The sequence below is a fragment of the Linepithema humile genome, chromosome 8, assembly GCF_040581485.1.
Source record: "Linepithema humile isolate Giens D197 chromosome 8, Lhum_UNIL_v1.0, whole genome shotgun sequence".
Lineage (NCBI taxonomy): Eukaryota > Metazoa > Arthropoda > Insecta > Hymenoptera > Formicidae > Linepithema > Linepithema humile.
This window is the reverse complement of record NC_090135.1, coordinates 1,208,396-1,280,484: the sequence shown is the minus strand read 5'-3', so window position 1 is coordinate 1,280,484 and position 72,089 is coordinate 1,208,396. Positions and strand designations below refer to the sequence as shown.

The following is a 72,089-nucleotide window of genomic DNA, read 5'->3' as shown; positions in this document are numbered from 1 at the left end:
TCTCCTGCCCAACGTGGGTGGGCCGAACGTAAGAGTTCGGCGTCTGTACGCCAACGTCGTGCAGTCGGTGTCACTTTACGGGGCACCGGTATGGGCCGATAAAGTCCTGGCCAGTCGGCGCATTCAAGCGATGGTTTATTGCCAACAGCGCCGGCTGGCCTCTAGGATCATTCGGTCCTACTGCACGACGTCGTTTGTGGCGGCCACGGCCCTGGCGGGCCTCCTCCCGGTCGAGTTCTTGGCAAACTCGTACGCCGAGGTATATCGGCGTACGAGAGACCCTGACCGAACCGGGAGTGCCCGTCTAAGACCAGGGGCCGTGGACAAAATTAGGAAGAATGCCCATCGCAGAGCTATATCCCAATGGCAGGAGGCCATTGCGGATTCTGCGACGGGCAGATGGACCACCCACGTCATCCAGCCCTGCCTGCCGGAATGGGTAGACAGGCGAGGACAAGGACTTGAGTTCCACCTGACACAAGTGCTCACCGGGCACGGTTGCTTCGGTGACTATCTGTGCAGGATAGGCAAAGAGCATACGACGAGATGCTACCACTGTGCGGCCGGTCGGGACTCGGCGCAGCATACACTCGCAGAGTGCGAGGCCTGGACGGGGGAGCGCCGAGCCCTGACCGCAGTGGTGGGAGAGGACCTCTCCCTTCCGGCATTAATTCAAGCAATGTTGGAGGGAGAGGAGAAGTGGAGGGCCGCCTCCGATTTCTGCAGCGCCGTAATGCTGCAGAAAGAGGAGGTGGAAAGAATCAGAAGGGGGGAGGCGGAGGAGGTGGACAGCACTCCACCATCCTCCCCATCTCTCTCCCCCTTCGCGGAGGAGAACGGGAGGCAACGGCGGCGGAGGTGCTCCCCCGACAGCAATGCAACGGAGGAGATTAATCCCCCGTCGCCGTTTACCAGCTCCACGTAGGGACTGACGTGAGTAGGGGTCCCTCAGAAGGTGGCAAAAGAAAATTGCCACCACTACCATCAAATTTGAGGGACCCCTGGGGATTTCATACTCCGATGTGGGGGGTGGGGATACCCCCCACATACATAGAGATGCTGGGGGAAGGGTTCTCCCTCTTCCCAGCGGGGGCCAACCGCAAGCGGGGGCTCACGGTGGTCCCGGCCTTCCATACATAAACCAGGGAGGGCGGGGGGAGACTGAGGTAGCCCAGTTTTCCCCATTATAAGAGACAGAATAGAGGGGGAGAAGAGAAGTTAAAAATCTCTTCTCCCCCGGGATGAGACCGAGCTACGGTCAAACCCAAAGGGGGGTGAGATGAATGCCGCTGGCGATGCCTCACCCCCCCTCAACAGGGGTTAGAACGGTTACCGGCGGGGGTTTTAGTGGGTATACTCAGGGACACCTTCCCTGGGGACTCCCACATAACCCTCGGGTCTCGGGGGAGAACCCGAGGGTATCCATAATGAATTTCCTCCGCTTTACAAAAAAAAAAAAAAAAAAGGTTAGGTTCCCTCTCGTTGTGCGCCACCTTGTCGTGGTGAGAGGGCTCACCGTGGGAATACCTGAAAAGGTGTTTCTGCGGTGCTAAGAGCGCACAGTTCCTTCTTAGGAGGGAACGGGGGTCCGGCTACCCCTCAAGAGACATGTCCCGATTAGCCGGTAGGGGTTGGCGGCCCTGACTTCAATCGCCCAGATGCCCGGATCCGTTAGGAGTGTTATTCACTCCACCGGAATAGAGAAGCAAAACTCGAGAAAAAACCCGGGGCCTGACCAGCCTCGTTAGCACGCCGGTGTTCCGGCATAACGGTCAGCCCACCATTGCACGAGGGGGGGCGTAGCGTCTCATATCGTAACCCCAAGTTTGGGGCCGGGGGCCGGTGCAAGCATTGTGCTTGCACGGGCCGCGAGGGTAAAACCTCTATAAAAAGACCCGGAAAGGACGGGCTTGTTAGTCTTGGTCGACAACCGTCCTAGTGGAAGGAAAACCACGATAAAAAACCCGGAAAAGAAAACTCTGTCAACAAATTACACTTGATGGTCTGACATGTCAGAAAACAAAGGAAACGTACAGCAACAAGGTCTCGGATGTCCAGTTGCCGGCGCGGAGGGGGGTATTGTCCCTGCCCCCACTGCGTCGTTATCTAGCGAAGGGCCTGTTGCAGGATTGTTCCCGAGTCTTGTAGCAGATTCTATTATCAGTGGGATCAACAGCGTCTTAGCTGACGCTGTGCTGAGCCATAGCCGCCAAGTGGGTCGTATTCCCCTGGTGGATTACATGTGGTTCAGCAGCTGGGTGGCCGTGTTTTTAGAAAAACACCTTGGCCAGGGAGGGGAGGAGGGCAGGGGGCGCATTGCCACTGCCATGTCCATCCTCCAAAAGGACGAGAGGTGGGACGAATCCGTCCAATATGACATGCCTGGAGAGAATGTCATAGAGGAGGCGGCGTCGATCGTCCGATGGACCCAGGGGTATGGGCCTGAGGACCCCATATACCTGGAGTCCGCCAAGGCCATGATGGCGGTCTTTGAGCTATGCGGAGGTCCAGGCCACAACAGGCAAGATCAGCAACTCGCGCTGAAAGACCTGGAAGGGGCCGGTAGGCCGTGGGTGAAGGGACTCGTGTCGAGTTATAGAAACTCGCGCGCTCCCTCTACTGAGGGGAGGGAATTATACACCCCCCTACTTCTGCGGGGGGGAGCGGGAGATTCACCAGGCTCCCTGGTTTCCATTTTCCCGAAGGAGGGAATAGAATTGGTGGGTGGGAGTTCTACCTCTCCTATTGTGGAGGGTCTTCCTCTCCAGGAGTTGTTGGGAGAGGGGTTGGGGGAGTCCCCTAATAGAGGGGCCCGCAGCCCCTCCCCCGGATTTGATCCCGGCTTGCCGCGCCCTAGTTCTAGGACGCGGGCCGATGTGCGATTCCGATCCCTACGTAGGGGACAGGGGAGGCCGCGAAAGGACGGAACAGGTCCTTTCAAGCCCGCGCCTCCCCTGATCTTGTCGGACTCCGATTCCGACGATGGATCGGAGATGAACGTGAGCACCTCCACAGCCGGTAGCGCGTCTGAGGGCGCTGCTGCTCGGGCGGGTGCAGGGGGTTCCGCGATGGGGAAGCCCGTTGCAGAAATAGTTCCGCCCTCCTTCACTGGTCCCCAGAAGAGGAGGGCGGAAGAAACCATCAGGAAGATCGAGAGGGGCTCTACCGATGAGATGCTGCAAGGCATTGACCAGGAGCTCCTCTCGATCGAGGCTGTCCGTCAGAGGGCGGGCAATCTGAAGGGGGAGCTAAATGGAAAGCTCAAGTTTGGAGTCTTCGTCCTCAGGGAGGTCGTCCGGACACTAGCCGGGCGGGCCTCTGAGGGCGGAGATCCCGGTTATATGAAGAAGCAGATCCAGGCGCTGAAGGGGGCGGTGGAGTCTCTCAAATCGGAGAATGGCCGCCTCCAGCGTCGGGTTAAGAAGATAGAGGCGGATCGGGCCAACTTATTGGCTGGGGAAAGACCCGCCTCCCCTGGGGATGACAATGCTCCTCCAAGCATAGATAATGCTGGGGAGGCTGTCATGAATGTGGTGAAGAGTGAGGGAAGAGCCCCACACCCCTCGTCAGGGGGCCTTGCGACGACCTTGACGGAGATCGCCAGAACGTTCGTCGGGTTTGGCGATAGATTAAAGGGCCTGGAGGAGAGGGTGGCGATGCCTCCCCCTCCTCCGGCCCCTCCCTCTTCCCGCCCCCGGGCGCCCTCCGTTGGAGGGGTAACTCGGGGTAGTAGGGGGAGGAAGAAGGGGAAAAAGAGGACTGGAGTGGCGGTCCCTCGGGTGGATGGAAATATCTCCCAACCCTCCCCGGGGTCGCCCGCCATTTCTATGTGCCCTCCCATGGTAGGGAACTCTGCTCCGGCAACGGTGGAGTCCGAGAATTGGACTATTGTTGCCCGGGGTAAGAATAAAGGTAGAAAAAAAAGGGTGGGACCAAGTCCTCCCACCACTGCGATCCAGGTCCCGTCGAGAGCGACCCCCAAGGGGGATGCATCTAAACAGGGCCTGGCGAAGAAGGCGCGGAAGCGCCTCCCTCGCTCCGCGGCGGTAATGCTGGTCGGTCAGGGTAACCTGGCCGAGGCATTACTTGCCGCGAAGCGGGAGATAGTGCTGGAGGAATTGGGCGTCAACAAAGTTGACGCCAAAAGATCCCAGAACGGAGGTATCCTTGTCGAGATACCAGGTGGAGGGCAGGATGCGGAGGCCCAGGCGTGTCGCCTGACCTCCGCTATCCAAATGGCCCTTCAAAAGAACAACATCGAGGGGGTTAGGGTCACGCGACCCACGAAACGGCTGGACCTCCGTTTAAGTGGAGTGGAGGAGACGGTCTCCGAGGAGGGGATCCGCCAGGCAATAGCTGCCAAGGGCGGATGCTCCGAATCGGAGATCCATGTGGGACCGTTGCGCTTGCCTATTAGGGGCAAGCGCACGGTGTGGACTCAGGGCCCTGCTAGGGCTATGGTCAAGGTAGCGGAGGCGGGGAGGATTACCATCGGATGATCGTCCTCCGTACGAGCCGAGCTGATGCCAAACAGACCGGCCCGCTGCTTCCGCTGCCTTGCGCGCGGACATATACAGCAGAGGTGTCTATCCAAAGTGGATAGGACCTTCTGCTGTTTTCAATGTGGCGAAAAGGGGCACAAGGGGGCGACGTGTGAGCGTCCTGCTTGCTGCCCCCTGTGCACCACCGCGGGAAAGAAGGCGGACCACAGGGTGGGATCGGAGAAATGTTCTCCGATCCCCCCTGCGCCTGTAGCTCCTCCTAAAAAAAGGAGCAACTTAGCTCCCCCCTCTGGAAGGAGTGGGGTATCCACGCCTTTTGGCCCGGGCCCCGCCTCTGATGGAAAAAGGGGAACGATGGGGAAGAAGAGCTCTCCAGAGCCTGGTCCCAGTGGGATCAGCTCTAGGAGAGTTCTGAGGTCGGAGGGGTCGGATGGGTCCGCTGGGCCCACCCGTACCCCGGCTGAGAAGCGACCTAGGGGGGCCAAAGGGGATGAGACTAGTCCTCCCCTCCGAAAGCCCCCCAAAGTCCGCGCCCTTGATGCTCCAAGGCCATTACCACCGGGTAAACCGGGGCCAAGGAGCAGAAAGGGGGAGAGTAGATCCCCTATGGGCGGGGTCATCCAGCGACACCCACTGAGGCGGGTGTGTTCGCTTTGTCCCGCCCATGGCTGATGATTCGACGGGGGCCTTGGCCCCTGATTTAAGATGCGTTGGAAGGTGGGGGGAGAACCTAGTTCTCCCCACCAATATTGATTAGCCGGGCAACCGGCACGCCAGGGGGGAAGACTAGATGTATGCTGTTGAGCGATTCCCAGCCTCCCCCCATATGGCAGCTGACGGCACAGCAATGGGGGTGGGATTTAGTTGGTAGGCGTCCGGGGGAGCAGTGGTGTCGCAGATCACTCCTCCGGACGAATTTAACACTACCCTCTGGCAGGGATGTTTCCATTGCACGCCAGAGGGTGTCTTTTGGAAGATTCCTTACCTTTAGGGAGGGGCTTGCCCCCCCCCCGCAAAAAAAAAAAAGATGGAAGGAACCAAACTTGGACTCACCGGCCTCCAGGTTTCAGCGCTTTCGCTATGGTCGACGGTCGCCAGCTGTTTTCACCTATGCCAACAGCAAGGTTATCCACTGCGTCGGTCGGTTCGCTGCTACTCGTCGGATGTCAGCCTTTTCCGGTGACACGGATGATTCGCCATCCTCTCCGTGAGTACTACAGTCTATTTCTACACTCGCTTATCCATTTAATCTTTCGGTTTTCTGTTACAGGTTCTCCCCGGGATCATGGATTGTCCAGGACTGCCAGCTGCCGCATGGATCGTCTATCGACTCGCTCGGAGGTAGGTATTGGACACAATTGACACAGACACAGGTAAATATTTCAACCAAGTAAAATATTTATTTTGAAATCACCGAGGTGATTGTTACACACGTGATACATCGCACTTATACACTACGCGGATGTCGCGTCGCGTGAGGCCGACATTATCGGACCTCATTATCGTCTTTGGCTCACTACTTGCCGAAGATCGACGGTTGTTCGTTCGAATATCTCATTCCGAGAGACCCACATTGCGTGATGCGGTCTTGGTCGCAAAACTCCTCGAGTACTCTTTTCGGCCCCTTATATACCTATCTTACTACCGCGTTCCCCTTCCTTGGCGGCGCTCGCCAATCCGGTTTCAGCTTTGTGGTAGCTAGACTTCCGCCAATCGGTGTAAAGGTCACCCGACAAGGACGCATGTTGTTTACGCCGGCGGCGGCATCGAGCCGATAAAAGAACTATAGCCCATTCATTCGTAGCGGTAAAAGTTTAGCGGTGCTCGGTTATCTATTGACCACTTTTTTTAATATCTTTGATGACTTTTACCGCTGTTTGCGTTCTTTGATTCCTTATTTAGGAACCAATTTCTACAGGCTTTTGAAAATACAATATCCCCGATATCTAAATCGCTAGGATCAAGCCTGTAGCCGCGGATGTTAATAAATTTAAACTAAAACTTAATTAATCATCCTCCTTTGAGGCTATTCAACTCGCGTCGCGTGTTTGATAACTAAAATGAATTAATTCGCGAGTTGATCAAAATAAAATTTTGCAAACTTAAAATTAGCGTCTTGAGCATCAAGACGCTTTTTCGCTTAATTGATTTGAGAGGAATTTTGTTAACGTCTTAAACCTATTATAATTTTGGTTAATCTATTAATATTTTATTATAACGAAACGCATTGAATATTTATATATTTACACTTATAATCTAATTCTAAATGTAAATGTAACGGCTAATTTTATTTAAATACTCTTTTATATTTTGGGTGTCGCGAGATTCTATTTTTGACTGGCTTTAACAAAATAAATAAAATCATCGTTCCGAGTTTACGGATACGTTCATAATACAAACTTAAAAGAATTTTGAGTCATTTCAACTCACGCCAATCGGTTGGTGGTTATGACAGGTGGTTACTCTCCGGAGGTCTCCGGCGTTCGATCTCCTCGTCTCCGCGGTGTTCAGGCTCCGCTTCGGTTGCCCTTTGTTCCTTAGGTACTTTCCGGCTCGTGACCGGCTGTCGGTCGCATTCCCCCTTCTTCGGTAGATTTGACCAGGTCGACATCTATCGATTCCTCGGAGGTGGAAAGTCTTCTCGCGCTGCTTTTGCGTTTCTTCTCCTCTCTCCGCCAAAATATGCGGTTTTTCTCGCTCTTAAAGCATAGACGTTCCTCATCCGATTCCTCGGATGAGACTTCTTTATATGAGACCTGAGCACTTCTTTTGCGTTTTGTACTCAGTATTGCATTGCTCTTTATATTTTCGAGAATGCATCTCATTTCCGTCGACGTACTCGGGATATTTGTGATATCCGTTATAGTCGGACGGATTTTGCTTGTCTCAGCCTGTATGGGCTGGCTGTCACTTGGCTGGATATTCTCCTTTTTCGGCGTCGTCTCCTCGTTCGCTTCTTCGGCGTGCTCGCTTATTGAAACGGGTTTTTGTCGACTGGGTTCTTCCGCTGAGCATGACGTTACTTCCGTCGCCCAATCTGCGTACACGGCCTTTTTTGCCTTGCCATTCGTGAACTCGTAAACCAGTGTGAACGGTCTGTCCATTTTTTCTGGTTTTTCTTCGGTATGTTCGACGTTGATTGTTGCCATCAGTGAGACCCTCAATCCCCTGTTTTTGTTGTGGAGGATGAATTTGTCGAGCACCGTTTCCGGATTTCTCGTGGTCTCGTTAATCGTGTGCAGGATCTTTAGTGCCTCTTCTTCGCCGTCGCTCTCTTCCTCGAGTTCTTGTGCGATTTTTCTGAGTCTCTCAACTCTTCGCTGTCTCCGTTGCAACGCATGTATTGACTTTATGCGTGTTTTCAGGAGATCTTGAATCCTTTGCTTCACTTCGTTTTCTTGTTGAGCCAAGTCTTCTAGCTGCTTGCTGATCGACTCGTTTGCCGCCATTGTGCTCGCTGCAATGGCTCGATCGCGACTGAGTGAATCTCGCGCCGCGTCGAGTGCATTGGCTCCCCACCACTTGCGGATCGTTCGGTCTCTTTTGTTTGCTATCGCCGGTACGCCGTTCAACATACACAGCTGCTCTTTGGTTCTCCGTATTAATTGCGGATTTCCGTATGACCACGATTCTCTGCACTTATGCACAACTTCTTTTGGTTTGTCGAATTTTATGAAGTTGCATATGACGGTTTTTCTTTCTTTTTCAGGTTCGTCGTCCAGGGATCTTTGATTCGTTGCGGCGTTTGGCCTGTCTCTCCCCCTTTCCGTTGTAATCTTACTAGATTTCTCAACAATTTCTTTATTTTCAGGTACTGCCTCCAGGGATCTTCGATTGTTCGCGTTGTTCGTGGCTTCTCTCCCCCTTTTTGGTTTTCCCTTACTAATATTTTTGTCTTCTTTTTCAGGTGCTGCTTCCAGGGATCTTCGAATTGATGCCTTTCTGTGGACTTCTCTCCCCCTTTCTGTTTCAGCTCTGCTGTTGTTCCTGACCTCGTCGATAATGCTGTTAAATTCGAGCTGCGTTGCCCGGGGTTCCGAAGTTTTAAACACCTTACGGATCTCCTTGCGTCCCTTTGTTTCCGCTGTCCTCTCGTTTGCTACGATTTGGTTCGTCAAAACGCCGTTTGATTTCAGCTTTGCGTTCGAGGAGTTCGGAGTGTTTGACACCTTACGGATCTCGTCGCGTCCTCTCGCTTCCGCTTGTCTCTTCCCGGCTGTGGATACTTCGGTCCTTGTGGATCTTCGCGCGTTGACGTCTATCCAGTCTTTGGCGTTTCCGAATACGGTTCCTTTATGGTACCTTTTCTCCATCAATATTGCTTCTGGTGGAATCGTCGTGAATGGTTTCAGCTTCCACTCAGGTATGGCTCTCAACATGGCGGTGGTTATTGCGTTGATGTCTGCTTCGTCGGAATTTCTCAAGGTAGGTTCGCGATGTGGCCTTAATTGCCTAGCGTTGTAAACGCCGATCTCTTGTCCGTCCGTAGTTTCTACTAAATACGCGTTTTTGCGTATGACCTCTCGTATTACGTATGGTCCTTCGAAAACTAAGTGGATTTTTCTCGTTAAGCGTTTGCTTGCGTCGGATCTTCGATGAAATCGACACCACACCTTGTCTCCTGGTACGAAGTCTTTTGCTACTTCGTGTTTCTCGGATTGTTTTTTCCTACACGCTGCTTTTTTTCGTAGATATTCCTCTACTTGTGCCCGTTTTTCTTCCGGTTTAAAAGTTCGTTTCCTGTGTTTCTTCTGAAAATATTCTTGGGTCAATGTTGAAATTTGACGGTATTTCCGGGTAGAAATCCATCGGTCTGCATCCCGTACTGAAATACTCGGTATTGTTTACGACGTTTTCAAATCTTACGAGGATTTTGTCCCATTGAGTTTGCTTGTTGTGAAAGCTCGGATAACTCTGCCGAGTTCCCGCATAACCTTTTCTACCGGATCCGATTGTGGGTTGTACGGCAATGTGCGCCTTATCGCAAAACCGGTTTGTCCCACGAATTCCTTCCACCTTTCCGTGATGAATTGCCCACCGTTATCAGTGAGTATCGTATCGGGTAGCCCTACTTCACGAAAGTATTCCTCCTGTAACGCGCTGGTTATCGCGTCGAGCGATTGGTTTTTTAGCGGATACATTTTTGTTAGTTTAAAAAACTGATCTAAAAGAACAAGGATATACTTGTAACCTAATCTTGTCGCTGGTAACGGACCGAATATATCGAGCGAAACTATTTTGCCCTTGTCGCTGGGAAGCTCGTAGTACTGCTCGCCTTGAGTAGGACGAGTGTAGTATTTGGTTGCGATGCACACCTCACAAGACGCTACCACGTCCCTGACAATTCTGTCGAGGTTGTGAATCTTAAAGAATCGCGTCGCGAATTCCCTGACCTTATCCGTACCAAAATGGACGAGATATTTGTGTATTTTGAGCACTAATTCCCACGCTGCGTTCTTCGGGACAGTTATGCGCTCTCGGTGATTTTTACCTGTGCGAACTAGACCTTCTCTCAAATGGTATTTGTTGCCCCCGTTTTGCAAAATATTTTGCGTCTCGGGATCCTCCGTTTGAGAATTTCTGAGAAATTCGATCCAGTTTGTCGTGTCGTTTCCGTCCTCGTGATTCAGGATGTGACAAATTTTTGGATCATTTTTGTCGTTAAACGTCTCGCCTTGACGCGATAATGCATCTGCGATATTATTTTCCTTGCCTGGAATATGTTCGATCTCCAAGTCGAATTCCTGTATGAACGAAAGCCATCAAGCTATGCGCTCACTGGAGTTTACGCATGAGCTCACGAACTGCAACGCTCTGTGATCGGTGTGAACCCGTATTTTCCTCCCTAACAGGATTACGTGCCATTTTTTAAGCGCGAATATTAACGCAAGACACTCGAGTTCTGTAATCGTGTAGTTTTTTTCCGCGGCTTTTAAACTTTGACTCGCGTATCCGACCGTATATTTTTCGTCGCTATCGTCCGTTTATTGGTATAATCTCGCGCCTAACCCTGTTTTCGACGCGTCAACATACAGACCAAAATTCAGCCTTGGCCGTATTAGGTACAACGTCGGGGCTTCTTCGAACGCGGATTTTATCTCGTTGAAAGCTTTTTGTTCGTCTTCCCCCCAGGAGAATTTGACGTCTTTTTTCAGCAATCTTTCGAGAGGCTTAGTCATTTTGGCTAGGTTTTTGATGAACCTTCGATCCCAGTTAACCAGTCCGAGAAACGATTGTACCCCCTTCTTATTGAGAGGTCTGGAAGAATTCTGGATCGCGCAACGTGTTTCTTTATTTATGTCCGCTGTGATTTCGTCAAACGTGTGGCCCAGGAAAGTAATTTTGTTCTTCATGAATTGGCATTTTTCTTTGTTCAGCTTGAAGCCTACTTTTTTCAGCTTTCCCAGCACAATATCGATGTGTTGAAGGTGTTCTTCGCGGAAATTCGACGCTATTAGGATGTCATCCAGGTATACGATCACGTAGTCAAGCGACTCGTCTCGGAGTCCCTGATTCATCGCTCTCGTGAACGAAGCGCCAGCTGTTTTTATGCCGAAGGGCATCCTCTTGAAGACGTATGTCTTATTGTTGAAGATAAATCCCGTGTACTTCCTGCTTTCTTTTTCCAGTGAAATCTGCCAGAAGGCTTTGGTTACGTCCAGCGTGAAAAAGAATTTTTGGTTCCCCATTTTTGAGAAAACCTCGTCAATAGTTGGCGGCTGTGCGTAGTCGTTGCGCATACGTTTGTTTAGCTCGCACGCGTCTAGACATACGCGAATTTCGCCTGACTTTGACCACCGTTATGAAGGGACTCACGTATGGCGTGCTCGCCTTCGCGATTATTTTTTTGGCTTCCCACTCGCTTATGCTTTCTTGGACCATATCCTTGTGTTTGTCGGGTATGGGATAAGTTCGTTTTTTGAATCCATTATCGTTGAGCATTTCTATCTTATGCCGGTAATGATTCACGCGGCCGATTCCGTCGTCGAAAACGCTCTTGTGTCTCTTCAGGATATTTTCGAGCCATTTACCCCCTTCTAATTCGGACGTAATCGAGTTTATTGTCTTCAGAGGTTTTACGTTGGCTTGTCCGAATTTTACCTTGAACTCCCTTGGTGAATAGGTTATCTGCGCGTTGTACTTCGTCAGCATGTCGCTGCCCAGTATCATGGGATACGATAGTTTTTCGACTATGTAGAACTCTTGCGTCAACGCTCGTCCGTTGAGAATTACATCCGCTTGGATTTTGCACGCGATGACTTGTCCTTTTTTGCCGAATGCGCCTCTTAGATTACACCTTTTAATCGGGATCCTGTCGAAACTTTCCTTAGCTTTCGCTAGTCTTTCGAACGTCTCTCTGGATATCGCCGAAACTTGCGCTCCAGTATCTATTAACGCCGCAATTTGTGTCTTGCCTATTTTTGCGCTAACTAGAGGCTCGTTTTGAGTGTTCTTTACGCTATTACTCGTGTCTTCGTCGAGATCATCGAGAATTTCGCGTGTGCGTATTATCGTCAGATTTTTCGCACTTCCGGTCTTGGATTTGATTTTGTCCTCTCTTTTCTCGTTCGGAGTATCGACGGATTTCTCCTCCTCTCCTTTCGTTATCGATGTCACCGCCTTTTTGGTCTGACCGGTCTTTTTCTCGGCAGCGTTTTTCTTACCGTTCACGCTTACGCGTCTCGGCTCCGCTTTCAATTTTTGGCGACCTTTTTTATGGTCATCCTCGCTATCACTCGACGGCATTTCCACCACGGGTTGCGGATTACTCTCTCGTCGTTGGCCTTTGAACTTGTTTGTGTGCCACGGTAGGGCTTTGAGCGTTTGACCCGGTTTCCTGCTGTATTCGCGCGGTTTATCGTACTGCGGGTTACTCTTTTTCTTCTCGGAGGAAGCTGGTTTAAGAGCGCTTTTTTCCGGTTCTGTACGCGTCTTGGTCGAGAGTTCCCTCTCGTCTTGGATTTCCTCCAAGATTTCCAACAGATCTGAAATCGATTTAGCGGTCGTTGCTCTTATTTTGCGTGCAATTTCTCTATCGAAATGCCGCTTTAAACATCTAATAAGCTCTCTGTCAGACATCGGTGGTTCGAGCACCCGCGCTTGCTTGACTAAGTCTAACGCATAGTCCGACATTTTTGCATTCTTCGCCGACTTGTATTTGCCCGTATAGAGTTTTTCGCGTAATTTGGCTTGCTTGTCGTCATTCCAGTAGAATGCTGCGAATTCTGCTTTGGCTTCGTGGATATTCGTGAAATCGTTCAATTCCCACCACGTAGATGCTTGTTCTTTTAGACATTTACCGAAAAAGTACAATTGATCGGGTTCGTCTATTTGTTCGTATCGCGCTATTCCTTCAAAACGTTTGAGGAAACGCATCGGATTCGTCGAATCCTGTTTGCCGTTGAATCTAATGTCTTCAAACGGGCTTTTTAACCATCCGCCGCGAGGTAGTCGTATCCCATCTATGGGTAGCGCGATAACGCGATTCGCTTTGTATTGTTCGTCGTCGCTACTCGAATTTGATTCGTCATTTGCGGCTTTCCTTTTATGCAAAACCGTTAAAGTTTTTATTGCGCCCAATATTGTGTCTATGGACTCCTCTAGCTTCCGAAATCTATTTTCGTGCGGGTTTGTTTCGGTCGAACTTGTCTGAGCCTTGTCGCTGCCTTCATCCATTTTTGTCGCCGGTTTCGGAATTTCCTTCCCCGAACGCAATACGCTTACTGGCGTATGAACTACTTTTGGCCTTTTGTCGCTACCTGTTTTATCCCCGTCCATTTTTCAAGAGATTTTAAGAGATCCATTTTTTAAAAGAAGTATTTGGATTTACGCAAACAAAACAACTATTTCCTATCGTATGTTACGGTACGAGCTTCCTTTTGGATCAGGCTTAACTTTGAGAATGATATTGTCGCGTTTTCGAGACGTTATTTCGTTTTACGCGGAGGTACGCGTTTTGTTTAAAAACTACTTGACCCGTTTATCGAATCTAAAACGATGTTACTTTGGTTTTTTGTGTTCCTGTCTCGATTATTGACCCGTTTCGCGAGATTTCTCGCTCTACGCAGAGGTATGCGTTTTGTTTTAGAGTTACTAAACACGGTACTTAAATCTACGATTTAGGATTACCTTTTTTTGCATTCGTTGTTACGCTAATTATCTCTTTGATTTTTCGTGACTCGTCACGATGTTAAAACGAAAAATTTTGCTGTTTCTAGCCTTACTCGGTTTATTCCGTTGACGAATTATTGGATTTGACCTACTTCACACTACTTTAAATATTATATTTCATAAATAACGTACGGCATTTTGTTTCGGACCGTCTGATCCATGTCGCGTAATTAAATATCACAAAAAACTTTTCCAAAAAAATTGTACTTTTAAAAAAAGTTGTATATATTAAATAAAAATTTGCTACATATTCTGTCTATAAAAGAGGTGATATCAGAAAATGACGCCAAGTTTAAATAAAGAACCTTTCAAAAAAAGTTGCATGTATATCTAATTATTTATTTAAAAATGATATTTATGTTTATATCTAGTTAATTCTTCTAAGTATACTTTTTAAAATAATTGCATCTGTATCTAGTTATTTTTTTTATATCTGTATCTAGTTAAATAAAAAAATTTTTCAAATTTAATCAAAATAAAAAAATATTACAAAATTTCGCAAAAAACTTGGCGCTGCTATAAAATAGCCTTCATTGCTCTATAATATTTTAAGATGTATAATAATATTTTAATAGCCTTCATTGCTCTATAATATTTTAAGATGTATAATAATATTTTAAGGCTATTTTATAGCAGCGCCAAGTTTTTTGCGAAATTTTGTAATATTTTTTTATTTTAATTAAATTTGAAACATTTTTTTATTTAACTAGATACAGATATAAAAAAAATAACTAGATACAGATGCAATTATTTTAAAAAGTATACTTAAGAAGAATTAACTAGATATAAACATAAATATCATTTTTAAATAAATAATTAGATATACATGCAACTTTTTTTGAAAGGTTCTTTATTTAAACTTGGCGTCATTTTTTGATATCACCTCTTTTATAGACAGAATATGTAGCAAATTTTTATTTAATATATACAACTTTTTTTAAAAGTACAATTTTTTTGGAAAGGTTTTTTGTGAGAAAAACTTTTTTTTAATATAATATATTTTTGAAAGTACAGTTCTTTGAAAAGGTTTTTTATGAGGAAAACTTTTTTTAAAAAAACAATTTTTTGGAAAGGTTTTTTTATGAGGAAAACTTTTTTTTAATATAACAAGGCGTGTACTTGGCGCCCTTTTTTTACCTTTTTTTAAAAAAAGGTTTTTTTGTGAGATATCATTTCTTTTTTTTAGTAAAAATAATTTTAATAAATATGATTCTTTTTTTTTTTAGTAAAAATAATGGTAATAATATCCCACCATCACTCCCGTCATATTTTCAATACGACGATCCTCTTTTTGATTATAGAAATCTTAATTTATACAAACCTAATAATTTTTTTTTATATTTTACAACATGTTTTATAAGAAAATTATTAGTGATCATAAAAAGGGTATAAAAAACCATCTGTATTTCTAAGTTATTGCGTTTTTTCATATATAAAAACAGATTACTTTTGATCAAATTTCTGTAAGAATGACAAAAACATCTTTAGCACCTCTAGGCCATTGTCTTGTTTTAATTAGCGTATCGTCAGCTTCAATCCAAGTGTTAGATATTTCTTCTCTATAAACATTACATACCTGCCGATTCCACCAATGTGCACAAAGTACACTTTCTGTCCACTAACTACAGAATACTAACAAGGGAACGTTCACAGTGTCCCCTCCCCCGATTTGATTCTCCTTGAAATATGTTGTAAAACATACAATTTGAAAAGACACGTATTTTTTTATAGTGGCCCTAACTCAAATTTAAGGGATCAAACACTCCTTTGAAAAAAAAACGTTTTTTTTCTTTGTGTGTAACTATCGCCAAAACCGTAGGAAATAAAAAAATATTTCAAATAGAAGTTGTATGGCTTGTAATGGACTTTATAACTGTGTAGTTAAATTTTCAAAAAATGAAATTTTTTTTAATTTACCCCCACCCCTTGTTATTATTTTTTCAAATTTCAAAATTTTTGTAATGACAAAAGTTGTAGCATTTTTTACGCTGAATTCAACCATATATGATTTTATTATGTTTTGAAATCACATCTTTCAAAAATGAGTCATCAATATCACATTATATGCGTCGCGCTGCATGACCGTTTATACCGCACTTGTGTTGTGCATAGTCGCAAAATAAATATAAAAATGACATGTTATTATATATTTGAGAAAGAAAAGTTAACTAAAATTGTTGCTAAAGCATCTCTTTCACATTACACTCTTATAGATAATCGCTGCATTTCGTGCGCAGCGCGTTGTTATATGCAAGTTAGCTATCAGCGCATATTACACTTTGAAGTTTTGCTTGCAGTGACTACGGGAAAATAATTTATGAAACGAAAACAGTGAATGAATCAATCTATTCAACATATATCTACCCTGACTCTACCTTCTTGGCCCGACTTGACTGAGAATGAAATAAAATATAAAATTCTGTACAGTTTACTCTTTTTCAATAATTTTAATATACTGTGATTCTACATGCTATTACATTCCACTAAATTACTACGATTTTTTTAAACTATGGTATATAAAATGTATATTATAAGTATAATTATAATATATATATATAAAAGCTTATTTATTGTATCAATATATTATAATTATACTTATAATATACATTTTATATTTCAAGATTTTATATACCATAGTTTAAAAAAATCGTAATAATTTAATAGAATGTAATAGTATGTAGAATATATCGCAGTATATTAAAATTATTGAAAAAGAGTATGTACAGAATTTTATTCATTGTCAGTCAAGTCGAGCCAAGAGAGTAGAGTCAGGGTGGATATATGTTGAATAGATTGATTCATTCACTGTTTTCGTTTCATAAATTATTTTCCCGTGGTCACTGCAAGCAAAACTTCAAAGTGTAATATGCGCTGATAGCTAACTTGTATATGACAACGCGCTGCATACGAAATGCAGCAATTATCTATAAGAGTGTAATGTGGAAGGGATGCTTTAGCAACAATTTTAGTTAACTTTTCTTCCTTAAATATGTGATAACATGTCATTTTTATATTTATTTAACGACTATTGCGCAACACAAGTGCGGTATAAACAATGCGTCATGCAGCGCGACGCATATAATATGATACTGATGACTTATTTTTGAAAGATGCGATTTCGGAACATAATAAAATCATATATGGTTGAATTCAGCGTAAAAAATGCTACAACTTTTGTCATTACAAAAATTTTGAAATTCAAAAAAATAATACCAAGGGGTAAGAGTAAATTAAAAAAAATTACATTTTTTGAAAATCCAACTACACAGTTATAAAGCCCATTACAAGCCATACAACTTCTACTTGAAACATTTTTTTATATCTCCTACGGTTTTGGCGATAGTTACACACAAAGAAAAAACTCGTTTTTTTCAAAAGGGTGTTTCACCCTTTAAATTTGAGTTAGGGCCGCTATAAAAAAATACGTGTCTTCTCAAATTGTATGTTTTACAACATATTTCAAGGAGAATCAAATCGGGAGGGGACACTTGTGAACGTTCTCTTTAAGAGTGTTGTCAGCATGTGTGTTGCTACACTTCTGCACTTCAAGACGAGAAAATTTTTTTTATAAAGAATACTATTATTTTGATATACACTATCTCTATTCGTCTCCACAACACGTTACATATACATTTTACGACCGATATTAATTATATCAATGTGATTAGTATCATCAAAGCTGCGAGCTGACAGGTCTGAGCGCCGCCATGTTGGAAAAGGACAGACATTTTTTAGAAAAAGAAAGGAAAGAAAAAAGACGCTCTTATGCGGGAATCGACATTTCACGGGATGTAGAAAAGGACAACCATGTCGCATTTTGATGCTTCTAGTTGACAAAGGAAAAACTTATATATTAGAGAAGGATGACGAACAGACGACGACGACGACGACGACGACGACGACGACGACGACCAAGACTTACATAGATTTCGGCATATTTCGACTTTGGCAAACTTTGGCAATTAATATATTTTTTTAGAAAGCATGTACAAAAAAAGTAAAGATACTTTTATTATGTAAATCGCATGTGCTCTATCGATTGAGCCTATTATAAATTCGATCGGTCCACGCATTATTGAGATATGAAAATCTCGACTCCTATCAGCTCATGTGCTCGCGTAAAGATACACGGTCGGTCTTGCGCTGCGCGTGAACTTGGCGCGAGACACTACCGTGTCTCTTGATAATTTTTATTTATATCCCGCGCTTAGCGGTGTTGTCTCGATCGTCAGGCTACGCTTCGGAATCGTTTGACAACTTCGCGTACCACGCCGCGCGTTAATTTTATTTTATTTTATTTTTTGCGACGGGCTGATCCTTTTCCGATCGCTAGTCTTTCCTATTCGATCGTGATCCTTTTGCATGGTTCTTTATTATAGCATTAGTCTCCGTTTACAGGTTATTTTCCACCACGCCGCGCACTGGTGTTTTGTTTTATTTACCGCGACGAGCGGTCCTGTCACGGTTGCCAAAAAGATTTTTTCACTCGCTACTTTGATACTTCACTTGCGAAAAAATTAGCATACTAACGCCGAGCATTTTACTGTGACCGGGCGCGCAAAGTGGAAGAAACCAAACTTGGACTCACCGGCCTCCAGGTTTCAGCGCTTTCGCTATGGTCGACGGTCGCCAGCTGTTTTCACCTAAGCCAACAGCAAAGTTATCCACTGCGTCGGTCGGTCCGCTGCTACTCGTTGGATGTCAGCCTTCTCCGGTGACACGGATGATTTGCCATCCTCTCCGTAAGTACTACAGTCTATTTCTACACTCGCTCATCCATTTAATCTTTCGGTTTTCTGTTACAGGTTCTCCCCGGGATCATGGATCGTCCAGGACTGCCAGCTGCCGCATGGATCGTCTATCGACTCGCTCGGAGGTAGGTATTGGACACAATTGACACAGACACAGGTAAATATTTCAACCAAGTAAAATATTTATTTTGAAATCACCGAGGTGATTGTTACACACGTGATACATCGCACTTATACACTACGCGGATGTCGCGTCGCGTGAGGCCGACATTATCGGACCTCGTTATCGTCTTTGGCTCACTACTTGCCGAAGATCGACGGTTGTTCGTTCGAATATCTCATTCCGAGAGACCCACATTGCGTGATGCGGTCTTGGTCGCAAAACTCCTCGAGTACTCTTTTCGGCCCCTTATATACCTATCCTACTACCGCGTTCCCCTTCCTTGGCGGCGCTCGCCAATCCAATCGTTTCAGCTTTGTGGTAGCTAGACTTCCGCCAATCGGTGTAAAGGTCACCCGACAAGGACGCATGTTGTTTACGCCGGCGGCGGCATCGAGCCGATAAAAGAACTATAGCCCATTCATTCGTAGCGGTAAAAGTTTAGCGGTGCTGGGTTATCTATTGACCACTTTTTTTAATATCTTTGATGACTTTTACCGCTGTTTGCGCTATCGTTCTTTGATTCCTTATTTAGGAACCAATTTCTACAGGCTTTTGAAAATACAATATCCCCGATATCTAAATCGCTAGGATCAAGCCTGTAGCCGCGGATGTTAATAAATTTAAACTAAAACTTAATTAATCATCCTCCTTTGAGGCTATTCAACTCGCGTCGCGTGTTTGATAACTAAAATGAATTAATTCGCGAGTTGATCAAAATAAAATTTTGCAAACTTAAAATTAGCGTCTTGAGCATCAAGACGCTTTTTCGCTTAATTGATTTGAGAGGAATTTTGTTAACGTCTTAAACCTATTATAATTTTGGTTAATCTATTAATATTTTATTATAACGAAACGCATTGAATATTTATATATTTACACTTATAATCTAATTCTAAATGTAAATGTAACGGCTAATTTTATTTAAATACTCTTTTATATTTTGGGTGTCGCGAGATTCTATTTTTGATTGGCTTTAACAAAATAAATAAAATCATCGTTCCGAGTTTACGGATACGTTCATAATACAAACTTAAAAGAATTTTGAGTTGTTTCAACTCACGCCAATCAGTTGGTGGTTATGACGAGGTGGTTACTCTCCGGAGGTCTCCGGCGTTCGATCTCCTCGTCTCCGCGGTGTTCAAGCTCCGCTCCGGTTGCCCTTTGTTCCGCAGGTACTTTCCGGCTCGTGACCGGCTGTCGGTCGCAAGGTTAGGTTGTGACCGGACACGTAGGGTGGAAGGAACCAAACGTGGATTTACCAGCCGCCAAATTTCAGCGCTTTCGCTTCTGTCAACGGTCGCCAGCTGTTTTGACCTCTGCGAACAGCAAGGTTGAACGCTGCGTCGTTTTCTCCACTGCCTCCTCGTTGGATGTCGGCCTCCTCGGTCGATCTGGACTTGAAGTGATCCCATCCACAAGACTTACGGCCTACACTACACTCGCGCATCCATTTATTAATCTTAGCTTTTCTGTTACAGGTTCCCCAAGACGACAGGATTCCCAGGACTGCCAGGCCGCCACATGGATCGTCGGATGACTCGCGCTAAGGTAGGTATGGATGTAATTGATTCGACACAGGTTGAAATATTTTAACCAAGTAAAATATTTATTCACTGTCACCAAAGTGACGATCATACACGCAATACATTGTGTGTTACGCACTACGCGGTCGCTCGCGCCGCGTGAGGTCGATAGAATCGATCCTCTGAAGATGTTCGGCACACTACTCGCCGAAACACCTTGGTTTTAACGGATACATCGTCACGGAGAGCTTCGATCGACGACCCTCCGGACTTTTGCTTCGATTAACATCGACTGATTCCGACTAACTCACAACTAACTCACAACTAACTCCTCTTGGCTCAAACCTCTCTTCTTAAACCGTCCGGCTACCACTTTCCCCTTCCTTAGCGACGCTCGCCAATCCGGTTCCAGATCTCTGGTATCTAGATTTCCGCCAATCGGTGTAAAGGTCACTCGACAAAGGCGCGAGTTGTTTGCGCCGGCGGCGGCATTGAGCCATCAAAAGCACAATAGCCCATTCAATCTTAGCGGTAAAAGTTTAGCGGTGCTCGGTTAACTATTGATCGACTGTTTTTATTTTCTTTGATAGCTTTTACCGCTGTCTGCGCTATCGTCCTTTTGATTCCTAATAAGGAATATAAAATGCTACAGGCCGCTTGAGTATATTTACCCGTGTTTAAAAAAATAAAAGATTTCGCCTGTAGCCCCGGATATAAAATGAAATTAATTAAATAATATTATAATCTCATGACTCGCCTTTTCTTTCTAACTAATATGACCAAATGGGTTTACGAGTCAATTCCGAGCGTAATGATTACATAACTTAAACTTAGCGTCTTGTTCTTCAAGACGCTTATCACGCGTTTATCAATTAAGCGGAAAACTAAATAAATTGTAATATTGTTATAACTTACATTCTAACACAAACCAATATTATATTTACACTTAAATACTATTCCTAAATGTAAATGTAACTTTAAAATTTAATTCTACGCCTTTATCATTATCGGGCGTAGCGGTAACTCTAATCGACTGGCTTTAACTTTAAATAAAAAATAATATTCTCCGATTCTACGGATACGTCTAAATGACTAAAATAAATAAATTTTGAGTATTCTAACTCATGCCAGTTTATTTGTTATCTTGACGAGGTGCTTTGCTCTGACCGGTGGTTTCCGGCTTTCCCTCGTCTCAGCGATGTCCCTAGGTCCCGCTCCGGTTGTCCCTGGTCCCGCTGCTGCTTTCCGGCTCGCGACCGGTTGATGATCTCGCGGTTAGGACGAGACCAGTAGTCGGTTGCAAGGTTAGGTTAGATTAGGTTTCTTAATAAGCCAATCTCTCACCCGAGAGAAGGGAAAAGCTATGCTGAATCTTTGGGCTCCAAAGTGCCGTCTGGCAGTTCTGCTAAACCTAAAAATGTCCAGAGTGTGAAAAATAATATAAGTCGAAACGTAGTGATTTCGGCAGATACCAAAAATAACTCGGTAAAGAAACATAGAAAAACTATGACTGTGTCTAATACTAATAACGATAATATAACTAAAAGAGTGGACATTGTTAGTATGAGCGACGAGGACATTTTGGAGAACTTTGTTACTGTGGATGACGGGGAGATCGAATGGTCTGTCCCCCGTAATAGAAAGAGTGTTCGAAAGAGAAAAAAAGCTAGTTTGAAATCCACCCCTATCAAAGACAGTACCCAATCTGATACTAATCCGGAATACGAGACTATCAATGATAAATATACTGCTGGGGATATAAAAAAAATATGAATAACAAAAATACTACTATTGATAGGCATAATAACCGTATTAATTTGAATAATAATAATAGGAAAAAACTTGATAATAGGAGTTTTAAAGATAAGGTCGACAATCTCAAGAAGAAGGTGCCGCGCACGTCTGCGATTTCTATTTTGATTGATGGTGCCAATATTACATATGCGGAAATAATGAGATTGGCACGGAAAAAAATCTCCTTGTCGGACATGAATATTAGAGACACAAAGATTAAAAGATCGATCACGGGTGGTATTATCATTGAAATTCCGAGAGAAGATTCGGATCTGAAAGCGGAGTTACTTTTAACCTGCCTGCAAAAAGTTTTTAATAATATAAACGGAGTTAAAATTAGAAAACCATCAAAAAATTCACAAGTAAAACTCGTTGGTCTCAATGACTCAATAACAACTAGTAAAATAAATAAAATAATCGCGGAAATTGGTAAATGTTCTCCGGATAATATATCATGTAGCCCGATAAGATTTGTTCGCGGGGGTCTTGGTGTGGCATATGTGAGATGCCCGATCGCGGCTGCCGTGAGCATCCTGGAGGCTGCGAGGATTAGCATAGGTTGAACGACGGTAAGGGTGGAACCGGTCGATCCGAGGCCCCTCCAGTGTTTTAAGTGCCTTGCGGTTGGTCATACGCTGCAGAGATGCCCAGAGGGAAAAGACAGGAGAGCCTGTTGCTACAGATGTGGAGACATGAACCACAAATCCTCTGCTTGCAAAAACAGGGTCAAATGCCCAGTCTGCACTGACAGGGGCCTAAGGTCGGATTACCTGGCTGGCACCGTGATGTGTAAACCCATACCCCCTGGGAAAATAATAGAGAATAAGTCTGTTGTAAATAAAGATAATGACACTGTTGGTTTATCTAACAATAACAATACCTTACCTGTATTAATCAACGAGGGACGGAGACCTCAGGATGCAGCGGAGCCTTCTGCTTTTGAAATGGAAATAGAAAAATAGTAATATTATGGTAAATAAAGCAAATACGGTAAATATACTTATTTGTAATGTAAATCACTCGAAAACGGCACAGGATAACCTGTGCCTTCTAATGTATGAATATAATGCTGGCGCCGCAATTATTTCGGAACCACACTCGATTCCGAAGGATGATGACAGGTGGATGCAATCGACGGATGAGCCTCTTTCCGCTATCGTATGGCGTAGAGTTCCCGGCTTGTTTCTTCCAGTCAGGCCGCTGGAACGCGGATACGGGTTTTGTGTGGCGAGCTGGAATAAATTAATTATTTTCAGTTGTTACTTCTCTCGCAATATTACTATCTATGAATTTAACGGGTTTTTAAACAATCTATCTCTTATAGTTAACAAATATAAACATTGCCCGACACTAGTTATCGGAGATTTTAATGCCAGACATTCTGATTGGGACCCAAAACAGTCAGATCTGCGCGGTTATCATCTTAGAAATTGGATAGAGGAAGCTAATCTGTTTTTAATAAATAAAGATTTTATTTACACATGTGACAGATGGCAAGGCAAATCTGTCATAGATTTAGCCTTTGCCAACCTTCAGGCAAAAAAACTTATCAAAAGTTGTACCATAGAAATTAAGGTGGTCACCCTGTCCGACCATAGACTGCTTCGTTTGGAGATTGGCTCGGGTAAGGCGAAAGAGACATTCAAAACTATTAATAAAAAATTCGTTAAATGGAATTATTATAAACTAAATTCAGATCTGTTAATGGCCGGTTCTATTGGCATGTCATGGTCGCTGGATCTCACTAATATGGCTTCCGCACGCTTATTGGTGGAATGGCTAGGTGACTCTCTTAAGAGCATTTCAGATCTCTCTATGCCGCAAAGCAAAGGCTTCCATAGAGAGTATGCTTATTGGTGGAACGAAGAGGTGGCGACCTCTCGTCGTGCAGTTATGCGGGCGCGAAGAGGTCTCTCTCGAGCGAGAAAGAAGGGAAACCATACGCTAACAAACATAGAATATAGGAAATATGGAGTATGTCTGCGGGCTTATAAACTAAATATTATTAGAGCCAAAAACGGAGCGTGGAACAAACTTTTGAATGACATAAATAACAACCCGTGGAGTCTTCCTTATAAAGTAATTATGAAAAAGTTAAAGCCTGTAGCACATCCGGTGTGTGAGACTCTCTCACTCTGAGGTAGAAAACATTGTAAGTGCTCTTTTCCCGGATGACAGTGAACATACACCTACCGACTCTCTTCCACGCTTTGTCTGGTTAGATGATTATTGCGTCAGCTTGGCGGAACTATCGCGGGCTCTTAAAAAATTGCGCGGTAATGGAAAGGCTCCCGGGCCGGATGGAGCCCTTGGGGGCATCATCGCGGGTAGCGCGGGGAGCTTCATGGAGGTCTGGCGAGCCTGTTTTAACGCGTGTCTCAAGGAAGGCGTCTTTCCTACAGCTTGGAAGACCGCCAAATTAGTTCTTATTAAGAAAAAAGGAGGAATGTCCACAGATCCTGGAATTTACAGGCCAATTTGCCTATTGGACGAGTCTTCCAAGCTGTATGAAAGAGTTATCGCCTCTAGATTGGGGGATTACCTGAGGTCGACCGGTTTCCTGTCTGACAACCAATTTGGTTTCAGGGAGGGGAGTTCGACCTTGGATGCAATCCTTAGACTTAAACAAACAGTTCACGAGGAGACCGAGGCGGGTAATGTTGTCATCGCGATATCTTTTGACATAAAGAATGCATTTAACACACTACCGTGGGGTGTTATTCGCTCGGCCATGGCCTCCATGGAGTTCCCGAGTTATCTCCGTAGGGTTATTTCTGATTACTTATCAGATAGATTTTTGGTTTACACTGACTCCGAGGGTATCGCGCGTAAGCGGGGGGTGTACCGCGGTGTTCCACAGGGTTCGGTCCTTGGACCAATCCTGTGAAATATAGGGTACAACAGTGTGCTCAGTATGGACCTTCCGGCCGATTGTTATATTCTGGGGTACGCGGATGATACGATTTTGATCGTTTCGGAGAAGAACTTCGAGGCGGCATCCCACCTCGCGATGGTTGCGTCAGGCATGGTTATAAGGAAAATAGAAAAGCTTGGCTTTAAAATCTCACCGCATAAGACGTAGGTTACGGCTTTTTTGGCCTCTACAGTTGGGCATGGTTCCTATAAATTAATTATTAAAAACAAGGAGATGATCATTGCTCCTACTTTGAAATATCTTGGAATCTTATTAGATGGTGACTGGAACTTCACACAACACTTTGAAAAGCTTCACATTAAAGTAAACAAAACGGTGGGTTACCTTAGGGGAATCATGCCCAACTGTAGAGGCCCCAATGAGAAAGTGAGAAAGCTATATTTAAATGTAGTTCTCTCAATGTTGCTATACGGCGCACCGGTGTGATCGGTCTCACTGGGGGAGAACCGGAGGGCGAGGACCTTAATGCAGGGGATATTGAGAAGAATCGCGCAAAGAGTGTGCTGTGCGTACCGCACGGTATCCTTCGTGGCGGCGTCCTTAATATCCGGAACTCCACCGGTTGAGTTTCAAGCGCGTAGACTGGCGATTGTCTATTTTAGAACCAGAAACGCTATTGAGGTTGATGAGGAGATTTCTCCCGGTACCAGGGCAAAGTGGTACCGGGAGGCGAAGCAACAGGTGCTGTCGGACTGGAGGGAGAGCCTGATGAAATTAAATCATACCCACCCCAGCTTCAGGCTCCGTGAAGCCCTGGTTGATAGGCTGAAAGAGTGGGTTAATAGAAGACATGGATGGGTCACCTATCATATGACCCAATTTTTAACAAACCACGGGTGCTTTAACGAATTCTTGCATAAAATTAGGAAAGCAGACTCCGCAATCTGTTATCACTGTCTCGACGCTGTGGATACTGCTCAGCACACCCTCCAGTTCTGCAGCGCTTGGAGCGCCGATAGAACAGAATTGACGCGGGTTATCGGGGACCAATTAGACCTCCCGTCTGTTATAGAATCCATCTTAGATAGTATCGATAAGTGGAGGGCCTTCTCTGTCTTCTGTACAAAGGTATTAACCTGTAAAGAGGCGGCGGAAAGACAGAGACAGGCAGCGAATCGGAAACAAATAACGGGCCATATGGACTCCGAAATATCGGAATAAAATAACTATTGTTGTACAGATTCTTAAAAATTTTATAATCTGGCTTTGTAAATTAGTTCTAGTTTTTAGGTTTATTACTATTACTATTACTATTATTATTACTACTGCTATATTGTCTATTGGAGGGCGACTCGGGTACCTTTTTACATGTTATAAGTATTAAGTATTGGTGTCGCGTATATTTATATATATATAAGGACTTTTATGATTATTATTACTTAAATAGTATTAGTTGGTTATTATCTTTATTCATTTAACTAGTAGTAAATGGAATAAGTTACCTTACCTGTAACGTAGCTATATTCCCTTTTGGTAATTCCCGGCATTTTTATTAGAGCCTTCTTAGAAGGCATTCCTGAGGGAGAGGCAGAGATATGCTTTAGTTAGTAAGCCTGCCTCTCTCTCATGTAAGGGCCTGATAGGCATGAGATGAGTTTTTAGCTGGTAGGCGGTCGAGATGCGCGGATGGGTTCTCTTTATGGTCGATGGATTATGACATCTCTATCCTTCCCCGATATTGGACATACTTTTCCCTGTACTGCCCGGGATGTCGGATTCGGTCAGGATGAGAATGGGGATCCTTTATCGGTCATGATGAGAAATTCTCCCAGATGCAAGTCTTGGTCGAATCCAGCACTACCCTAGACCAGGCCAAGGTGTCTTTTCGAAGATTTTCTCATCTCTGAACAAAAAAAAAAAAAAAAAAAAAGGTTAGTCTTTCCAGGGCTCCCCGCTATCCATTCGTGGAGATGCGGGATCTAAGAGCACACCCGAAGAAGTTTAACTTCCCAAAAAAGGCTCTGAGGCTTGCACTTCACCTTATGACCTAAAATTTGGCCAGAGAAGTTCAATTCTGGAAAAAAAACTGAGGGGGAAAACCTCAAAATGGGTCTCTGTAGACTGTCTCCCTTCCTTTCCTTTTCCACCTCCCGTCTTACCCTCTCCCCTTTCTCCTCCGCCAGCCTGCATGCCCTAAAAAGCCGAGGAAGGAAAAACCTTGTTAAACAACCGGGGGTTTGAGATACTTCCTGATGAAAAGTCTCAAATGGAAATAACCAGCTGGCCGGGATCCAGGCTAAACAAAGATCGTCCTAAGGAAGGAAAACCTCGTTAAACAACCGGGGGTATGAGAACACCTCCTGATGAAAAGTCTCAATGGAAATACCCAGCTGGCCGGAACCCAGGCTAAACAAAGATCGCCCCGAGGTAGGATCGCCTCGTTAATCAACCGGGGGTTTGAGGATACCTCCTGATGAAAAACCTCAAAAATGGGAAAAACCAGCTGGCCGGGATCCAGGCTTAACAAAGATCGTCTGGGAGGTGAGGGCGGCTCCCCTAACAAGTTGCTTCTGGGAATGGACGACCCGGTACATGTAGCGAAGGTAGCTACCAAGCCAATGGCGCCCGACGACTCGGAGTAACGACCCGGAGAAGGGTTAAATAAACGTCCAGGAGAAGGATACTCCTTGAATAAACCTGGGATTCCTAAAGGGTGGTGCCCATGATTGAAATTACCCCCTTGTGATGGGGCGACCTTCGGGTCGCCGTTTCAGGGTTGTAGGTTGTCGTTAAACCTTCGTGATGGGCCTTCGGGCACACCACTTTAGGCGGCGCGCGCGCCGTCCAAGCAGCGCCCCTTCCAACCCCCTCCTTAACCGCGGCCCCCGACTTCAGGCGCCGTCTCGAGGAGCGCGAAAAGGAGGGAATCGCGTAAAAGGCGGGCCGCCAGATTGGCGGACCCACCTCAGGAGACCCCGGCCGACGGGGGACCGGACTTAGGGGCGGGGGTGTCAGCCGCCCCCCGTCTTGACCCCGGCTCCCTCATACGCCGAGGCGACGAGGAGCAAGAAGAAGGGTGGCAAGTCCAAGCCCGCCCCTCCACCGCCGGCTGTTGGGAAGGCCAAGGCCCCCACAGAGGCGGAGAAGAAAAAGGAGGCCCTGCAGAGGGCCAAGAAGCGGCTGCCCAAGACGGCAGCCGTTATGGTTTCGGTTCCTCCGACAGCCTCCCTGTCGGAGGTGATGGGGAAAGCCAAGTCCTCCATCAAACTGGAGGACTTGGACATCAAGGGTGTCCGTTCGCAGACGACTCTTGCGGGGAATTTCCTCCTCGCCATCCCTGGCGTGGGTGCAGAGGCCAAGGCCGACGCCCTCGCCAGGGAGATGAGGAGACACGTCGGGGACGGGGTGAAAATATCCCGTCCCTGTACATTCGCGGAACTTTGCCTCCGCCGTGTCGAGATGTTCGCCACGGCGGAGGACATCGCAGCCGCCATTGCCACGCATGGCGGCTGCCAGAAGGAGGATGTGCGGGTGGGCCCACTGCGCCCCCCGCGAGGCGGAAATAGGGTGGTCTGGGCGAGGTGCCCCTCCAAGGCCGCGATGAAGATCGCGGCACTACGGGGGCTACCGATAGTCTGGGCCACCGCTAAGGTCGACTTGCTTCCGGCCAGGCCAACCCGGTGTTACCGGTGCCTGGCCAGGGGGCACACGCAGCAGCGATGCCCGTCCAAAGTGGACAGGGCACGCTGCTGCTTCAACTGCGGCGGGGAGGACCACGGAGCGGGCACTTGCAAAGCCCCGCCGAGGTGCCCCATATGTGCCGACCGTGGGAAAGAGTCCGGGCACCGGGCGGGGGCACAAGAGTGCCCCCCGAGTACCCCCGGTCGCCTCGACGGCCAAAGTGGCCGCGGGCTCCTCGGCGCCCTTCCGGGCCCCGGCAAGCCGGGCCCCCCGGACGGCCCCGGATTCCTCGGCAAGAGTCCGAGGGGCGCCTCGACCAAGTAGGCCGGGGTCGCCAACGGAAACGGCCTCGGTGATGTCGGGTCTCTCGATACACACCGAGGCCGGGGAGAAGCGCCCTCGACCGGCGGAGGGGTCGGACTCTGATCCGGCCCAACCACTGCCGGCCAAGAAGAGAGCCGGAAGGCGCGAGATTGGGGCGGGCCGCAAGCCAGGGCCCAGGTCCCGCACCATGTCCCGTAGCCAGGACAGATCCCCCCTGACGCTGTCTCAGCGTCGGGAAGAGGAGGATCTCTCCGACTAGGGGGCCCTAGGGCCCCTGAAAAAGATGAAGGTGGAAGAGGAGGAGGGGGACATCCCCCCCTCCAAGGTTAGATGGGAGACCTTAGGGTCTCCGAGGAGGAGATGTTCCCTTAGGGGACTCGCCTGGTGGTCGGGGTGAAGTATACATAGGTGATTCCGCCCCGGCCATCACAAGGCTGGTGAGCTTTTTGTCACGGGGGTGGGTTTTAGTTGGTAGGCACCGGTTTTAAAAAGCTAAACAGCAAAGAGACCGGTGAATCCAACACTACCCCGGCGCGGGGACAGTCGGACTGTCTCATTGCACGTGCTGAGGTGTCTTTTGAAGATTTCCCACCCCCTGGGGGGCCTTTAAAGACCCCCCAAATAAAAAAAAAAAAAAAAGGCTTTTATGGACTGAAAAACATTGATATTCGTGCTCAGCGCATTGAATTCTACCGGAATTGGTAAAGTTTTCTCACTTTTGTTATTTTATTAAACTTATATCTTGTTAACAAGATACTCACTCTTAAAGTGAGGTTAAGATACCTTGTGCTGTACAAGCTCAGCATAAACTCCTCTTGGACTGAATTATTATTAATAATCACGTTTATTGAGAACGTTTGTGGCCATTTGTGCACCAATTTATTCATATATATGTATTGTTTTATTAAACTTTGTGTTAAAAGAGATGTGTGTGGATAACTCCAGCGCATGCGCGATTGCACCCTGAGGATACAGGTGGCACATTAATCTGCTACAAATTATTATATTTGTTCATTATAAGTGATTTACTTTATTAGTGTTATGTAAGTGGAGGCCTATGGACATGGAGGACTATGGACACCATAGTCGCCCCTCTAGTGTACTGAGCTACCGATGGTTACCCATAGTATGCGTATTCGGGACAGTGGTGCTTAACCCTTTGGGGCCGGCTGACCGTTACGTTGAATAATTTAATTATAATAATTTTGAGTGATCAACTTAATGAATTTATGATAAATGTTACTATTGTTATCGTTGCTGAGTTGAAACAAACTATTATTACACTTTTAATGTTTGAACAATACGTGACAAGCATTGTGCATTGATGCAATTTTTCTAATGCAAGAGGAATTTGTTAATAACAATTATTTACTTGAATCTATTGAAGGTGTAATAAACTATGGTAGTATTTCATTTCTATCTTGATAGTCTTAAAACTCTTCTATACGTGAAAAAGTATGTTCTGATTTGTAGGTTATGTTACACCTGTTAGAATAGTAATGATATTGAGCTTTATTGATTATTAATTATACGATTTTATCTATTTGGACATAAACTGCAGCTGCTAGTGACTTTAGTGCATCGATCATGGCGGTTGCTTATCTATGCATTTATACTTTATGCTCATATGAGTTTTATTGAGTTTTTCACTGAGCGGCACTGAGTGCGCACCGAAAACTTGTTCAGTAGCAGCAGCACTGTACGAGGTTGCCGAAAGTGCGAGTTTCTTGCACTCCCAGCTAAACAAAACTACATGTGTCAAGTGCAATATTTCTGGATTTACATTTTCTGGAAAAATGATGGAACAATCAGAGAAATTAATTTACTTTAAAGTCAATAATGACATGCTGACATTAAAACTTGAATCAAGTGAAATTGATTTATTCAATAAATTGACAAGAAAGTAAAATTATAAAACTTGTCTGATTTTAAGATTTTAAGGTTATTTTTGTGTAGATTATTGACAATAAAGATGTATATAGTTTTTGGATATTGTACTAAAAATATTTGAAAAACTTGAATGAATACAATGCATAATATAAAACTTTAAGAATTTATTTGCATAGTAAAAAGCATAAAATAATAATTGTTTTATTTTAACCACTGCATTCTGTACGTAACGTTCACCATACTCACTCCCCTTTGCGGAACCCGAACAAGATCTTCTCCTGGGAAGGATGGTGATCGTCGAACCGAGTTTTTCAACACTGGCGATAATAGCTTTAGCCTCTGCGCACGCCAGAGACGCAGGGGCTAGCCCTTCACAGGATGACGACCTGCAGGGAGCAGGGACGATACCCTTTATGTGCCGGTTCCCGGTATCCGACGCCGGGACGTTTGTATCCGTAATTTTGTTCATGTCCATATAATATTTGCGTGGTTTTATTTAACAAGATTTTTCCTTCTCTTGTTGAGACAATACATATATCCCGGTAGTTGTCTCATTCTTTTAGTTGTAAATAAAGTCTACCAGAATCAATTTTGATCGATTACAAATAAAAAATTATGCATTTTGATCATATACCAAACAATTCTCATACAGTTCAATATATCATAGATCTATTCACAGGTATCATAAGTAAAAGTCTCAAAACAATCCATTCGAAAACTTCAGTAACTCAACGTAATCGATCAAAGTACTAAACGAAATAAACACATTTCAGTCATAATAGTTCATAATCAAATAATAACAAGCAATATGCTGTATAAGATTACATGTCCAACAATTACATTTAACACTGAGCATCAAGCTTATAACAAAATAAACCTTAATAGCTTCCAATACTCATATACATACAATTGTATTTATTTATTATTCATTTATTTATTTATTTATTTAATTATAATATTAATCATCTGTGTTAATAAACACCGTTTTCTGTTCAGGTATATCCAACTGGATCTTCTCGCATCAGGAAGTACAGGGTGAGGAGAGAACGAAGAATCACCCCCCTCAATCACCCTTAACGGTCTATCAGTTTGCTTATTTATTTATAATCATTTATGTATGTCAGACCATATAAGATTATACACCATCAATAATACAGCCCAATACTCACATAGATAAAGTTCAAAATATCAGTGTACTATTCACTAATATTAACAATTAAAGTATAGTCCAGTAAGATTCAATACAAATTATTTAATAATAATCCCTCTATAAACGTACCATGAAATCAAAGTACTAAGCAATTCAGTATGCTATACACATTCAAATCGTATATGAATCAAACAGTTTAATTACATTAAGAACAGAGAGTGTTCCGTAAGTATCGAATTAATTATTAACATATTAATCATTTATTAATGACATTTTCTATTTTAGATGTATCCATCCAGTTCGTCTCATGATAATATGCACGAGGTGAAAGGGGAAAAAAGCCTCCTCCTTCAATCACCCATATAAGTATATAAGTTTATTCTTTATTCATCCATATGTAGTATAGTATACAAAACCTGTATAATACTCAGCCTGAATAAAGTGAATTCCAGGTCACTTGTAAATTTTATTAGTATAAATAGCATCCCCAACAAAATAGGAAATAGCATATAATTACACATGTGCTATATGCATGTTATCCACGCCTCCAATATATATTGTAGATCATCCTCCGCGCACACATAAGTATCCACTGGTCAAATAAGCAAGAATAAAGATCTAATGATCCACTGGTAAGTATCAGATCCCTTTCACACTTGCTTATTTCTAGTAATCTATAATATTGTTCAAAGTTCATACAATAATACATTTAAATCATTAAATGCAAAGTCCCACATATGTATAACAGGTTCAGCGCCATATAACGCGAACATTGCTCTCCAGTTCATTAGAAAACTCCTTATAACACAATATACAACATAAACATTGCATAACTTCGCAAAAAACCATTATCTTCAAGGTAATTTAACTTAAACTCTATTAATAATTAGTATCTAGAATTGTTCTTCTTTTCCAGGCACATATTTCTAATAATTCAAGATAATATAATATATTATAATCTATCTCACAATATAAAGAAAATATCATTCATATAGTCTTATGCGATTTACAAAAATAAGTCCTAATACATAAATGTACACGTATATACATAATATGCACATATAATGTAATAAATTACAATTTCCAAATAAAAATTCATTCACTCAATGTATATTATGTCACTCAATAGAAAGAACTCTCATTAATAAAGCATAACTGCTCATATCAGTCATAATATTCCACACACGAGTGTTCAAGTTACAAGATTTATCTTATAACGGACAGCTTAAAAAATATTAACAAAATAATCGAAAAATCATCAATTAAATAGATCATCGAGTGACAAAATAATCCAAATTACTATAAATATATATGAAAAATCAATTAAGTATATATTTCATAAACTATAATGCGACATCAAAGTATAAACTGTCACAAGCTACATTATCTTGCGCGAAACAATATGTATGTGAGAAAGTACACACTTTTTCATACCAACATACGAAAACCAAGTACATTCATCACACTTGATAGTATATATCACAGATCAATCCATTGACATAAAGTAGTCGTCCACTCCTATACCAGGTCACACAAATGTTCCTCGAGATCATTCTATAGGTAATCCATATAATCCTGAGTAGCCCTCCGGATCAATGAGATATACGTTTAATCAGGTCACAGGATCCCATGTCACGTAAATACATACTCCATTACCTCACGACAAATCACGATGTACATGTGACAGGTTAATCTGCAAGGATATAATAGTCAATAACTTATATAAACAATAAGTAAGTTTGCTCTGCAACAAGCATCCAAACACAATAGAAATATAATTCTTAGCATTAGAAATAGTATATCGCGTAACTCTTAGAAAAATATTCATATAAGTACATATATATGAATGATTCATCTAAAAGATTAACAGTTCAGTTCACTAATACCGACTATAATTGCTTCATGCGATAAATGACAACAAATGTTCAAAATAAGTGCTCAAATAAATAATCAAGAACGTACGTTATATGCCTCAGATACATATAACCGTTAAAGATATTTGCACACTTGTCACAATTCAACATGTGATTATTGTCTCATTTACTACATTCGATGCTAATAAACGATAAATCAAAGCAATTTAGCGGTAAGTACTGATAAATATTGTACACGTATCGGAACGTATGGTGTCCCTCGCCGGCAACGGTTACGTGTATGAAACAACCGAAGGTTGTTTAAAATTAAAAAAAAAATTACCTTTTTCTTCAAACATGTTCTTCTCGAACCTCTCCCGTTGATAGACTATTTTACTATTCCAGCAGTACGAGCATATGATTTCCAGTCGTTCTTCATCGTCCTCCATTTGTAGAAAATCTATGTCGTTTATATAATGAATGTTCTCGTCGTTCATCAGAAAAATGGCTACGGTCTTTTCTATCACGACTTGGTCCAATAGCTCTTTGATGTCTGTCTCCTGTTCCTTGACGTAAGTTATGCGTCGTAGACCGTGGTCCCTCTTATGGCCAAATAGTGCTCGTACGACGCAAACGTTCTGCTCGTATTTTGTGACGAATGCATCCATGAGCTGTAGCGCCTGCTCCTGCGACTCCTGACATTCTTGGACGATCCATGATGGAGTTAGCTGCAAGAAATAAAAATGTTTTATATATTATAGAAAAAAACCTTTTAAAAAGTGTCATTACAAAACAATACTTACTACTTTTCGATACTGGAAGACTCTCTCCACCATCTTATTCATGTAAAGCCTGAGTACATCGTCGCTGAAGGATATCGCCAGGGCCGAATGTACGATTTTGTGGCCCCTAAGCTATGATCTTAAGGAGGCCCTCTCTTATTAACAAAAAATACATTTTTTAAAATCTTTTCTATACTAAAGAGGCCCCCTTATAATGTGAGGCCCCTAAGCTGTAGTTTATCTAGCTTATGTGTAGATCCGGCACTGGATATCGCGACCATTCTATAAAATTGACAGTCTGAAAGAAAGAAAAAATGAGGTTAACGTTACACGTCTGACATTGTATCACACATTGTGATACAAATCGTACGACGCGGTACGACACGACTGCCAGTGATGTATTTTGCAGCGAAATACATCACTGGCAGCAGTGCGATGTCAGCGTTGTATGATTTGTATCGCAATGTGTGATATGGGGTGCGTTCAAGGAGCGCGCTATCAGCGCTATTGTGTCATTCTATCCCTGTTTTATGTCTAATAAGTGATAAAGATAGAATGACGCAAATGGTGCTAATAGCGTCTCCCTGAACGCACCCCATGTCAGACGCGTCACCGAGGACAGAAAATAATCCTACCTTTTTTTTTGCATGAACAGGGGCACGTGCGCAGGCCAAGAAAGCAGACCAAGAAGGTGAAGAACTGATTATTTTTGTAAAAATGTTGCATCTCAGTTGTTGCACAACGTACACGTGCGACGTTTCAACGATCATTGAATACAATTTTGAAGATGGGCGAACATGAGATCGACATAGACATAGGAATATAGAGACGGAGCATAAGCTCAATACATAGACGAGGGGGGTGATCAGTGTTGCTAGACGGGACGCTTTTTTTCACGAACGCACTTGAGAATCGGCCTTAACGGTGTACTAATTGAGGAAAAAAAGGGCACTTGTAGACCCTTCTATTAAAAAACTATTAGAAAATTTTGTTTATCGTTAAAAAGTGATAAAAAGTAATAAAATAATAATAAATTAAACGCATGTAAATATTATGTTTATTTTTATAATAATAAAATAATTAATAATATTAATAAAAAATAAGCTAAAAAAGGAAAGAATGTTTAAATAATTGTTAATAACATTTTAATAACAATAAAATATTTTATTTGGCAGAATTATTTTCCCACTTTGCAAGAACTTCTTTAATAATATTGGTGCACTTTGATCGAGCCAGTGAAAGATCTTGCACGATTGAAGAATCTATACAAATGTCTTTTAACAAAGAAACTAAGTGATCTGCGGTATAAAGAGCAACGTTAAATTCAGAATAAAAAGCTGCTAATTTAATTTTGGCTCGTTTAACGTTTTCAATATGAGAATTTTTGGAATGTTGGCTTTGGCTTTGACTTATTTGAGAATTACTGTCACAATTTTTAATATGTTTAGCCCTTTGTGAATGTCGTATTAAATCTGATTTACAGCATCTAATGGTAATATTGCACAAGTTACAAATTGCCTTATTTTTCGTAGGATGAGGAGCCAGCCATCCTTTAAATAAATCGTCAGCTAACCAAGAATTTTGAAAATTTTTAATATGCGTCTTTTTAATGGCTCCTTTTGAACTATCCATATTTCGCGTAACAAAAAATACATATAAATATATATATGATATAAATATTATTATTTTTTACATGTACTCACCTAACTTTTTCCTGTAGCCTGTCAAACGTCTAACTTTTCGCGCCAGCACCCAACACTATAAGCCGTATACACCGCTGGATTCATAGCTACAGCGCTGCGCATGCGCGAGAAAAAACGTCCCGTCTAGCAACACTGGGGATGATGCCACTGAGGGACGGGTAGTGTGCCCATTTTTTATTGGTCAAAATATTGGTCAAAATGCGCATGTGCAATTCCCCTTAATATGAAAAATTGTCAACCATAGTTACGATTTCTTTCCTCTTTTATAGCGTTTTTCACTGGTCGCACTGGTGCGCACCAAGATCTATAGAGAGAAGGTAACCTCATGCGCAAAGAGGGACGAGGGGCAAGAGGGGCTAATGCTGTGCGGGGCGAGCGGCAAGAGGAACAAATGCTGAGCGGGGCGAGCGGCAAGAGGGGCAAATGCTGAGCAGGGCGAGCGGCAAGAGGGGCAATGATGATCTCATCGTCAAACAGTAGCTGTCTCTCTCGCACGCTTTAGTGTTTTCTCTCTCGCTCCTTTAATACAGAAATGCTTTGAGTTTATATCAAAAAAATACTTTTATTTTGTAAAATATTGATAGCACTGGAAATTGCGTAATAAAAATTGAAAAGTAAATTAGAAAGGCGCTATAAATTACATATATTGCAAATTATAGCGCTAGATATTTAACGTTTATAATGTTAAATATCGCTGCAACAGATGCATTTGTAATACAAATTGCTTTGTACTCGTATTTAGACTGTAATATCAATGAAAATAAAATATAATTTGGGGATATACACAAAAAACATCATTTGTAAAGTAGTAAAATAAAAGAAAAAATAGTACATATTTAAAAATTATTTTTAAAATAATATTTACTGTTTATATGCATTATTTACAAAAGAAATATAAAGAAATTTATTTTTTATATTTAATTGTGAAAACCTCAAAAATTGTCAAGAAATTGTAACTGAAATTTATAAATGTAAGTACAATTCTAGGATAATATAAAAAGCATCATACACAAATTTATTATGATACAAACTTAAATAATGAAATTGTAATATATGTTTCAATATTGCAAATGTGAATATTTATATGATAAAATTTACAAAGTGTTAACAATTTTCAAATATTTGCTAATAAAATATTATTGAAATGTTTCTGTTGAAATCTTAAAATAATTCTTTAAAACAAATATGATGGGGTATATATTAGGGATCATTAAATATGCGGCAACATTGTGATTATAAAATTTTATAAATATCTATAATAAAAATTAAGTATAATAAATATAATAAGTATATAAGTATGTTACGTCCTGATTAGACTACACGATTCTTTTCTTTTCATTAAATACCAGACCTAGTAAACGCGGAACCAACAAAACTCTTAAGAAATATTATAACGCCAGAGCTGTTTTTCTCATGAGACACCAGGAGCTCGAATCTTCTCACGGAGAAAAATAGCATGGATATTTCAAAATACCTTGGCCGCTCAGCGTGCCTATCGTCGCCAGAAAAACCGTAAAAGTCAAAACTTCGCGGTAGCTGGAGTCCTTAACCGACTCCAGACGGTTAGAGTAAGAGATAAAAAGAAAAAACTGGCACCAACTAGTCATACTCTTGGATTCCACCTACGGGAACTCTAGCTAGTAGATAGGGTTTTACCGAGTAACGATCGGGGAATGACCGCAGTCGCATGCCGAGAAGGCGCGACACCTGATACGGCGCACGTGTTTAGTAGGTCTGGGAAACCGAGATGCATTAGTCGCACTCTCCACGCGACACCAAGGGCACGCGACAGTCGTAAACTGTCAAATTTATTAGATCAGTGACCCAAGGCTTTGCGAACTTATATACCGATTCTTAACCACCCAATCCGAAAGCCGAGAATCGGGGCAAGCACTTCTATAGACCACCCATCATTCCATCGTATGGTCTAAAGACTACGCCCACCCAGATCTTAAGACACTGAGATGCACCCCACCTATACTAATTAACACCAACCGGGTTACGCCACCTCAAAAACCTACCCCCATCATATATGGACCCGAAACGACGCTATTCCTTATTCGTTAGGGCCTCTTTCTTCCTATCTCATTTCAAGTAACCTAATCATCTAAACCCAATCCTATTAGCTAAAAATGACGCCATCCTCCCCCACATTAAAAATTTTCTCGCAAGACTAATTCCTATTCGATCCCCGCTCCAAAAACCTAAGATTTTCCAAAGGGATCTACCCCAAAGAAAAAGTATAAAAACCCGTGTTCTGGTGGCTCCGGACACCATCACACACAGTTTTTCAAGCAGTTTTGCGCAGTTATTCCGTTTAGCTCAAACAGTTTTTCGAGTAGTTCGGGGGCGCGAATCAAAGAGTAAAGTCAGTTGATACCTTGTCGCGATCATCTCGTGGTGCATCTCAAGTAGAAGGCCCATCACCCTGACGACACCATCCCGCAGCAGGGTGCCCACGCGTTTACAAAAAAAGGGGTCCAACGCTCATATAACGCCTTCCCTCAACGGGGCGCCTGCTCAGAACCACCGAACATAGTCAACCCGACTTGAAACTATCCTACAACGAGTAAGTCAGTTCATTTCTCTTTATTTTATTATTTCTTCTGTCCTCCCTCCGGAAAAATAAAACACTCACACACACACACACACACACACACACACACACACACACACACACACACACACACACACACACACACACACACACACACACACACACACACACACACACACACACACACACACACACACACACACACACACACACACACACACACACACACACACACACACACACACACACACACACACACACACACACACACTTGTAAAGAATACATAAATAAAATTATTAACATATGCGATTAAGAATTAAGTTTTTGTATCCTAATTATAAATTCAATCAAATTAAAATGTTGTCTTTAGTAAATTAAACTTTTGTTCTTTTTCATTTAACCACACCCTCCTCGTTCGTCACCCCCCTCACACCTTCCCTCTCAAATTGCGCACAAAGGTTCCGCCCCGGGTAATAGGGATTCAATTCCTTGACCCAAAAAGGGAACCACGAGCGGTTGACTTGTTGACGGAGTAAAAACGACTCTTCCAGTCGCTGACCTGTCGCAAGTCCTAAACGTGCCGCTCGGCTCGTGCGATCAGGCCCGTTTACGTCGATCGCCGAGCCCAACGAAAAAATTCTACATCTATCAGGACGTAACAAGTATAATAATAAAATTTTTATAAGTATCTATAATAATAAAAATACATATATGTTGTATTAATCTGTTAATATAAAGAAATTTATTTGCGTTAAATTAATTAATAATTTTTTTATATTAACAGATTAATACAACATATATGTTTATTTTGTTTATTTATATATATATTTTTATTATTATAGATACTTATAAAAATTTTATTATTATATTTATATACTTATTATATTTATTATACTTAATTTTTATTATAGATACTTATAAAATTTTATAATCACAATGTTGCATATTTAATGATCCCTAATATATACCCCATCATATTTGTTAAAGAATTATTTTAAGATTTCAACAGAAACATTTCAATAATATTTTATTAGCAAATATTTAAAAATTGTTAACACTTTGTAAATTTTATCATATAAATATTTACATTTGCAATATTGAAACATATATTACAATTTCATTATTTAAGTTTGTATCATAATAAATTTGTGTATGATGCTTTTTATATTATCCTAGAATTGTACGTACATTTATAAATTTCAGTTACAATTTCTTGACAATTTTTGAGGTTTTCACAATTAAATATAAAAAATAAATTTCTTTATAGTATTTCTTTTGTAAATAATGCATATAAACAGTAAATATTATTTTAAAAATAATTTTTAAATATGTACTATTTTTTCTTTTATTTTACTACTTTACAAATAATGTTTTTTGTGTATATCCCCAAATTATATTTTATTTTCATTGATATTGCAGTCTAAATACGAGTACAAAGCAATTTGTATTACAAATGCATCTGTTGCAGCGATATTTAACATTATAAACGTTAAATATCTAGCGCTATAATTTGCAATACATGTAATTTATAGCGCCTTTCTAATTTACTTTTCAATTTTTATTACGCAGTTTCCAGCTATCAATATTTTACAAAATAAAAGTATTTTTTCGATAAAAACTCAAAGCATTTCTATATTAAAAGAGCGAGAGAGAAAACACTAAAGCGTGCGAGAGAGACAGCTACTGTTTGACGATGAGATCATCATGCTCTCCCCTTCCTTTGTCGCCCCTCGCCTACAAGCTGTTTCTAGCTCTCCTCTTACTTCGTCGCTCCTCGCCAACAAGTTGTTCTAGCTCCCCCTTTATTTCGTCACCCCTCGCCGACAAGCTGTTCTAGCTCCCCCCTTACTTCATCGTCCCTCGCCCACAACCGGTTTGCCTGAGGTAACCTTCTCTCTATAGATCTTGGGTGCGCACTGGGTGCGCACTAGATGAGGGCAACGTATTTCACTGGGCGTTTCGGTGCGCACGGAGACGGAGCGCGCTGTTTCAGTGAGAAGTTGAGTGCCGAGTTTTGCACGTTAGTGCATAAATTCAACATGAGCTCTAATAGCGTTTTTCACTGAACCGCACTGAGTGCGCACCGAAAACTTGTTCAGTAGCAGCAGCACTGTACGAGGTTGCCGAAAGTGCGAGTTTCTTGCACTCCCAGCTAAACAATAAACTACATGTGTCTAGTGCCAAAAAGTGCAATATTTCTGGATTTACGAAAAATGATGGAACAATCAGAGAAATTAAACATTTGCTTTAAAGTCAATAATGACATGCTGTCATTAAAACTTTAATCAAGTGAAATAGACTTATTCAATAAATTGATAATGTGTCAAAAATGATAATATGTCTAATTCAGCAAAGGTAGATTTATTACCTCCGTGAGTTCTATCAGACGGATAGAATTGTGAAATTGCGTAAATATCAATTATTTTATAAACTGTTGCTCTTGCAACACGAAAATGACTTTTGAACTATAACAATAATATATAATTATTTGTAGCACTTATATACAACACATGTATATATTTTTTCACATAATACAATACCAATACAGTACAATAAACAATACCTGTACAGCAACAATTAAATTATTAATAAATAATAAATATATAATATAATCACGACTTACGTCCTTATCCGTAAGATTATATACAACATTAATAAAATTTTCGATTTTTGGAATTTTTTGTGGACTTTTTTTGTTATTTCATCTTTATCACTACTAGATGATGAAGAAGATAGCAAATCTAGCAATTGAAGAGCATTAAAAATATCGCGCGCTGCCATCTTGCACTCAACCGACACCGTCTCTTAGAGCTCATGTTGAATTTATGCACTAACGTGCAAAAACTCGGCACTCAACTTCTCACTGAAACAGCGCGCTCCGTCTCCGTGCGCACCGAAACGCCCAGTGAAATACGTTGCCCTCATCTAGTGCGCACCCTGTGCGCACCAATGCGACCAGTAAAAAACGCTATAATGCCCTATCTACACCGAAGGATAATCCTACTTGTGGCTCATCCGACCACTTTCGTTCGTCTACACTAAGTACAATTTTAGTGTTGTTATATTGGTACCGTTGACTTTAAAACCGGTAATAATTTCAGTACCTAGCCTATAAAACAAACTTTCATCCGATCTAAGGTAACCCAAATTGTTATTCTGTTCGACAGAAGATTATTTTTTATAAAAATATCTTTGCTTTTTATATGCAAATATTCTGATGAGTGATTTGCTTTTTTGAGTTGGTACGATTGAAAACCAACTTCAATATGATTTTCGGTCGTCTACATTACTCGCTCGGATGAGCCACAAGTAGGATTATCCTTCGGTGTAGATAGGGCATAAGAGACGGTGTCGGTTGAGTGCAAGATGGCAGCGCGCGATATTTTTAATGCTCTTCAATTGCTAGATTTGTTATCTTCTTCATCATCTAGTAGTGATGAAGATGAAATAACAAAAAAAATCCACAAAAAATTCCAAAAATCGAAAATTTTATTAATGTTGTATATAATCTTACGGATAAGGACGTAAGTCGTGATTATATATTTATTATTTATTAATAATTTAATTGTTGCTGTACAGGTATTGTTTATTGTACTGTATTGGTATTGTATTATGTGAAAAAATATATACATGTGTTGTATATAAGTGCTACAAATAATTATATATTATTGTTACAGTTCAAAAGTCATTTTCGTGTTGCAAGAGCAACAGTTTATAAAATAATTGATATTTACGCAATTTCACAATTCTATCCGTCTGATAGAACTCACGGAGGTAATAAATCTACCTCTGCTGAATTAGACATATTATCATTTTTGACACATTATCAATTTATTGAATAAGTCTATTTCACTTGATTGAAGTTTTAATGACAGCATGTCATTATTGACTTTAAAGCAAATGTTTAATTTCTCTGATTGTTCCATCATTTTTCGTAAATCCAGAAATATTGCACTTTTTGGCACTTGACACATGTATAGCGTTTTTCACTGAGCGGCACTGAGTGCGCACCGAAAACTTGTTCAGTAGCAGCAGCACTGTACTGCCCGATTCCACCAACGTAGATTAACTTTAATCTCGGTTCAACTTACTCTTCATCTTTTTCTAGTTCTAAGAATTAGAAAAAGGTGAAGAGTAAGTTGAACCGAGATTAAAGTTAATCTACGTTGGTGGAATCAGGCATACGAGGTTGCCGAAAGTGCGAGTTTCTTGCACTCTCAGCTAAACAAAACTACATGTGTCAAGTGCAATATTTCTGGATTTACATTTTCTGGAAAAATGATGGAACAATCAGAGAAATTAATTTACTTTAAAGTCAATAATGACATGCTGACATTAAAACTTGAATCAAGTGAAATTGATTTATTCAATAAATTGACAAGTAAAATTATAAAACTTGTCTGATTTTAGGATTTTAAGGTTATTCTTGTGTAGATTATCGACAATAAAGATGTATATAGTTTTTGGATATTGTACTAAAAATATTTGAAAAACTTGAATAAATACAATGCATAATATAAAACTTTAAGAATTTATTTGCATAGTAAAAAGCATAAAATAATAATTGTTTTATTTTAACCACTGCATTCTGTACGTAACGTTCACCATACTTGTGTTTTTAAAAAAGGCTTAAGTTACATGCATAATAATCCTTAATCCAGAATAAAAAGAATAAAAGAAATTGTCAGATTTATTTGATATTCAAAAATATACATAAAAAGAATATTAACTAATTTTTCTGCCAATTAATTTTAGATGACGATACCTACACAATATATTAAACTTCTGGTTAAAAACGGATTATTTGTTCTAAATAAAAGCAAAAATAAAAAAATTCAAGAAATATCTCGAGTGATTGAAGACGAGTAAGTAGATTTTAGAATTATGTAAGCTGCGTTAATTGCAAGCTATCGAAATCTTCTGGAAGAGTACATTTAAAACTTATTAAGAGCAAAGTTTACATTATAAAATAATTTTTATTTTATTTTATAAGTTTTCTTTTAAAAACTGAATACATTTACTTTAGAGTAAACAGAAGCTTTAGTTTCTTACATATTTTAATTACATGCAATAGAAAAACTAAAAATTAAAGAAAGATATATAAGACAGTGTAAGAATGTCAGTATATTTTGTATTACAGAGAACAATTAATATTTCATATGAACATCCCCAGTTGTAATGACAGCGACCATAATCAACTATCGGAGTACAATAAAGAAAATAAAGCACTAACACCCATGTTTGAATCACAGATGTACGATCAAAATGAATCAGCAGAATCACAGGTGTACGATCAAAATAAAAAAAGTACCGGTAAATATGTTTTAATAAAGAATTTATAATTATTCATAGCAATATGCCAGTACAACATACTATAAGAACTTATAAATAATTCGTTTTTTGAGCAGAAAATTAATACGATACAAAACGAAAAATATATATAATATATTTTAATAAATATAACATAAATATATTATTATTATATATATATATATATATATATATATATATATATATATTATTATATATTATATATTATATGTAAATATATATTATTATATATTATTAACAAATAAAATAAATATAAAAAATAATAATATTAAAAATATAACAAAAGATTTTTTAAACTTTGACTTCACAAGGTTATTACATTATTGTAATACCTACTACTACGTTCATCGGTGTTATAATTTAAGCTATTGTATTAATCAATAAACAATATGATGATTTTTAGATTACTGGAGCAATTTAGCAACATCCTTTCTTCTCGATAAATACCACACATATTTGTCGGATACTGGTCCGATGAAGAAATTTAAAACAAAAAAATTGATGTGGGCACAAATTTCAAAAGACATGATGACCATGTTGAACTTAACAAAAACTCCTCTCCAAATTGAAAACAGGTATAAAACTGTCTTCAAAAGAAAAAAAAAGCAATTGAGAACAACTATAAATCAGGCAGTTCTAGAGAGGAAGTGCCATTTGAAGAAGAATTGCGTAAAATTGCTTATTCGGACGATAGTATTGAGCCCGAGGTGTTGCGAAGTGCGAGGAGCGTTAAATACCCAAAATTGAATACAACAATATTGGAAGAAATCAGCAATGATAGTGTCTCCACGCATTCTATTAATAGTTCACCGCCGAACGTAAAGAAGTCAAAACAAAGTAATAACGATAAAAGAATGGAATACTGGGAAAAGAAAGAAGCGGCAAAAGAAAGGCGTCACCAAGAAAAATTAGATCTAATACGTGAGTTATTCGCCAAACAAAAAGAGTAGCAAGAGCTAAAGTAAGATCCAGAAACAAACAATCTTGGAAGAACCAAAGAAAGAACCAAAGGTAGCAACAAATGGGTCGAAGTGGCCCTAAGACTGTTAATCATATGTTAATATTAGAAGTTCCTACGTGTTGACTGAAACATTGGAAGTGATATAATTTTAATTGTTTGCTTTTCATATCTTTTTTAATTTTGTATCTTTAATAACACTATGTGACAAATTTATTTTATTTTTTTTATCTATAAAAATCATCTAGTTGTGATATAAGTTGCTTGTCATACAATGTAATTATTTGTTTAATTATGTTGTTTTTAATATTAGTGCATTGAATGCATACTTTTCTTTACAAAAAGCTGACGTAGTGCTCAGATGTATTAAGTACAAAATATAATGCAAATTTACTATAGGTATTATGTAATTTTAAGTTACAAACTTTGTGTTGCTCGAGATGAAATTTCCGGTATCTTTTGAATGGTTGATGTAGCTTTGGTTACTGTTTGCAGTGTACGGAAATCAATTTGTAACCCGCATCAAGACTAGCGGTATTTAAAGGTTCACGCTTCACTAACGTTTTTAATGATATAAATAGCATTAAGATAGTGATAGTGAACATGTAAGCATAGATACAAGAAAAGAAAAGAGAATGAATGCGAGAAGATTTTTTTTTCCGGATTTAGCGGATTCTCGAAGTGGTTCATACTTTACTCATATATTTTTAAATAAATTTATAAAGAAAAAACTACAAATGAATTATATTCGCATATATAATATAAATTTTCTATTTTTAATAACAATATCGAAGCGATTAATTGCGATGTTAAAATTAGCTGCAATAATAACGACAATAGTAATGAAACTGAGAAAAATTTTTTAAAGTACCAACTTCTTGCGAGAAACCCTGTTGAGATTCACAAGCAAGAGTATCTCTATTTGTGAAACTCATACTGGTATTGGAAATAAAAAATACTCGAGCATTCGGAGCATAAGTTACAATATGTTAAAAGATTACATGTTTATAAAATAAATAAAATATATAATATAAATGTTAAAAAGTGATCGATAAATACATAATAAAAAAAGAATACGTTTTGTTTTTTTATCGAAAAGTGTTGTACTTATTTGCCACAAAATAAATAAATGTTTGATAATTAAATATAATTATATATTGTATTGGTTTTTATTTCACGGAAAGAGTACATTTATCAATTCGTTTCTTTTTATTTCTCCTAATCTTTGTAATAAGTTATGCAAAACGCAACAAGATATAATAAATTTTGATATTTTATCAACAGTATGCAGATCTACTTCAATTAGTTGTCGAAAACGACCTTTTAAAAGCCCAAACGCATTCTCGATCAATACTCGAGTTGCACAAAACCGTTTATTGAATTTTCGCTGTTTATAAGATAGATTTCCATAATCTCTAAAGGGAGTCATTAACCATTCCCTTATAGGATAAGCAGCATCTCCCAATATAAAAAATTTGCCTTGTTCACATATTCCTGGTAAATCTTCATAAATATCCGACAACTTCAGAACACGTGAATCGTGGATCTTTCCTGGAATACCAGTAAAGACATCGACGAATCTTTTACGAGCATCGCATATACCTTGTAATGTTATTGATGGAATATCGTGCCTGTTTACATAGGTTGATTTTATTTTCTGTGCTGGAGTTTGTATTTTAATCGACGTACCATCAATGCAGCCAAGCACTTTAGGAAAACCTGTAATCTTAAAATTATATTTACTTTATGGAATTAAATTTTATGTTTACTTCATGATTTATTTATTTATTTACTTATTTATTATTTATTAATTAATTTATTTATTTACTTTATTTATTAAAAAAACTTAAAGAAAAAATTTCAGCAAAATTGGTTGAGGATTGGAGGAGAAAAACGAGAAATAAATTTCGCCGAAAACGCCGAAAAAAATAGCACTTTATACACTCTTTAACAGTAATGATCACGAACATATTTATATTATGACTCTTTTGATGAAAATCAGAATGTATTTCGAATATAAATCGAGTGTTAATAAATTTTTTTTAATTCAAAAATTAAAAATTTGCCGCCCCCTAAAATCTGCCGCCCTAGGCTATAGGGTGCGGTCGAGTTACTGCTACAAATGCTTTGAAGCGTTTCGACTGCGGTCAATTTAGCACTTCGAAACATTTCAATGATATAAATGACGTCACTGAAACGTCATAAATATTCTCTACCATTTCGCTTCCAATGCTGCAGCCGGAGAGGTAGTACGGCTGAAGCGTTTTTTGAATTTTCGTAAATTGCGGGAAATTGTGTCGACTGTCGACTGAACAACATACATGTGTAACGTGGTTCTACGTGCTCATCTGAAGATTCTGTGTATAATAAGAAACGTTGAGCTACATTATTGTTAAAAATGCCAAATATTACGCTATTTGATGAAAGAAATCAAAGTACTTACATATTAGAAGTATCGGAAGAAGAAGCAACGAAAGCTAATAAAGGTAAGAACTGTATAACCTATATCATATGTGTATATATCTATATATAAATAATAAATTAGATTTTTGTGTAATTTTAAAAAAAATATTCTAATATTTAGATCTCTTTCTCAAATAGATATGATATTTGCAACGCGTCTTTTAGAAGAAAAACTAAGCAATGTAAACAAAACGCGTCCTTTAGAAGAACAACGAAATAATGCAAGTCAAAAATTACCAGTTAATGAATCAGGTAATAACTCTTTTATATACAGTTATTTCATTGTTGTATAAAAAATAATTATCATGATGTACATTGTCTTGATACTATAGAAATATATTTATACATTTATAGAAGCTTCTACCTCTTCTTATGATGATGAGAGTGTTCCTAAAATTTCAGAAGATTCTGAAGAAAAAGGTATGACATTGCTATATTTTTGAATCAAAATAAATTTATGTAAACGTACATGAACAGAGAAAATTTAAGTGATTTATTCAATTTTCTTTTACATATATATAAACTTAAATTTTCTCTGTTCATATGTTTAAATATATATATATATATTTGTAATTTATTTAAATATATTGTTTTACAGATAGCTTTCGTTGGCCTTATGAAGCAATTCTTTTATTTCTTTCAACATATAAAGAACATGAAGATAAATTGACATCTGGTAAAATATCAGTAAAAAATTTTTGGAATATGATTTCTTGTTTATTAATAAAAAAAGGTTACAGTGTTACTGGTACACAATGCAAAAGTAAAATGGCTGGCTTAAAAAATACATATAAAAGTGTCAAGGATCATAATGCAAAGAGTGGTAATAATACTCGAGCTTGGCGATATTTTAATGTAAGTAGATTGAATATACTTTATACGAAATATTTTTATATTCTTGATTAAAACTGACGATGTATCATATAATTAGTATAATTTTTCCTTTTTTAATGTATTGAACATATTTCTTAATTTTAATACATGCTTTATTAGAAATAATAGTGCTTATCTATATCTAAATATTTTTAATTTTACAGATTATAGATAAAATGTTCAACAAAAAACCATGGATAGCTCCAGTTTCTACATTAGATTCTGGCAAAACAATGCATATATCTTCTGAAGAAGAGAATGACACCGAAAATAACGAAATTATCCTGTCTTCAAAAAAACCGAAATTACCTATGAAACGTAAGTGTTGTTATATGTGTGTATAATATATTACATATAATTTCAATGATGTGATTAATATATCCATAAAATTTCTGTTTTAAAAATATCTTTTAAAATAATCACAGTTTTTTTGACAGTAATGACTACTTTTTAAATCATTATACAGAAAAGTAATTACCCTTTTTGTATTAATTATAGAAAAATAATTATCTTTTTTTATGCTAAATATAAGTTCTTTCTATCTTCTTCGAATCAATTATGCCATATGTTATTTTTTAATTAATGTAAAATATTGAGTAATTTATTTTATGTTATCTGTTATAATTTTTTTTCATGCAATAGTAATTTTCTCAACGTCATTGAAATTATATATAAAGAACAATATATTAATACTATTATATATTTATTATATTATTGTTTATTACAATATATATTGCAATTATAGGTAAAAGACGTACTGGATTGGAGCAAATGTATGAAGAAAATACAATTGCACAAAAAAAAATGCATGAAGAAGCAATGGCACGACAAGATAAATTACTTGATATTTTAAGCAAACTACTTGAGAAATAACACGTAGTATAATTGATTACGAAGATAGACAGAAATAAGAAGACTGACTACATTTAACACAAAAAAGATAATTATTTTTTTATTAATTAGCACAAAAGAGAAAAATTATTATGTGTAACGATTTAAGAAGTTGTCTATTTCTAAGGAAACTTGGTCTGTGATTATTAAAAAAGAGGATAATTTTTTATTTTTTCTGTATTAAACTTAAGAAAATAGTCATAGTTACTAAAAAAAAATCTGTGATTATTTAAAAGAATATTTTTAAGAGAGAATTTTTATGGATATTATATATAACTAACATTAATTTTTTATTTTTATATAATGATAGTGAAAAAAATATTTTTATTTTTATTATTACCAGCAAAGTTTTTTTATAATAATTTTATAGTAATATATCCATGATTTTTGTTGAGCATATCCATAAATTATAATACTAAATATATATGTTTAGACACTAATTCTAAACAAAATTTAAACAATATACAAAATGTTTAAAAATATGTTTTATTATTACCCAATCAGCAGACAATGTTTTTAAAATGTTTTTTTAATATTTATTTTTTTTCAATTATTCATTTGTACGATTCATTTTCAAAATAATATTTATTTAACGTTTATTTTATATTTATTTTTCATTAATTATTCGTTTAAAATAATGATTCAGAGAAAAATATTTATTTAACGTTTATTTAAGATTTATTTAACGTTTATTTTACATTAATTATTTATTTGAAATAACTATTTCAAAAAACATTTATCTAACGTTTATTTAACGTTTATTTAATGTTTATGTTACATTCATTATTCATCTGAAATAATGATTTCAAATAACATTTTTTAAATGTTTATTTAACGTTTATTTAAAGTTTATTTAATGTTTATGTTACATTAATTATTTATTTGAAATAATAATTTCAAAAAACATTTATCTAACGTTTATTTAACGTTTATGTTATATTTATATTATTCACTTGAAATAATGATTCGACAAATATTTATTTAACATTTATTTCACATTAATTTAATATATGTTTATTTTACATTAATTTTTCATTTAAAATAAAATGGTTTAAAGAAACAATTATTTTACATTTATTTTATTTCATGTTTATTTTACATTAATTCTCTATGTGAAAAAATGATTTGAAAAGACATTTATATTTTATTCAACATTTATTAAATATCTTTTTTCTCATTATTTTAATATTTATTTTTAATTTATTATCATTTAAAATAATTTTAAAAGACAACTATTTAATCATTATTTAACATTAATTTAATATTTAATATTTGTGTTCTATATATAATACTATGTATATACATATATACGTGTGGCATATTAATTTGAAGAAAATCATGCACAAAATGCAGTGCATTATATTTGAATGAAAAATGACTTTCGACATGGGACTATGGCCGGTATTCATAGTCAGATCTTATATTTATTAAGATCGTCATTTGCAGCCATTTCATTAGTTGAACGAGATCTTAAGACCCAAGACTGCTCTTAAGATAATCTTAAATCTGACTATGAATACCGGCCTATATTATACATATATTCCGCGCGCGCGGCGTGAGCGAAACCAGGTTTATTGTTTATATACACAGTTTTTTTCCTTTCCTTCCCCTTCTCCTCTCCCTTTCTATCACTCTCCCCGGTTAGAGCTTTCGAGCTCGCAGAGTTTTCCGATTTCAACGACAGATTGTCCCACAATAACCAGTTTATGGCCGTATGAGCCTGCACTACGCGGTTCGGTGTCAACCAAATCCGAAGAAGAAGAAGAAGAAGAAAAAGCTTTTTTATATATACACGCATCGCGCTGGTGTGCAGGAGGCGCAGGAGCCATTATTGTGTCCTGCAGACCAGAGGCTTTACCCTTGAATGCCCTTGATTCGAAAGCGAAAGGACTTGAGAAATCATCCCGAAAAAAACTTCGCTGCTGATGCAGAGTAAATTGGCTTCATAGAAAATAAAGGTTTTCATTTTAATAATTTATTATATATAACCATTATTACCGTATCGTTGCATAACCTTAAATTTTGCACTTACGTGTCTGATGCAAATTTTATTGCTTGGACTGGAATTTATTGCTGATCGAGGAAAGGACTTTTTTTCACGAGCCCTCGATCTATATAATATATACATTGTGTGTATCGGAAATAAAAGAAACAAGTGGAAAAATTTACATTGCTATATTTCATCGATTTGTGTCGGTGGTTAAAATATGTCCATCGGCAAATCATCATTATACCGCTGCAGTGTACGGTAACTAAAATACTTACGAAAAAGTACGACTGTGAACAAATCATAGAAAATTACGTAAAAACTTGTGATACCAAGGCTGCGTTCCGTTTCACGCATATGCGCGCATTTATCTACAGTACACGTTACGTATATTATATATTATGCGCGCATATGCGTGAAACGGAACGCAGCCCAAATATTATGCGATTTTGTCTAACCTATAATAGTATTTTACAGGAAAGCGTGTGCGGTTGAACTCTGAATTGCTCTGAATACGGATTCACAGTGCAAGTTTATAACATTTCAGAAGCTTTTGATCAATCAAGTAAGTAATACCTTATTTCTTATCATATTTGTCATAGCTAGTTTGTAGACAAGTTGTCGCAGCAAATTCCCCCAATATAGTTAAAAAATGTTTGTGTATTATATGACAAGTATGAAATATGTACACATATGAGCTTCATATCAATTCATATTTAGTATAACTAAACACATTCTAAGTAACAAAGGTTAAGTATAACCAAAGAAATATAAATAATATTTTATCAAATAGAGGAACAAAAATGTGAATGCGCAATCAAAAAATTCCACTGAGTTTATATAATAATTTATTTCTATTTGTTCGTTTAAACTCAGTTTCTATTATGTAAATCAATAAATTATATGAAGTATGTATGTAGATTGTCCATGCTATTTATCATTATGCTCAACGTTAAACAATATTCATATCGACTGCATGCGTATACAGTTAAAAGTGGATTTTTTACTTTCTTTTACTTTTATTACAATGTGAACTAAATTCCTGCATAAATCATTTTGCTTAAAATATGTGCATGTTAATGCCAGTGATTTAAATATATTTGAACAATATTTGTAAAACAAAATTTGGGAAAAGTGAAAACAGTTAGAAAAATCCATTTTTAACTGTACGTATGCAGTCAATATGAAAATGGTTTAACACTGAGCAGAATGATAAATTGTGTGCATGGAGAGTCTACGTACATACTTCATATAATTAATTAATTTACATAACAGAAACTAAATTTACACGAAGAAATAGAAATAAATTATTATTAAACTCGGCGGAGATCACTTTCTGATTGCATATTCACATTTTTGTTCCTCTTTGAGTTTGCTAATATATTATTTATATTCTTTTGGCTATACTTAGTTTTTGCTGTCTAGAATGTTTAGTTTATACAAAAATATAAAAAAACAAAAGGTGTCGTTTCTTTTCTAAGTATTAATATGATAAACATACCATTGTAATAGATTATTTTAATGCAGTATATTTTAGTAATACGATCTTTGTATTTTCATTCATGGCAATTTTAATTTTACAGATCATTCATTTCATTGTCTAAATCAGTGATAAGTTGTTAATTTCACTGAATCAATCTGTGAGTATTCACTGATTCGCAGTGGTATACTTATGTATAACTGCAGCACATTGTGACTTATATATATTGAAGATCAGTGAGTTTTCTTTACTAATTCAGATTAAGAGAGTAGTATTGATTCATTTTAATGTAAGTTATTTTTATTCCCTGATTTGGGCATCACTTATCAAATATTTATTTTAATTTTGCTTGCTGTATATATAGATCTACCATAAATTAAAAAATGTGCCATACGGTTTAATTTTTATCCGGGGTTATAGTATTATAACTTTTTGCAATATCTTATTATGTGCTTCATTTAAAGTATTGGTAATTAAATACATAATATATATGGTTATGTCTCAATCCGATCGCAACATAATAACTGATTGCTAATGTTTTCAAAAGATTAAATATAACAATTTTTAACGACTTAAAAAGTTATTTCTGTCAATTTCTTAAAATCTTAAAGAAAGTTTTCAACCTTCAAATATAATATCTCGGACATGGTTTAAAATATTAAATATGATTAAAAATTGAAGGCTTTTACGGTTGACTAGCCTACACATACGCCAATGGCGTCAACCGTCAAAGCCTTCAATTTTTATTAAAATTATTAAAAATTATTAAATGTGGCTTTCGGGTGGTTGCCCGGGTGTCAGCAATTCAAATGTGGCAAAGAATGCAGCTATCACTCGGAAACATACATAGGCTCAATATATGTGTATTGGGAAAACATGTCGGGGATCTTTAGTTTGTTGTGTAATTTTTCAGACTTTTTGATACCTAAACTCTTTTTCATTTTTAAGTCGTGGTCCTTGATCAAGACCTGCATACACATAAAGCCTTTTGTTAACCAACATAAATACAATATTGTATTTCTTGTCAATAATATTGTATATTAACAATTTTGAATCATATTTAATATATTAAGCCAATATTATATTTCAAAAATGATAACTTTCTTAGAAATTAGCAGAATTAAATTTATTTACAGTTCATCAAAGAAAAAACATGCCAAAAGATATACCGTTCCATGAACTAAGCAAAAAAGCCAAAAGACGGAGACTTATCGCTGAAAATGTAGAGGAACCTAATTCAACAGATTCCTCAATTGAACTCGACCAAGAGAATTCTGAACTTTCTGCTCATTATGCACTTTCTCATCAGTCTGAACTTTCTCCTCATTCGGAACTATCTCATCATTCTGAAATTTTGCATCATTCTGAAATTTCGCATCATTCTGACTATTCTGAACATTTTGCTTATGAAACTTGGGATAGTGATGATTACGGAATAGGTGATGATATTTTATATGACAATCTCGATCGTGATGATTCTCCCGATCGCACACACTCCCCATCCAATTCGAGTTCTGAATCTAGCGAATATTCAGCTTCTGATAATTCGAAAGTGTTGAAATTTCTTCGCGGTTGGGCTTTAAAGCACAACATAACGCATAAAGCCATTTCAGATTTATTGATAGGACTAAAAGAAAATCACGAGTGTTTTGTGGATAGTGAAACAGAGCCTAGATTCCCGGTCAATGCACGCACACTGCTGAAAACAAATGTAAAATTAATGAAAAAAGTTGTCGAGCCTGGCCATTACATTCATATTGGATTAAAAAAACAGTTATTAAAAATTGCCCCCAAGTACTTGAAAAACGTAAGGTCTTTTAAATTATTAATTAACATTGACGGATTACCTCTGTTCAGAAGTTCGCCTGATCAAGTGTATCCCATATTATGCAGTATAGTATCTGTTCCAGAATTGCGTAAACAAGTGTTTCCTATAGGAGTATATTATGGTAAAGAGAAACCTACAAATCTAGAGGATTACTTGCAAGATTTCATTGTCGAAATTAATAGTATCAATGAAAATGGCATTAATTTCGAAAATCAGACTGTGCAGTTAGATGGTGTTTATTTTGTTTGCGATGCCCCAGCCAAAAGTTATATAATGGGAATAGTAGCGCATACAGGATTTCATTCCTGCACTAGATGCACTGTCCGAGGTGTCACTTCAGATAAACGACGAATCTTCGTTGATTTAGAGAGTCCTACTCGCACGTGTGAAGATTTTCTGGAATGGAGAGATCGTAATTTTCGACGTCGAGATACTCCTCTTACACAAATTTTAGGTTTAGATTTTGTACACCATTTTATTTTAGATTATTTACACTTACAATGCCTTGGTGTAATGCGTACGATGATCGTGAATATGTGGTACAAGGGAGAAATTCCTTACAGACTTTCGGCTGCTCAAATTGAATTACTGTCAAATCGTCTCGTTCAATCTCAATGCTGTATTCCCTCAGAGTTTGCAAGAAAGCCTAGAGAGATATATATTATTTTACGGTGGAAAGCAACGGAATTTAGACTATTTATTTTGTATATAGGGCCAGTTGTTTTGAAAAATATTCTTAGTGAAGAAAAATATCTTCATTTCTTGGAATTCCATTTTGCAATGAGGATTTTATTAAACCCGAATCTGTGTAAAGAGCAGGAATTTCGTCAATTTGCCAAAGATCTTCTGAAACATTTTGTTGAATTGACTGCAATATTATACAATCAAAATTTTATTGCCCACAATTTCCATAATAATATACATATAGCTGACGATGCCCATTATTTTGCAGATAAATTAGATAATTTCTCTTTGGATACGGTATCAGCATTTCCTTTTGAAAATTATATGCAGAACATAAAGAGAAAAGTCAGAGGTCGCAGTAAGCCGCTTGAACAAATTGGACGACGAATTGGAGAAATAATGTCATTTGAGTCTGATAATTCAACAGAACTGCAAAATAATCATTATCCGAAGTTTTTTTATCTTCATAATACTGGTCCGTTGCTACCAGCTTGTAGACACCAGGTATCGTGGTGTTGCGCTTCTACAATTCAAGTTAATAAATAAAAGTCCTAACAATTGTTGTGGCACTGCTGCCGGAAATATTATAATAGTCGAGAACATAGCTTTTTCTGACCTTTTGCAGGCTCCAATCGTGATTGGTAGAGAATTTGTTAACAAATGCGACTTTTACACTACACCTTGTGCGAGTTCCCGAGTGGGAGTATTTAAAGTTAACAAATTGTCTAATCTTAAAATGTGGCCATTGTCAGAAATTACCATAAAATATGTTCAGTTACCGTACAAAACTGGCTACATTGTATCGTCAATTTTACATTGTGACGCGCTTTAATTGAGTATATTAATCATCACTATATCTTTTTTCTGTTTCATTGCATTTTCTCTCTTCACTTATCTTATTTTTCTCTTTCATTGCATTTTTTCTCTTCACTTATCTTTCATTTTATACACGCGCATATCCCCATTCGATTCAAATACGACAAGAAACATTAAAAAGGTAATAATAAAATACTTGAGTTTATCATATAACTCTTTTATGATCGTTTATGTAAATTAATCTTATTTTTTTATTGAGATCAACAATATGTATCAATGACAGAGAGGGGGATTAGTACTTTAAGTTTTTAGATATAACGACAGCATGCCTAGTATGATAACAATTTTCAAACTTATTTGTGGAAGCTCTTGCATCGTAAAGAGCATGCTTCACATGAGAAACAAATGCAATTTTCGAGCACTTTAATTAAACAACATTATCAATTTTACTTTTTAATGTGTGTAAAAAACATTTTCAGAATCCTGTACACTATTCTTCGGCGTGTATTTTTAAATTCTTCACATATCATACAATTACAGATTATCATCGTCTGCCCATTATGTGTTGATAATGTTGTTTATCCATTATGTGCTGATAATATTGTTTATTCATTAATTTTATGTAATTATAAAATTATATAAATGTTTTATAAATGTATTGCTTCGATTTCCTCAGAACATGACAGAGATGACTGATAAAACAAATTCACCAATTAATGACGGTTTGTCAACGATGACTGAATCATGTGAAAAATTACCTGCTGAAAAAACATTTACCGTTAACGACGCGACAGTTTGGTCAATTGTTCACTTTGAAAGTGACGAGGAAGACAATGTTGAAGGTTTCAATGATCTGATTCCATCGTCGTGGATTACGACGATGGGCACATTAAGCTGGTACCCGATAAATGAACACAAAGGGACCATTCATAAATTAGTCAAGCAGTGTGCGAAAGCTAATCCGGAGTGGAATTGTTTTTCTATCCGAAAGATTGAACAAGGCATTGGTAAATTTCAGATGAGATAATTTTTCTTATATAATTTATCTTACAATGGTTTACACTTTCTTGCCCTAATATATAAAATTCATAATCTTTTGCAGAAAACTATGATCGGGGCATGAAAATGCTAGTAAAAATTGATAAAAATCCGAATGCAGCACTACATTCAGATCTTGAAGAAAAAGGCAAAGAAAAACGACTTAAAAAAACAACGCAGCGTTTTGTCGGTTCGCACAATAAAAACGTCCAGAAAAAGCAAATTACACAGACGATGTTACCACCTATTCCGAAATTGGGGAATATAAGCAAGCCTGAACAGGCAAGCCGGTCATTGAGCAATATAAAGGATGTAACGGATAATCAGTATTCATTATTGGACAATGCACAGCAGCCGAATTGTAGCTCATGTGATGAAATATCGATAGATGACAAGGGAACTAAGGGGCTAAAGCCCGCAAAAGAGGATTCTCTCGTCACGAAGATGCCGACTTCGAACCGTGCAACAAATAAGCCAGGAGTGTATAGTGCTGAACATTTTTCAAAAATTATAGGATGTAAAATACCTTCGAAAATAAATCACAAGTGTGCTTATATCGAAGGAGGAGTGGCCACACTGGAATCTCTGGCCGATGCAATTTGTTATCTCAACGGTATGTTGAAAATGTCGTTTATATATACAGAGTAATGAAGATATAACAGATAGTGAAGTAGATTGTTGCTCTCTCACTTATACTAACAACCCTAAATAAAACTTATGTTTTCGATTACTTTCAGTTGAAGTGTTTTCGTGCAAAATGTCTTTGCGCAAAACTGACAAAAATATGGAAAGTTTCTTGGAAACAGCGGCAATGGTGAAGAAGCCTTCAACCGTAATGATGACTCCTACTGTCCATGTTTTGGACGAGTTTCTTGTAAAAAACATAGAAGAATTACGCATCGTCGAACGTAAACTAAAAAAAGAAACTTTTCATTTGCAAGTGGTGAGATATTTTATTTTCTTGCTACATTATTTTTTAGTTACATTATCTATAATTATATATAATTTTTAGGTCGAAGCGCTACACTCAGGAGTCATGGGAGAACCATTAAAAAAACAGATTAATTCCATACTCCGGTTAGTTCTGGACGATGAAGTAGCAAGTGTTTTCAATTGGAAAGGACAACGAGGAACGAAGATAAAGTTATCAAATCGTCGAATTGCCAAAATAATGATTGGTAAGATTTTATTGTCTCACAAATAGACCTGTTCCAATAAATAAATGTAATTGAGCCTGATAGAGATATACTGTGTGCTCTTATATTGTATTTTTTTCTTATAGAAGCAGTAGCTATGGATTTTCCAATGATCAATAATACCACATTTGGGCGGAATGCAGGACCTTGGTTAGCTCAAGCCACCTTTCGTTTAAAAAAGTAAATATTACATATTTTAGTTTTTTTATAACACTTTTTTAGCAGATCTTGACTGCGCACGTATGTAATACTAAATTAAATTGCTTAAAAAATTAGTAATATTACGATTTTTAAAATATTTTCCCGTCGATTTTTAAACTTTTTTAAACAAGTTTGCGATTTGTATAACATATAAAACTTTCATCTTACATTACATTTAATTAAACGTATAATTTAGCTATTAAATCGGATTCAATGACATAATTAAAAGTAAAATTTGTTTTAATTAAAACTAACTCTTAATTACTTTACAAATGTGTAATTGAAAATAATTTAACTTCTAATTTTTTTCTAAATTTGTAATTGAATCCAATTTAAATATTACATTATATGTTGATTTAAAATTATGTAAGTTGAAAGTTACATATATGTTGTATTGTAATATTATTAGTAAAATATAAAATGTTTAAAACCTTGTATTATTAGTTTCAATTAAACATGTAATTTAGTTATTAAAGTGTATTCAATTATAAATTAACAAAATAATTAGTAATATAATTAATAATTAGTATGTAATTTATTTACATTTGTAATTATAGTGTTGATATGCCTGATATGAAGCCATCGAAGCCACTCTGTGGTACATTTATATTTTTGAACGTTTAGTAATATCTATTTTCTATTTTGTATTAGCAAAAACGTCAATAACAATAAGAAAGACGACCCAGAAGATGTTACCGATGATAGCGAAAGCGGTTCTTCTGAAAACGATGACGAATTAGGCGATGACCTGAGTGAAAAAGACTGTGATGAAATAGATAAAAGTATCTCATAAAACATCCATAAGTACCCTTATTTTTGTTTTATTATATATTTTAATTATAAAGTACATATTATTACTTATATAATATATTGATGTTACATTATGTATAAGTATACATAAAAATACTTTCTTTGGTAACCAAAAAATGTTTGTTCATTTTCATTTATTCAATTTTAACCCATTTTCAAATAATAAAAAAATATTTTTTCAAATCTTAAATAATCATTTTTCAAATCTTCAAAAAAACGTTTCTCAAATCTGGAAAATACATTTTCTTCAAATGTTAAACAATCGTATTTATAACGTTAAAAAAACATTTTTTCCAATTTTAAAATAAACATTTTTTAACATTATAAAAACATTTCTTTAAATGTTAAAATAAACATTTTGTAACGTTATAAAAACATTTGTTCAAATATTAAAATAAACATTTTTTAACGTTATAAAAACATTTTATCAAATGTTAAAATAAATATTTTTTTAATGAGAAAAAGGGGACTTAACCCATTATTTTTAACGTTTTTCAAAATGTTTTTAAAAATGTTTTGAAAATGTTTTTAAAAACATTTTTAAAAACATTGTTTGCTGATTGGGTACATACAAAAGTAAAAGTTACACTAATTATATTATATGTATAAAACCACAAAAAGTTTCAATAAAAATATGCATACAACACATTTGTTTTTATACATTACATTGACTATATTCAAGCTATTTATTAGTTCTTACAGATTATTTCTTATAAGTAGGTTTGCACTTATATTATTTCTTTTAACTACCGCAACATTCCTATCAGTATACTGAATATTTCTATTTTCTTGTGGTCCTGTTTCTTCGACTTCCACAACAACGTCTTGCATCTCCAATTCATCTTTTTTCAACAAACAAATGTTGTGTAGTACGCAACAAGCTAATATATGGTAAGGTATAAAATCCACACGATTCATTGCTAAATTATGTAAGAGACTTCTCCAACGTCCTTTTAAAAGACCGAACGCTCTTTCAATTACCATTCTAGTAGAAGAATGACACAAATTATAGTTTTTCTGACATTGTGTAAGATGACCATTATCAGAATAAGGAACTAATAAATGTTTATGTAATGCATAAGCAGCATCTCCGATTATATGTGTATTATTAGGAAATTTCGTTGGATTATTAATATATTCTTTTAGAGACGATAAACGAAAAACACGAGAGTCATGAACAGAACCCACATTCCCGACATAGACGTGTGTAAAATATCTTGTGTGATCACAAACAGCCTGCAAAAAGTGCGAAAATTTGTTTAATGTTAATTGTTCATAAATTCATCAATATTATTAACTTTATTAAGTATTTGAAAAATTAATAATGATTTAGAAGGGAACGTACATAAAGTAACAGAATGTTTGACAATTTAATAGCAACAAATATTTAAAAAATATGTACAAAGTTAAGCATAGTTCAACAATAAAGAACAAGATATACAAATATTATAATATGTATAATATGTATAAATATGTAAATATCTACGTAATATATATTTCATTTAAAAATACCTAAATTAAAATTGAATGTTTTTCAATTTTAATTTAGGTATTGATATTGAGATATATAATTTTTATATTATAGGTCTTTTTCAATTATTAGAAAGCATTTTATTAGAACACTACCTGCAAATGAATTGAATGATGTTCCTTTCGATTCACATAAGCCTCTGGATTTACTGTAGGTGCAGGAATATTTATGTGGGTTCCATCTATAGCCCCAATAGTATCAGGAAAACCACTTATAATAGAGAATCCAAGTATATTATTTTGTATTTTATTTTCTGTGGGCCATACTATAAATCTTGATGAAAGTTTGCATAATGCTTTAGTCACACGGCGCATACTATTTATCGCTGTATCTTTACTAACATTAAATCTATGAATTATTGATCTAAAAAAGAAATTATTGTTGCATATATAGTAGTTATATTAAAATGCAAAAGTCGATTAGAAAAGTAACTATATACCTGTATGAATCTGGAGTTGCAAAACGCCATAAACTTAATAAGAGTTGTTTATCTGGAGATACCATTTGATTTCCATCAGTATTACGACAAAGCTGATCTCCGATCTCATTCAAAACAAATTCGAACGTTGAAGGTAGCATTCTATTTATCAAATAATTATATAATTATATTATACATTACATATATTATACACACACACAATTCGTATTATTATAGTATAATAATATATATTGTAGTATATTATGTAGTATAATTATAAATACAAATTTTCTTATAAAATTGTTATTAATGATATTATTTACCGAAAATGCGATTTAAAATATTCACTACTGAGTGATGGTACAATATGTTCAACATAATTTTCAATATTCTTAATACGGTTTTCATTTGTGATATTTTGAGAGGTTATTATTATGTCAATTTCCTCATCATCACAAAGATAAGAATATATATCTAAATAATTCTTTACAATACATATTGCAGCTATATCTTTATTCATTTTTAAAAAATTTTTAAATTTCGTTATGTTTTATATGTTAATTTATATTTTTTTTTAATTTTGCACTTCAAACGCTTCAGACACTTTCAGACCGGTCAATTTTACCAACGTTGAGAACATCTGTAGCGCTACTTGACCATTCCATGAAAGCGTTGAAAACGAAAGCGTTCGAAGCATTCAGAAGCGGCAACTCGACCGCACCCATAGTCTATCCAGCCTAATGGGAAATTTGTTCCTGTTGTTGTAATAGTATTACAATGTTACAATATTGCCGTAATGTTCTATGTTTGTTTGGATGTACTAATAAAAAAAAACAGCGGAAATACAGATAATAAACGCACACATTAATATAAATATAAATTAATATAAATAAGTCTGAGATACCCTGTATTCAGAGCAACTTCAAAAAACTCGTTTGTAGTGCGCTCCTTTTCACTAAATTTTATTATATTTGGAGCTATATCAATGAGAAAATTCATCACTCGCTTGTTCTGTCTAAACGTCGTCGCAGGGCATACTCCAAATCTCTGGGAGACATCTCTAAGACATACTTTATTTCCAGCAAACCTAAATTGAATGATAAATAACTATTTGCACATATTTTAAATGAGTGACAGTTATAATCTATGTACGTATGAAATATACCACAAAAATGATAAAATGTCCAATTCAGCAGAGGTAGGTTTACTACCTCTGTGAGTTCTATCAGACGGATAGAATTGTGAAATTGTGTAAATTTCAATTATTTTATAAGCTGTTGCTCTTGCTACACGAAAATGACTTTTGAACTGTAACAATAATATATAATTATTTGTAGCACTTATATACAACACATGTATATATTTTTTTACATAATACAATACCAATACAGTATAATAAACAATACCTGTACAGCAACAATTAAATTATTAATAAATAATAAATATATAATCATATAATCAATAATTATATAAATATATAATCGACTTACGTCCTTATCAGTAAGATTATGTACAACATTGATAAAATTTTCGATTTTTGGAATTTTTTTAGGATTTTCTTTTATTATTTCATCTTCATCACTGCTAGATGATGAAGAAGATAGTGTAAGATGCAACCGATTACTACCGATAGTTGGCGCCAGCAGACGGCAGCCAGAGCATCGATAGCAGCTCCACGATATAATCGATTCTGCGCGAGCGCGCTCCCGCTCCAGATATTTTCCTCTTGTTAAATTGTAACCGATAAAATGATCGAGAATTTTCTAGCGAGTCGACCTGATAGATAACACAAGAACGAGAAGGCACTCTCTATCGCCGAATCAAACAGAACAGTCGCACAATCGAAAATATAGAGAGACAGTCGGGCCGAATTAGTCGAATCGAAACTTAGTCGTTTTTCGCAAAGTTGTAATATTTCTACATAAAGACAGTTTGTTAAAAATCACGTAAAGCCAGTGTCGATATTATTTGATCAGCCAGAACCATCCTTTCAATTACCGTTTTCATTAATATATATTTTCTTTAATAAATAAAACATAATATCCGGGGTCACGTCTAGGACGTAACCGTCGCAGCCGTTTAAAATTAATTGTGTCGGGTCGAACTACTTTTTATCAGAAGATTGAATCGAATCTTTCAACTCAGAAGTGGGATAACGGGCCTATTTAACCCGTGTCGGAAAAGTCGAAAAATTTAAAGTCGAAAATTGCCGTGTCGTGTCGGAAGGGATTGCAGGCCCTTTGAGTCGGAGTCGAGTCGAATAAAGTAGACGAACTTTGTCGTAATAGAACATTTATTTGAACATTTTTCGGACTGAATAAGTCCGCGCCGAGTCGAAAAAGTGACAAAAACTCTTGTCGTGCCGAGTAGAAGCAGTGTGCGGGCGGAAGTAATCCGCGTCGAGTCGAAAAAGGCAAAAGTTGCCGTCGGAGCGTGGCGGGTCGATCAACGGATTTTTCAAAGCCGCGTTGAGCTTTAGAATGCCGAAAACCAGGTCCATGATGGACAGAGAAGACCTAGAAAAGGCTTCGTTAGAACAGCTCCAGAGAGAAGCGAAAAGATACCAATTACCGGTCTCAAACGACCGTGATTTATTGGTAGACCAGATTCTGACTTACCTGGAGAGGACGAGCCATACCGAGAGGACGTTGGAGATGCCGAGAGAGACGGGTCTGATGCATGACCCAGCAGAGTCGTCCTCAAGTCGAGCCACCGATGCAGATCCACCAAGTTCGGGAGCTCTCTGCCATGCTATCACCGAGATGTCGATGATGATGCAGCAACAGCAGCAGATCTTGCTCCAGGTGTTGCAGAGGTTGGCGCCACAGGAAGCGAGTGCACCGACCGCCCAGGATGCAGGGACAGCAGGTCCGAGCGGGCTGGTAACTCTGCAGAGATCATCGTCCGGTAATGTACGATCGAACCATAGTAATTATTCTAATAACGGACAGAGTCGATTAATGTCGAATGCGAGCGCCTTACCGGCCGGAAACGCGGTAAGCTGGTTGGCCTCGCAAATACCGGAATTTGGCGGGAGTGACGACGAAAATGTCGAAGTGTGGTCGAATCGAGTAGACAAGGTGGCGGAAATCCACGGCGCGTCCGACGGGATAACGTTGCTGGCCGCGTCCAGTAAACTCGTAAAGTTTGCCCGCCAGTGGTATGAGTTCCAGACGGGTGAAACGATTGAGTCGTGGCAGGCGTTGAAATCAGACTTAATGAAAATATTTAAAAAACAAGTGCCGTACTATAAGATTATGCAGAAATTAGAGGCGCGAAAATGGATTCCGGGAAAAGAATCCTTTGATCAGTACGCGATCGCGAAGCTCGCGATGATGAAGAGTCTAAATTTGCCGACGAGTGACGCGATTCACATGCTGATAGGCGGTATATCGCATGGTTCGCTAAGGGCTATAGCCCTCTCAATATGTGATACCTCGATAGACAGATTTCTCGCGAGGATGCGAACAATCGCGGAAGGAAATTTTGAGTCCGACAGAAAATCCACGGCAGTCGCGAGCGCGGTGAGATCAGTACAAACTACCGCGTGTAGAAACTGTGGTAAAAAAGGACATTCACATAAGGACTGTCGCGGTGAACTTACGTGTTTCTACTGTAAGTCGAAAGGGCACCGTCAGTTTGACTGCCCTAAGGTAAAGGAGAAAAACGGCGGGAATCCGCCGACGGCTCAGCGGTCTTCAAGGGCCACGGTAGCAGCCGCCGTTGCCGTCGATGAGGAGGAAGAGGAGGTGGTAGCTTGCGTTTCCGTTGCCGCGGGTGGAAACTTGGAAATCACCGAACCATTTGCAGAAATCTCGAGTATCTGCGGAAAAAAATGTAAAATTCGTGCGTTAGTCGATACCGGAAGTCCAGTCTCGTTTGTCGATAAAAAGATTTATTCTGAAAAAATCAAGCCGTTTGTTGAAAATTTTAAATTGTCGAATAAAAATTTCGTTACACTCAATCGAGAAAGATTAAATGTACAGGGATTCGTACAAACAGAAATCACATTGAGCGAACTTGGCGAAAAAAAGTACGAAGTCGACTTGTATATTTTAAACGAACCATTCGTCGGAGACATAATATTAGGAAGAGAGTTTCTCGACAAACAGAAACTCACCTTGATTAGACGAAGCCGTGAGTCAGCAGATTTCACGAGCACTGTTAGATTATTCGAACAACTGCCGTTATGCGTAAAGGATGAGAATGTCGTTAATCTGAAAAGAGATTTTGAAATAGATATAAGTAACCTAGATGTAGAAACAAGAGACGAATTACTTAACTTATTAAATAGAATAGAAGAAAAGAAAATCGTACCTGTCGATGACGATTATGAGGTGAGGGTTCATTTGAAGGATGACTCCATCTACGCGTATGCGCCGCGACGTTTCGCGTATGCGGAACGCATACAGATACGCAAAATAACTGATGACCTCCTCGAGCGTGGCATCATAAAAAATAGCGTATCGCCGTATTGCGCCAGGGTAATACCTGTGAAAAAGAAAAACGGTGAAATTAGACTCTGCGTTGATTTGAGGCCGTTAAATTGTCGAGTCGTAAAACAAAAATATCCTTTTCCATTAATAGAGGACTGTTTGTCGCGCTTGAGTGGAATGTCGATATTCACGCTACTTGATCTCAAGGACGGGTTCCATCAGATCAAGGTGCATGCCGAGTCGACGCGTTATTTTGCTTTCGCTACACCCGACGGACAATTCGAATATGTGCGCTTACCTTTTGGCTATTCGGAAGCGCCAGCCGAATTCCAGAAACGGATCATACAGATATTGAATCCGCTCATACGCGCCGATAAGGTGATCGTCTATATCGATGACGTGTTGATTCCGTCGAGGTCAGTGCGAGAAAATTTAGACGTCTTGGCCGAGGTATTGATGACCTTAAAAAGTTACAGATTGAATTGAATTTTAGTAAATGTTTGTTCCTCAAAAAAGAGATAGAATTTTTGGGGTATGTAATTTCGGAAAAAGGGATGACGTTGAGTCCGAGACATACCGAGTCGGTAAGAAATTATAGAACACCATCTAACGTGCATGGTGTGCAGAGATTTTTAGGATTAGCAAGTTATTTCCGGAAATTTATAAAAGATTTTGCTTTGAAGGCTAAGCCGTTATATAACTTGTTGAAGAAGGATGTAAAATTTTCATTCGACGAAAATTGCATTAGAGCTTTCAAGATATTAAAAAAAGAACTCACCTCGTCACCGATTCTCGCGTTGTATAATCCAGCCCTGGAGACCGAACTGCATACGGATGCGAGCAGTCACGGCCTAGGCGCTATATTACTGCAGAAGCAGAAGAGCGGGACTTGGTGTCCAATAGCGTTTTTCAGCCAGGCGACAAATAACGCTGAAAAAAATTACCATAGTTTTGAGCTCGAGATGTTGGCGATAGTGAGGTCGATTGAGAGATTTCATCTCTACTTATATGGATTATCGTTCATTGTCGTTACCGATTGCAATGCGCTAGTACATGCTGTCTCAAAAGCGAATTTGAACCCGAGAATAGCACGGTGGACTCTTACCTTACAGAACTATAGTTTCCGAGTATCACACCGGCCGGGTACACGAATGGCGCATGTAGATGCACTCAGCCGATGCGCAGCGTACGTGCATGAACTGCCGCTAGAAAGGGAGCTCGAATTCCGTCAGCTCTCAGACGCTAAAATAAAAAAAATATGCGAAGAATTAGAAATTGCCGATATAATAGAGAAATTTAAAATTAAGCACAGAAAAGTCTCAGTAGCGGCCCCGTGGGCTAACGGGACGGTCGAGCGAGTTAACAGATTTATTAAATCGTCGCTCACTAAAATGATTAACTCGCCGAACGAATGGAAGAACAGTCTAAACACTTTACAATACGTCATTAACAATACATACCACGCAGTCACGAAGTCGAGCCCGTCGAAGCTGCTTTTTGGTTTCGAGCAGCGCAGTCATGCCGATCACGAGTTTGCTCATTTCACCAAGGCCCTGGTTGGACAGGATACGGACCTGGAGAATGACCGAGACGCGTCACGACAGGCGGCGCGAAACGCAACAGACGCGATACGAGCCTACAATAAAAAATACCGTGATGTTTTAAAAAAAAAAAAAAAAAAAAAAAAAGAGATTTTATTAGGTTAATCATTAATTATAAGAAGTATTAATAATGTACGTTTTAGGATAGAAATATTAGAGCATATGTGATAAAGAGACTTACCGAAGATTTGTGAAAGATAAATGTCGAATCGGCTATAACGAAATATTTCACTTTTGTTCACTATTTTCCACAAGCAATAAATTGCGCAACAATGACGCAATAAAGAACTTCGGGACGAAGTCCAGCGCCAGGACGGCCGAACTGTAAGATGCAACCGATTACTACCGATAGTTGGCGCCAGCAGACGGCAGCCAGAGCATCGATAGCAGCTCCACGATATAATCGATTCTGCGCGAGCGCGCTCCCGCTCCAGATATTTTCCTCTTGTTAAATTGTAACCGATAAAATGATCGAGAATTTTCTAGCGAGTCGACCTGATAGATAACACAAGAACGAGAAGGCACTCTCTATCGCCGAATCAAACAGAACAGTCGCACAATCGAAAATATAGAGAGACAGTCGGGCCGAATTAGTCGAATCGAAACTTAGTCGTTTTTCGCAAAGTTGTAATATTTCTACATAAAGACAGTTTGTTAAAAATCACGTAAAGCCAGTGTCGATATTATTTGATCAGCCAGAACCATCCTTTCAATTACCGTTTTCATTAATATATATTTTCTTTAATAAATAAAACATAATATCCGGGGTCACGTCTAGGACGTAACCGTCGCAGCCGTTTAAAATTAATTGTGTCGGGTCGAACTACTTTTTATCAGAAGATTGAATCGAATCTTTCAATAGCAAGTCTAGCAATTGAAGAGCCTTAAAAATATCGCGCGCTGCCATCTTGCACTAAACCGACACCGTCTCTTAGAGCTCGTGTCGAATTTATGCACTAACGTGCAAAAACTCGGCACTCAACTTCTCAGTGAAACAGCGCGCTCCGTCTCCGTGCGCACCGAAACGCCCAATGAAATACGTTGCCCTCATCTAGTGCGCACTCAGTGCGCACCAGTGCGACCAATGAAAAACGCTATTAATAAGTTTACTAGTGTTATATTGATGATTGGTACAGTTATTATTGTTATTTAAGGTTGACTGTGATGAGTAGATCGATGTTTAAGTTACTGAGTGTTTGATATGCGGAATATTATTGTTCATGATCATGCGCTCCCGAGACGCATGATACATGCACAGATGATTGTTTCGCATTATTATAAACATTAAGCAATCGATATATCTCTCTTCACTTGATACGATTGCAATTGCTGTTTACAATACTATAAACTTTTGACAGATTTTGTGTGATATATATATATATATATATGTATGTTCTTACATATATGTATAACTTATGAATGAATTTTAGTTGATGACATTTACTGTGTTAATGTATTTGATTTGTATTGTCTGCTGTTTGTTAAGCAGACTCATTTGTTGACATATGAAATACTGACTATTATATTTTTCGCAGATTAACCTGTCATGATTTGGTGATGGGTCTGTAACTTGTGACAATTTATTACTTGGATTATTCTATGGCTATGTTCGCACCAGGAAATTATGGATAATACTAAATGGATATTGCATGGAACACATTGAGCTTGGATGCATATGGATTGGTGTACACACATTAAGAAAGGATATATACAGTAAGATAACTGTATTAATTGTGCTAGATGTCTTATACATACTCTTGAAACGAGGAATTCGTTCTCACGATTTGATTTAAGTAATTTAGAACTAGAATTACTACTAGTGATATTAATATATATTAATGTTATTAATGATATAGTGGTATAGATCTGATTTTGAATTTATCTGACTGCTTTAAGTAAAGAACTTGTTTTTTGCGATGCTATTTAATAGAAGTGTTAGTGAATATTCTATTGTGACAACTTGAATAGATCTTATAGATTCGGATATAGCTACTTTATTATTATTGGGTAACATTTAATTAATTTAAACGACTTGTTATTGATTTTATATATTGTATAAGAATTTTCATTGTTCTGAGCAGCTAAGAATGTTGAATAAGTGAGTGATAAAGAATTTCCAAAAGAGTATGTATGTGTATAGTGATGGATGTTGGTTCATACTTTGATATGTGAAATTCACTTATAATTATAATTTCTTTCTTTCTTTCATAATTAATCTATGTAAATATATACTGATATAATGTGTTAGATGGAATTGTTGAATAGACTACACAGGAATTGGAAATTTTAACTAGCACACTGCGTTAGATAAAGAATCTTGTTTGTTTACTATTATAAGCATATTGAGCTAAATTAGTGTACTCAATGTGAGTATTTATAAACTATTTAAGAAGATTATTAATTAATTAATGCTTAGAACAAATAAATATTGTTGAATGGCAAATGATAAGAGAATTTCTATAAAAATGTATGTGTGAACTATGTGAACTAAGATCTAAGGTGCGGATAGCTCATGATCAGTGCTTCAGAATTGTTTTGTGAGAATATACACATTTGTCTACGTATATTTGATATATATATATATATATTGTGACGTGACATTTTTGACGTCCGTCACAAGGGCGAGAAAGCCCGATTGAGGAGGGAAATTTGAGATCGAAGACCCCACCGCGGGGGGCGGCGACCTCTCCCTCTTAATTCTCTTTTGGAGATTCTAAATTTTGCGTTGTAGCGAATTAAGCGAGTCGTGGTGAGTGGCCAAACTCCCATATTGTGAATTACCGTGGAGCAGCCTTCGTGGGACCTGCGAGGGACTCAGCAGGCAGGACGACGGAGGCCCGGACGGCGTGCAGACGGATCCAGGATAAGGGCAAGTAAAAACACCCTTGCAAATATCATTCGATTCCAGACACAGTCGCTACCGCAGTTACGATTTCAGATACGGAGCATATCGAGGCCGGTGAACGCACCGAGAGAGATGACGCCCGAGAGGGAAGCGCGCTCTCACACGCCGAAGATCCGGGGTGGAGTACCCGAACAAGGAGCTGTTGTAACGAGCCAGGAAAGAAGAATCCGGTCGGAACCTGGCCAGTTCCCGACCGATTCAAAGAAGGTTCGGATCCGGAAACGGAGAAGGCCACGAAGGGCGTTAACGGCAGCTGCCAAAAGAGAGAGACCGGGGTCACCTCGGAAAAGCGTCACCGAGGGCCGAAATATCGAGGAGCGACGCGAGGATCGAGATCGCTAGATATATCGAAGGATCAAGTAGCGCTAATCGATAGCGCGGATCTACATGCGCAGGACGATGCGCGGAATGTCACCGCTGTCCGGCGAGCCTCGCTGTCGTCACTGTTCGGCGAGTCGGCAACCTGGGCGGAACCTCGAGGACCACAACGGGCGTACCGACGTTTTGTAAGGCCACCACTTCGACTTCGCGGTAAGAGCGGTATCAGTAGGCGGCCCGAGCCTCGCGGAAATAAGAACCCGCCTGGTTTTCGTGAAAGAGTATGAAGAGTATCGAAATGTCTCGCGATATTGTGCGAGGTTAGATTTAGGCCGGGCCCCGCTGACTACCGCTTCTATAGAATAAGATTCCACCATGCTATTCCCCTCGGGGCTGCCGAGCCGACGGTCGTTTTGTATAGTATAATGTCGTTTGTATAAGTAATAATTTCACGTCAATTCTCGTAATGGTGTACCGAGCGTAAGAACTTATTGAAGTTAGCCTGTCGTGTATTTCTCATCTCGACCTTCTGTTGAGCATTAATACTAAGAACAATTAAGAATCGCGTAAGGAAAGAAATGCGTTGTACGCTGACTGTTATCAAGAGAGATTAACGTAGTGTGAATAGCAACGACCGTACCCAATGAGAAGTATAGAACTGGTACGTCGAAAATATTATACCGCGTGAGACGGAAGTACGCGGATTTCCGCGAGTCGAATATCCAAAATCATAGAGCCTCTCTCCGAGGTAATTTATGTCTCCGCTCCACGGAATTGTTAAGGCGCCGATCACCCGGCGTCAAACTCACTTGATTACTCAATTATCTATATCACCTCATTACTGGAAATACATGTTATTTGTTACTGATTAGCGTGTTCTTAATAACCGTCTATTTCAGACTCCTCTCTCCAAACCGGGTTAGCATCTCTAAAGAACCTCGCCCCTCTGCCATTTGTAGAGTGGGCTAGTCGCGCTTATTGCCGTTGCTCTTTAAAGAAAAATATTGACTCTAACGTAATTTGTTCGTGTGGCGCGTTAATCCGCGCCTGGCGCCCAACTATAAGTTTTGCAATAATTATTAAGATCTATAAAATAGAGCAACGAGGTTTGACACGCTTACCGGCGGGTGTACTTCTGCCCGACGGAAAAGTCGTCGCAATATACAGGGTGATTCAGAACAACCCAGATGTCCTTGCACAGACGTATTCCTGAGTTAATTCTGAGACGATTTTTCCTTTACAAAAATTTTGTCCGCCGCTTATTTTTCAAGTTATAAAAGAAAAAAGTTATCAAATCACGGGACGAATACAGAAGATAGGCAGGAGCGGCGCAACTGGGCGCAACTCCATTCGACACGGGTGATTACGGGACGCACGTTGCGATCAAACACACGTGATGAAACACGCGCCACACACACACACACACACACACACACACGCACGCACGCACGCACGCACAACTTTCTCTCTCTCTCTCTCTCTTTCTTCCTCCCTCTCGCTCGCTCACTTACTTTTACAAATTCGACGTCTTCATTCTGTTTGACGGATAAATAATTTTACTGGAGATAAGCAATAAAAATTTACACAGCTTTTGACATGCAACA

At 38.5% G+C, this 72,089-nt stretch overlaps 5 protein-coding genes and 1 pseudogene across 7 annotated transcripts; 3 read left to right on the top strand and 3 right to left on the bottom strand.

Moving 5' to 3' along the window:
• Window positions 1–32,244: 32,244 nt before the first annotated feature.
• Window positions 32,245–35,255, bottom strand: LOC105680058 (uncharacterized). The gene is made up of 4 exons (XM_012380489.2): window positions 35,095–35,255; window positions 34,481–34,757; window positions 34,021–34,405; window positions 32,245–33,517 (listed from the first exon to the last, which is right to left on the bottom strand). The coding sequence occupies exons 2-4, from the start codon at window positions 34,520–34,522 to the stop codon at window positions 33,513–33,515; spliced, it is 432 nt and encodes a 143-aa protein (XP_012235912.1). The 5' UTR covers window positions 34,523–34,757; window positions 35,095–35,255; the 3' UTR covers window positions 32,245–33,512.
• Window positions 35,256–40,477: 5,222 nt separating this feature from the next.
• LOC137001617 (uncharacterized) lies at window positions 40,478–45,160 on the top strand (annotated as a pseudogene).
• An 847-nt stretch (window positions 45,161–46,007) lies between these two features.
• On the bottom strand, window positions 46,008–47,228 carry LOC137001502 (putative nuclease HARBI1). The gene is made up of 2 exons (XM_067360495.1): window positions 47,202–47,228; window positions 46,008–46,735 (listed from the first exon to the last, which is right to left on the bottom strand). Exons 1-2 carry the CDS (start codon window positions 47,226–47,228, stop codon window positions 46,184–46,186), a joined length of 579 nt encoding a protein of 192 aa, XP_067216596.1. The 3' UTR covers window positions 46,008–46,183.
• Window positions 47,229–47,407: 179 nt separating this feature from the next.
• LOC105676124 (uncharacterized) lies at window positions 47,408–50,709 on the top strand. Its single transcript, XM_067360494.1, has 6 exons — window positions 47,408–47,495; window positions 47,611–47,724; window positions 47,827–47,892; window positions 48,071–48,345; window positions 48,510–48,663; window positions 49,043–50,709. Exons 1-6 carry the CDS (start codon window positions 47,408–47,410, stop codon window positions 49,216–49,218), a joined length of 873 nt encoding a protein of 290 aa, XP_067216595.1. The 3' UTR covers window positions 49,219–50,709.
• Window positions 50,710–50,849: 140 nt separating this feature from the next.
• Window positions 50,850–59,334, top strand: LOC137001614 (uncharacterized). 3 transcript variants are annotated; one of them, XM_067360728.1, is made up of 8 exons: window positions 50,850–51,194; window positions 51,701–51,788; window positions 56,708–57,038; window positions 57,134–57,682; window positions 57,807–58,012; window positions 58,082–58,247; window positions 58,352–58,445; window positions 59,118–59,334. In XM_067360728.1, exons 3-8 carry the CDS (start codon window positions 56,711–56,713, stop codon window positions 59,257–59,259), a joined length of 1,485 nt encoding a protein of 494 aa, XP_067216829.1. In that variant the 5' UTR covers window positions 50,850–51,194; window positions 51,701–51,788; window positions 56,708–56,710; the 3' UTR covers window positions 59,260–59,334. The 3 variants fall into 3 exon arrangements, with proteins under 3 accessions (XP_067216829.1, XP_067216828.1, XP_067216827.1); XM_067360727.1 differs by having other exon boundaries at window positions 51,691–51,788; XM_067360726.1 differs by lacking the exons at window positions 50,850–51,194; window positions 51,701–51,788 and having other exon boundaries at window positions 56,110–57,038.
• Window positions 59,335–59,910: 576 nt separating this feature from the next.
• Window positions 59,911–63,518, bottom strand: LOC105672507 (putative nuclease HARBI1). The gene is made up of 7 exons (XM_067360120.1): window positions 63,501–63,518; window positions 62,716–62,988; window positions 62,391–62,533; window positions 62,113–62,312; window positions 61,247–61,400; window positions 60,903–61,170; window positions 59,911–60,512 (listed from the first exon to the last, which is right to left on the bottom strand). The coding sequence occupies exons 1-7, from the start codon at window positions 63,516–63,518 to the stop codon at window positions 59,973–59,975; spliced, it is 1,596 nt and encodes a 531-aa protein (XP_067216221.1). The 3' UTR covers window positions 59,911–59,972.
• Window positions 63,519–72,089: the final 8,571 nt, after the last annotated feature.

What these genes read in the sequence shown, in the direction of transcription:
- LOC105680058 (XM_012380489.2), bottom strand. Translation starts at nt 34,522, where the DNA reads ATGAATAAGATGGTGGAGAGAGTCTTCCAGTATCGAAAAGTA. An exon ending in TCTTCCAGTATCGAAAAGTA is followed by an intron (nt 34,406 to 34,480) that starts GTAAGTATTGTT and finishes TATTTCTTGCAG; the next exon opens with CTAACTCCATCATGGATCGT.
- LOC137001502 (XM_067360495.1), bottom strand. Translation starts at nt 47,228, where the DNA reads ATGGTAGAGAATATTTATGACGTTTCA. An exon ending in AGAATATTTATGACGTTTCA is followed by an intron (nt 46,736 to 47,201) that starts GTGACGTCATTT and finishes TATAATTTTAAG; the next exon opens with ATTACAGGTTTTCCTAAAGT.
- LOC105676124 (XM_067360494.1), top strand. Translation starts at nt 47,408, where the DNA reads ATGCCAAATATTACGCTATTTGATGAAAGAAATCAAAGTACTTACATA. An exon ending in AGCAACGAAAGCTAATAAAG is followed by an intron (nt 47,496 to 47,610) that starts GTAAGAACTGTA and finishes TTTCTCAAATAG; the next exon opens with ATATGATATTTGCAACGCGT. An exon ending in AGAAGATTCTGAAGAAAAAG is followed by an intron (nt 47,893 to 48,070) that starts GTATGACATTGC and finishes ATTGTTTTACAG; the next exon opens with ATAGCTTTCGTTGGCCTTAT.
- LOC137001614 (XM_067360728.1), top strand. Translation starts at nt 56,711, where the DNA reads ATGACAGAGATGACTGATAAAACAAATTCACCAATTAATGACGGTTTG. An exon ending in AATTGCCAAAATAATGATTG is followed by an intron (nt 58,248 to 58,351) that starts GTAAGATTTTAT and finishes TTTTTCTTATAG; the next exon opens with AAGCAGTAGCTATGGATTTT. An exon ending in GCCACCTTTCGTTTAAAAAA is followed by an intron (nt 58,446 to 59,117) that starts GTAAATATTACA and finishes ATTTTGTATTAG; the next exon opens with CAAAAACGTCAATAACAATA.
- LOC105672507 (XM_067360120.1), bottom strand. An exon ending in AGGGTATCTCAGACTTATTT is followed by an intron (nt 61,401 to 62,112) that starts ATATTAATTTAT and finishes AATTATATAATT; the next exon opens with ATTTGATAAATAGAATGCTA. An exon ending in GCAACTCCAGATTCATACAG is followed by an intron (nt 61,171 to 61,246) that starts GTATATAGTTAC and finishes TTTCTTTTTTAG; the next exon opens with ATCAATAATTCATAGATTTA.